The sequence below is a fragment of the Struthio camelus genome, chromosome 1, assembly GCF_040807025.1.
Source record: "Struthio camelus isolate bStrCam1 chromosome 1, bStrCam1.hap1, whole genome shotgun sequence".
NCBI lineage: Eukaryota > Metazoa > Chordata > Aves > Struthioniformes > Struthionidae > Struthio > Struthio camelus.
In genome coordinates, this window is record NC_090942.1 from 158341324 (window position 1) to 158413412 (window position 72089).

General features: G+C 40.3%; 1 protein-coding gene across 1 annotated transcript; it reads left to right on the forward strand.

Moving 5' to 3' along the window:
• Nucleotides 1-429: 429 nt before the first annotated feature.
• On the forward strand, nucleotides 430-38073 carry ANKRD10 (ankyrin repeat domain 10). The gene is given in 8 exon segments (XM_068927328.1): nucleotides 430-809; nucleotides 6884-7036; nucleotides 13830-13921; nucleotides 14387-14397; nucleotides 14400-14475; nucleotides 29293-29528; nucleotides 33370-33465; nucleotides 36385-38073. Coding segments are annotated over 8 exon segments (1350 nt in total). The 5' UTR covers nucleotides 430-608; the 3' UTR covers nucleotides 36870-38073.
• Nucleotides 38074-72089: the final 34016 nt, after the last annotated feature.

Here is a 72089-nt window from a genome sequence, read left to right on the forward strand (position 1 = left end):
AAAATCTACGTTTCGCCTCCCCGGGGCAGAAGGAGAACAAAAACTCCGCGGCGCCTGCTGCTGCCTCTTCCCCTCCAGCCCCCGCAGGCAGCGAGCCCCGAGGCGGGAGATGGCGGCGCCCCACCCCGCCCACACCGGCAGCCTGCGGCGCCGCCTCACAGCCGCTTTCCCTCCCCCCCCCCTCCGAGGAGGCCGCTCCCGCCCCGCGCCCGGCCGTTGCGAAACGCGCCTCCGCCGGCAGCGGCAACAGGTCTCCCGCCTCGGGCAACGGAAAAAAAGAAAACAAAAAAAAAAAAAAAAAAAAGAGAGCCGCGCGCCTGCTCCGCTGCCGCCCTCCCGCGGCCGCCGCGCAGGGCGCCCGGCCCGCGGCGGGGAGGAGCGGCGCGCCCGGCCCCGCCCCGCGTCCTTTGTGTGCGGGCAGCTAACGGCAGCCGCAGTCGCCGCCGCTTCCAGCCTGGCCAGCGCGCCTCTGCCCGCCCGCCCGCTTCTTTTCTTCCTTCCCTCTCCTCTTCCCCGCTTCTTCCCCCCTCCCGCCCCTTCCCCTCGCCCCTACCGCCACCGCCCCCTCTCTCGCCGCTCTCTCCCCCCCCCTCCCTCCCCAGCCCGCCATGTCGCTGGGAGCTGGCCCCGAGGCGGGTTTCTCCAGCGAGGAGCTGCTGACCCTGCGCTTCCCCTTGCACCGCGCCTGCCGCGATGGGGACGTGCCGGCCTTGTGCGCCTTGCTCCAGGGCTCGCCCCGCTCCGACTTGGCGGCCGAGGACTCCTTCTACGGCTGGACGCCCATCCACTGGGCCGCGCACTTCGGCAAGGTGGGGCCCCGGCTCGGCCAGCGGAGCGGAGGCGGGCGGGCGGCGGCGGGGGGAAGGGAAGGGAAGGGAAGGAGGGCGCGAGTCCCGCTCGCGCGCAACGCGGCGCCATCTTTGCCCCCTGCGCGCGCGCGCGCTGCCGGGAGGCGCCCGCCGCCCCTCTCCGCTCGGGGCACCGGGCGGGATGGGGGAAGGTCCTCGCCGGGGAGAGCCGCTGCGCCCGGGCTTCTCTCCCACCCCCGCGGTCGGTGAGGCGGACCGTGGGGCTGGTGGCACCTGCCGCCCCCGAACCGTTCGCCTCGCTCCCTCCTCCTCCCCCGCCCGGCTCGGCGGCGGGAAGCGGGCGTCCCTCTCTTCCCCCCTCCCCCCCCCAGTCCCCCGGCCCTTCCCGCTCGCCTCCCGACGAGCGCGCTGACAGGCAGCCGTGGGTCTCCCGCTCAAAAAGGTGCCCGGGTGAGTGGCAAGGGGCCGCGGGAGGCGATGGGGGGGAAGGAGGGGGGGGCAAGGAGCTCCGCCCCATCGCTGCCCCTTCGGGCCTCCCACGCGGCCGGCACAGGAGGAGCCGCGGCGGCGGCGGCGACCCCCTTTTCCGCGCGTCCCCTCCGTACTAACGCACCTTCTCCTCGTGCTTCATGCTTTGTCCGCAGAGTCTAGTCATGGCCCTTACCGTCGTCAGACTCCACACCTGGAGACTGTTTTGTTGTGGTGCCTCTGTTGTGACAACCGGCTTGTTAGGCGTTTGGGAAGAAGAATGATTGTGCTTGTAGAGCGCTCCTCGGTTGTCTTCAGTGTGAAAGACGAATTGTGGTGTACGTGCACGTTTATGAGCGTGGAATCAGCTGCGTTGGCATCATTGCAACGCAGAAAAGATCCAGATGTAAAAAGTAGCTGCACTGAACTAGAGATGTTGTTTCTTGATTCCACGGACAGAGTTGTGCGTTTAACTGAAGGGCAAAAGTTGCTCAGGCCGTGTTCCCGAAGCCTCTGCCTTCAGCTCCTTTTGAACCTTAAAAAAATACCGTGATCTTTCTGAGCTGGCAGGCAGTATTTGAAGCCTGCTGCATAAGAATCCTAGTGCCATTTTAAAAATGTGTGAGTTCCTATGGTCCTTTGTTGGATTAACAGGCTTGAAAATGAGAATTAGCAGCTAATTAGGAAACGGCCCAGTGGAAAGGTTACCCAAACATTTCTCATAAATACCTTTCTTCTCTAACTTCAAAAGCTTAAGATGGATAATACCCTGATTTCCTGATTTATGTAGGCCTGTCCTATCTCTAAATGCTATTAACGCTCTTTTTGATGCAGAAATCTAGCCTACAAATAATTTTTTCGTTGTTTTTTTGGCTTTTGATTTTGAGGGTTTTTTTGTTGTTGTTGTGTTCTCCCTCTCTTTCCCAATATATTTCTATTTCTTTATGGATTGTATGCCGGAGGAAGGAAAACGAACATACTTGGGCAATCATAACGATTTATGAATGTGCATTAAGAGATGGATTCTGTATGTTCGGTGATGGGCTCTGCAGTGCTTGTTTGAGAAGCACTTAGGGACATCGCTGAAGTGGTTGTTTCCTGTTCAGAAGCTAATAGTCTTTTCTATTCAGAAATAAATCCATTAAAAAAAAATTATCATGAGGTAAGCTCATACAAAGTGCTGAGATTTGGCATTATCAGTCTTCTGCCTATCATATTATTTTATGATTCTTGTTTCCTTTCTCCATCTTGTAAGAATTTAAGCAAGCAGTCTTGCTTCTGGCCTTCAGATGTGGAGTTGGGTTTTGGGGGCTTCCCACCACCTTTGAGCCTCTTGTGCTTTTTACCTATGTTAGGATACCTGAGGTTTTGTGTACCTTATCATTCCTGTCAGAGACTCTTAGAGAAACAGCTGACAAAAGGAACAAGTCAGCTGGCAAGTACAAGCGCTGTATCTTGTAATGTTCATTCCTGGATACCCACAGCAAAATGTACTTTTTTTTCCTTTGGGTTGCCTATAAGGGGAGAAAAACAAATCTGTCAAGGGAAAAGAAACTTGCAAAGATGATATACGCTACAGATGGTTTTTATGCTACTCTGCATATATGTGCCTTTTCAAAAGTCTTGTGACGAGTGACTCCAATTTATAGAAGTTGTGCATGTCTTATGTTTTTGTTGCATATTGGTTGAGCTAGAGAATGTACAGCATGCTTCAAAAATATGTACTAATGTAACTGGATCCTAAATTTGATTTATTTTGTGTTCACTTAGGACAGTTATCCTTTTACCTTTCAACAGATGATAGACAATTTCCCAGAGTGAAACAATAGCTGGTTTCAGCTGATGTTCACATGCATGGCTTCTATATTCTTGTTTATGACTCTTCTTGAGAGACAGCAGAACTTTCTGTTTGCAGTTATGAGCAGCTTCAGTTTGCTTTTTATTGAGGTTTTAAAATGTTTGGTTTTGAAGTGTTCATTAGCAGTTACTCAGCAAGACTCTCCCTCTTCTAATACTTTTTTTGTTTCTCTAGATTTTTGAGGGCCTTTCACTTGTTTGTTTTTCTTTTTCTGGAAGAAACTAGACAGCAACAGAACTCCATGGCCCTTCTTCTAGCATAAGGCCTTTTAGCAGTATGGACCAGGAGATGTGTATTGGCTCTAACTTCATCTGTATGAGGCTGGAATGACAAAACTGTTCTAGTTTGTTTCTGGAAGAAGAAGTCTTTGTGGATCAACTTATTGGAGGCAGTAAAATCTAAAACAACTCATACGTGTGCACATGTAAATGCATGCAGCATCATTCCAGAGTTGATGAGCTTTAGCAATATACACGCCTTTCTCTTCCTTTTCTTGTTGCACAAGTTAAACATGGAAAACCTCGCTATATTGAAGGGCATTACAAAATCATTGCAGAATAAAATTCTGTAGACCTACTTTCTTGCACGCAATTGTAGATGTGCCGCAATGAGGAAGCAGCGTCAAAAGGCAGTATCCATTAAGAATGGATATGTGAAAGAGAAAACAAAGTTTCTTGCTGGGAAAAACTAATCTAGTACTATCAGCAATAAAGACATGGTATTTTAAGGAAAAAAAAAACAAAAATGTTATAGTTATGAATGAATATGGCTTATTTTGTCGAAACATACCTGAAGAGCTTACAACTAATAATTAAATTATAAGAAAAGTCGGTTAAAAATGGTAGATAAGCATTCCTGGTTGTAGTATTTGAAATTCTAGTGATAGCATGTTTATTTTTATATATAAAATTATATATATAGTGTGTATTTTCAGGATATTCCCTGACAGCAGAGAACTGCTTATAGCTTGAGATCAAAATGGATTATCATTACTGGCGTTCTGTAGTTTTCTGATGGCAAAAAAGATGGATCAGAATGTAAAATTGTTAGTGATCTAAAAAGCTACCACGCAGGTAGAAAACGAAAGGCAGGAATTGAATACAAAGCAGCTGTTGCTTTGCTCTGTTTTATATTTATTTTCATTTTTATTTTAACTGCTTGCATATGTATTTTTTTTCTTTGACTGTATCTGTTTGTTTGTACTGTTTTCCTAGTTTTATAAATATGTTTTTGCCATTCAACCATTTGCAGTATAGCAAGCAAAATAATATGCAGTACACTGTTTCTTTTGGGACAGAAATATTGCAAATAAAAATTTCCATATCTTCCTTGGTTTTTTTGCCAGTATCATGGCCTATGTGGCTACCTGTCCATTTTCATAAAATCACACTTTCACCTCCATTTTAGGTCTAGTAGTACACTGGAAAATGCCTCTGTGGGCAAAAAGGGTGCTTAACAAAAGCAAACTCATGTCCTGTTCTAAAGCATAAGTAATCTAGTGGGGTTTTGGTTTGAGATCTGTTTACTTTTTCCTATCCACAGAAGTAACTTAACTTCACTTTTTAATAGTATTTGAAGGTTTTTTTTTCCTGCCAGCCTTGATACAGAAGACAGCATGCTTCAGCTCTTAATAGGATGCAACGTTGTTTTTATTGTTAGAACCCTGTAAGAGATAAGAAAAAGAAATGCACGAGAGGAAAAAAAAATTTACATGTGAAGTTCTGTTCTTAATCACAGCATGTATCTATCTTATAAAGCAGATTTAGACAGTGCTAGAAGACACTGGTTCACCCATTCCACTCCCCCCTTACACTGGCAGACTATAATGCCTACCTCTTTCAGCCCAGTTTCCATGCAGGAAGTACTACTCTTTACTGAAACTGTAGTGCTTATATGGAAGTATTCCCAAATTAAATCTGTTAAAAACTTATTTTAAGAACTGGCTGAACTTAACTTTTGTTTGCAATTACAGCAGAGGAACCTCTGGATGTAGCTGGTGTTTTTCCCATCCTTAATGACTACTTATTAAGGGTTAACAGCTGTATTGGGGGTGCTAGTATGTAGACAATAAGGAAAATCTTAAGTTTAGAAAATACAGCTTTTATTTGGGTAACCTAGCGTTTAGAATTCTATTTTTGTTATAGCGTGATGTAACTAGCCTCACTTTTTTGCAGTACAGGTACTTGTTTGCTTTTAAAAATATATTTTCTCTTTGGTTAATGTTAAGGTTTATGGAGCTAGATTCATTAGTATTGCAATATTTCAGTTACCCTCACCCCTGGACATTTACTTCATGGTGAGTTAATGGTACTTTTTCTATGTTTAATTCTAAGTCCACTACAATCCTTTAAAGTGCTTTTATATGCTGTGAAATATATGGTTCACGTGTACTTGTTTGAACTATACAGAGGGGGGAAAGGCTATTTGCAAAACTAATAGAAAAATACTTTAATAGTGATTGGTCCTTTTATCTCATTGACGTAACTTGCTGAGATCAAGAATTTACAGGTTAAAAAAGATGCAAGACTCTGACGTTATACAGCAGCAGAAAATAGCGTTGGAATTTTAATGTTTATGCTTTTAGCCTTAATCAAGCTGCCAGCTGACTTTCTGATGTTTTTAATCACTCCTTTATGAACAAATTATTCCACACCTGTGGTATGGCTAATAAATATTTCCTTTAACTATGGGATCCTGACTGGTAGATTTTTGTTTTATATGACCCAATGCCCTAAATCATTGCAGTCAGGATTTTTTTTTCTGTTTTGTTATTGTGCGTGTGTGGGGTGTTTGTTTTCTAACCACAATAAATTGAAGCCTAGACTAAACTGTTTATTTTACCATAGTGTGTTCCTTTTCCTATCAACAAAAAGACAATGTCGCTGTGTGACACAGGAAGAGAGTACTTTTTGCCTATTTTTGAAAGTTGAGGTCATCATGGCTGCGGTTTCTTAGCGTCCACAAATGTGATGTTATGAACATTTAAAAATAGCAGCTGTTCTGATATCTGACACTTCTGGTTAGTATGATAGGAAAGTGAAAGTCAGAATGTAGACAGTGGCAAAATATGTAATTTTATTTTTAAAGCAAAGAGCTTTTTATTAGTGCTGCCACGGACGTGCATGCTGTTTTTATTTTAATAGCTCTTCAGCTGTAATATCAGGAAAGTAGTGAAAATTATTTATTCCTTGTGTAGCTCTAGATTAGCACTAGAAGTATTAATTGTCATTAATAACCTGCTTCAGGTCCCTCAGAAAAACATTAAAGAAATTTAAAATCATTCTTGCATTTTCCAGTTTAACTTCTTCTAACCTTTCTAAAAAATACTTCTATATATCTTCTAACAAGACTGTTGTTTTGGCAAACATTAACTAGCAGTGTCTAGTTAGTATCATGTTTGCAGCTTTGCTAGATCAGAAATGCCCCCCTACCCCAACAAGAGCGAACCAAATATGTTGTAGTCAACTCTGAGGTATTTGTGGCCCTTCCTCCCCCATCCCAAAAATTAATTTTGAAATTCAGTTTTTTTTTTTGGGGGGGGGGGGAATTAAGTGCTTTTCAGGTATGGTTCTTTGATCAAAGAACATAGGGAGGGAAAAATCCTGATGTTATGTTCTCACTGGTTGTTTGCATCCACTTAGTTTCACTAATAAATAAAAACATCCCAGAAAACTAACCTTAACCAGAGCTAATTGTGTCACAGCACATCTATATAACATTTTATTTTTATTCCCTCATGTCTTTAAAGCTGGAGTGCCTAATGCAGTTAGTGAGAGCTGGAGCTTCTGTAAATGCCAGTACAACACGTTTTGCTCAAACACCAGCCCACATTGCTGCTTTTGGAGGACATCCTCAGTGCCTGATTTGGTTGATTCAAGTGGGGGCCAACATAAACAAACAGGTATGGACTAACGCATGTTTCATGTCTGTGTATAATTTTGGAATGACAGTTTTGATCCCTTTTTACTGCATATATATACAGGCACATGTAAAGATTACATGTTAAACATCAGCTTAAGTCAAATGACTTAATGATTAATGCCTATAACTGATAGTTGTAGTAGAGGTAGAACTAAAAAATGTTCTTTAAGCCCCTAAAGGTTTGGAGAACATGCTTATTTTTTTTCAGGAATTGACATCTTGCTGCTTCTTGGAGTAAAATGGTTTCATGCTGATCTGTGGTTGATGGCATTAGCAATTATTCTGATATTGTAATCCCTCTGTAGGGAGGGGGAAAAAAAAAGAAAAAGGAGAAAGGTCTTACTTAAATATATCAAAAATTGAAAAATGAACCAGTGAATTCCCCATTATCACAAGACCTTCATGGTTCTTCATTATTTATTCATAAATATAGCTAGTACTAAGAAGGCCTACCATGGTTATTTTAAGTTGTATTTGGTTTCATACAGTTTCCATTTTTAGGTTATTTCAAAAGTTCTGCTAGTAGCTTTCTGTGAGTAGATCAGAAACGTGTACTTTGTTTAAAAAAGAGGTATGAATGAGTGAATCTTTTTTTTCTCTGATAATTTTCCACTATGCTACTCTGCATATGGATAATGCTTTATTTGGTAGCAGAGCTTGGATTAATACAGCAAAGTACATGTAAAGGGCTCTTGTACTCTGTGCAGTAACAGAATTAAGTGTTCAAAACTTTTATGCTTTTGCAGAATCCATTCAGTACTGAGTGGATCTATTTGTGCTGTGCATACATAATATGTACCTATATGTCAGTACTAGAAAATTGTATTTATAAAGTTCTATGATAGTAATTAATATTAGAGCATGTGCATTTACTGAAGCTGTAATACAGCACTGCAGCTATAAAATCTCTGGCCTGGAGCATCTTACTTTTTGTAAAGTATTTAATGGCCAGACTGTGTTTTTATATGCGCTAAAGTTAAGCTAAGATTGCTGAAGAACTGAACTTTTGCATTTCTAGAGCTTTTTTTAGTTATGCAAAAATAAGAAATGGGGAAGTTTGTGTTGAGTTTGCAGAAAAGAAGGCTGGTGCATTGAGAACAGCTGTGAGAGACATCAAGAGAATTGTAGAAACAATGAAGGGGACTGGATGCAGAGGCTGTAGAACGCACCTTCCTGATACCTGAAACAAGTAACTTATGCCATAAGCTATTGTTGCATAGCGGTAGAATCTTCAGAAAAGAAAATGCAAGAACTAGAAATGCATCTGGAGTCCAAGTGAGAATATAAAGAAATGATGATGAGAGAAGAGACATGGCTTGCACAGGCTAAAGATCTACAGATTACTGCTAAATGAGAAGAATGAGTGCGGATGAATGAATGAGAAGAAAGTAAGTTTCAGTTATGAGGATAAAAAGAACTGACCAGTGAGGTTGAAATGGAGTTGAAGAAAAAGCTTGCTGTTCTGGAACACGATGGAAAAAAAAATTATCAGATCTAGTGGATGAGGTTATAACAAAGAAGAAAGTAGCACCTACCCCCCAAAAGAAGAGGAGAAAAGTGTGGAGATATCCTTCGTGGGCTCAGGGCGACAATGTAGATAACTTTAAGGGAAAGCAGAAGGCAGTATAGTCTGCGGTTAAAAGCAGACTGGCAACTCATTCCAGCTTAAGGAAGGGGCTAGTCTTCAAGACTCAGGAGTGTTCTTTCTAAACGGATGGCCTGTCACAATACAAATAATAGAAAGATCTGTGGTCCTCCACAAGAGGAAGAGTGAGTTGGTCCTGAATTTGTTCACCTGACATAGCGATGATAGTATCCTACAGATTTCCAAGGGTGGATTTAGATATTTACAGGGAATGCACACTAACATACATAACACATCTTCCACAGTGTAACCTCCTAATATATTGTTGATATTGGTAGGGTCAAGTTACAGTTGAGTGTAATAGGCGGCTTTTTTATTTTATTTCATTTTACCCCTTCCTCTCCCCCCTGCCCCTGTTAATTGAACATGCAAGAGCTAATATCTTATTTAGATTTGGTTTGGCAATAAGGTAAGAAGATAGCTCTAACTAATTAAAATGGTAGTAGAAACAAAAACAAGTCTCTAGGATGCTGCTGGTCCGTTACACTGATGTCACCTGCCCAAGCACTGAAAGCTAGACGGTGTATGTAGATGCTACCTGTAGGAGAAAACACAACCTGCAAACATTTGAGATGTTTCAAACATGACCATGAAAAGTATAGTGTGTAGTTTGATCTTCCCCTGTTCCTTCCAGCTGTTTAACTTATCGTCAAGTTCTGTTACTCTTACGGACCTGCTTAAAAAATCATCTTGGTTTCTTATTTAATTTCCAAGCACTTTCAGATCATCATCTAGGGCTTCCATGCACGCTTTTAAGCTTTTGTAGCACTATTTCCTGATGCGTATTTTGATCGTTCCTGCCAGATCTCTGATGCTGTCCTTCAAATAGACACAGTCACTGGCTAATGTTTATGTGAGGACAAGTGTTTTAATGACACTGACACAAAACACATGCTGAGAAAGATCAGGGAATACTTAATAGTTAAACTAGTAAACATTTACTTCCAAACTGATTCCTACTCATTCACCCCAGATTGATTTGTCACCTTTGGGAAAAGAAAAGAATAGCTTGAAAAAGATAGCTTCTGGAAAGGAATCCACCTGAGTCTCTCCGAGCTCCAGTGTAAACCTCCAGTACTCAGTAGAACTGCAATGTGTGCTTTCTCTTATCTGCCCTGAGGTTTTTAGCTCATGCTGCCTGCCACAGAAGTTTAGGAAAACATTGCGATGCATATCTCAGTACTGGTGACAGTTGCCCAGGACCCTGTTCAGGCAGCAGTGATGAAGGATGACTACTCAAAACTGTGCTTGTCACAACCGTACCTTGCTTCTCAGTGACTTTTCTTCCCATTGTTAAAGCCTCTGTTTCCTCTCAAAAAGAAACGTTTCATTGCAGAAGCCCCCATTAGCTCTTAGATCTGTCTCTTTTTGAATGGTAGGCTGTTCTGGGGTTTGTGGGTTTTTTTTTTTTCTCTCCTCTCGACAAAGGGTCACCGTAAAAAGTTCACAAGAGAAAGCTGAAGTACCAAGCGATGATCCTGCCTGCTTCTACACAGCGTTGAACAAAAGAGAAAGCCCTACTGGTTGTAGGTTTTTTTTTTTTTTTGCTTTTTTTCTTCCTCTGTTCCCTCTCCTTCACTGGGCATTCGTGCTAATTTTTCTTTAGTATCTTTATGAGTCAACACCTGCGCTTATCTGGCTGCCTGCTTTAGTTCCCTGTTACAGTGCAAAGCGATTATGCTGCTGCTACTTTCCCTGATTTTTTTTTTTTTCCTGTTGCTTTATCCTTGTCATAATATAGGTTGTTCTGTAATACTATGCACAGATAATCATGAGTTCTTTTTAGTAAAAGGCCTGTTATACTGCATTTAAGTATTTTTTTCCATCTGGCCTTAGCATGTTAAATTTTTTCCTATTGGAAATGGCCTGTGTTGATTTGGAGAAAACAGCTTCATGTGGCCCACCTTACAGAAAAGGGATAAGAAATATCACCTATACAGGTGATGCTAATTCACTTTTCACCCAGTCAGTTACCACCATGTGAGAGTGATGGCAGCAAGAAAGAAGACTAAGGAGGGTATGATTACCCATGCTGGCAAGAACTGTAAAGTTTATACTAACGTCTTTGGGAGGAAAAAAAAAACTCATTCCTTTGATATGTTATAGTTCTGTATTTAAAACTACCTTTTCCTGCTGGATTAAATCTAGATAAATAAGAATGTTCCAACAGCTCTCATCTGTCCTCAAAATCCAGAAGGAGAAACAATCATGAATTCAAAGTATTATTAGCAGAGAATTGGAACCATACTACAGTCTTCTTCACCTTCTACTTCCCGGCTTCAGAAAGGAAAGGGTGCTGGGTTTAAGAAATCGGAACACCTTTGGAAATGTGATCACTTCATGGAATTTGGAATTCCATCAGTTGAGTAAGGAGTTGAGTTAGTTTGTATTTATTGTCAGGTAAGATGGTGCTTCCATGCCTAAGTAAGATCTCTATACTAGAAGTATCTTTACAGTGCTCACATAGTTTTAAAAAAAAAAAAAACCTCCAGTGTTAATGTGCATGGGGGTGTCTTGTCTTAAAAAGAATAGTTACAGGTAAGTAACTTTTCTATTTTTTAATAAAAGGCAGAGGATTAGAGGTACCAGTTAACTTTTAACTGAATCATTCAGGAATTTAGAGCAATTGCCATGTTTTCTTCTCCAGATTCAATTGAAGGAGCTGAAAGCTAACAAATTTGTATCCCAGAAAGATGGGAAGAGGGAAATAGAGAGGAAAAAAAAAAAAAAAAGAAAAGCTATGGACTGGACTGAATAAATAACTACCTCTAAATGAGAAGTGGGAATAAGCAGAAAAGCAAAAGACTTCAGCATAGAAATAAAAAGATAACGAGGAAGCTAGTTATTCAGTAAAATGGGATACAACTGAAAGACAATCCAGTCATAACCACAAGCTAAACAAACTTTGTTCAGAAAGGACAGCGATCCTCCTCTGTGGGAAATTAGAACTTAGCTTGCTCTATATAACCAAAAAAGAGGCAGGGAAGAGGTGCGTCTTATGCCTGAAAATGTATAATGCCAAGTAACCTAGACACTGAACTGTTCTCAAGATCTTGTTGAAAAAGCTGTTTTGTTGCCTTTTCTCTCTGCGGCCGTCCATTCTAGTTGTTGAATCTAAATAAAGAGAATTGTTTTGGAGCTGAGAGAGCACCTTATTTTCTTCTGTAAGCTTGATTTTGGATACGTTTAAGAAAGAGTAAACATTAAAGCCTTTTTTCAGTGGGAAATATTTTTGTCTTCCATTCTAGCTCCTGACCTGGAGAGAACAACTTCTTTGTAGAGCTAGGGAAAACATTTCAGATAAATGGAAGTGGGAATAAATTCAATCTCCTAGAATGTCAAAAGAGGATAATGAGCATTAGTGATAACTGAAAACTAGGTGCAGTAATTAAGAAGAATGGTATCAAAATCTAAATTCACATATTCTGTGATTCTCTAAGTATTTTCTCAATTACTTGGCTTCAGAGAAATGGTTTTTCTAGGCCAGCGATTGAAGGAAGCCCTTCTTAAGGCATGTATTCTCTTCTGAGGTAGTTACCTTTTTCTCGATGTTGGGATGATTATTAGCTGCTAGAACGTTAGGTTAATCCTATTGAACTGATGCCTTGATGAAGAGCTCTTTTGTAAAGGAAGAAGAGCCTTTCCTTCCTCATCATTTCTCTACAATACTTAGTAGTTCATTCAGTTCTCTAGGCTTTAGCAGAGCGTAGCTACCGTACCTAGCAACATGCTAGGTGTATGGGGCTAGTAAAGATTCTCATCATCTGTCATATGCATGCCCAGTTGAAATAAATGGCCCTAAACTGAACTCTAATACTGAATAATTGTCTTTTAAGTTAGGGTGGGATTATAAATACTAATGATGAGCAAAGTTAAGAGGCAAATCCCTTCTTTTTCTCCACTCTTTAACCTCATCAGCAGCAGATGATAATGGAAGCTGAATAATGAAATGGTGAATTGAAGACAGTTTCTATGATGGGCAACGAACTGTTTTATGAAGAAAATCTTTTTTGATAAATTAGTGTCAAATAAATTCCCATATATGGTAGTTTATAAAACTGTATCCTTCATTAAGCATATCTGTCTTCCTGTAACTTTGAGTTAAGATGAATAATGGAAATAATAAATAGGAGCAATAAGCAGTAAGAGGAATTACGCAAACTTCATTGGAAAGCGGTTGTCTTTCCGTCAACTACAGGCAACTGAACAGTTACTTGTTACTTCAAGGCCATATCCCCTTACAGATTCTTCTGTGTGGCTCCTGGTACTGGTGGTTAGTTGCACATACTGAATTTCATCTGCAGTCTATAGATCGTGACACATGAAATTCACCTGCTGCTTATCAATTATATTTGTACAATTCCTGTAGATTCTTCCTGTTATCTGAGAAGCTAGTTTATAGGGAGTAGTTGCCGGAAAAACAATGTGCTTTACCCAGTGCGTTAGCACATATTGTGAAAAGGCTAAATGATTAGATGTGCTAGTTAACACTACTGGAGTGTAAATGGATTAAGATAGTCTCAAAAAAGAAAATTCCATAGGACAAAGGGGTCAAACGTACATGCCTCAGGAGAGATCTAGCCTGTATATTTCTTGTGAAACCCTGGGTCGTACTTATACTGCAGGGAAGGTATGCATAGATATTCCTCACCTGGTGAGTATTCATTTGTGGTGCAATACAGTACTATTTCAGTGTGTTGGCAAGATCTGGAAGCAGTATAGTCCCACAAACAGGACCATACTGCTTCTAAATGCAAGATGGCTTGCTCAATGCAAAGTATTACGTAACAAATGTGCTAGGAAATGAAATATAGTGGTGTTAGTATAACTTGTTATTATAGTATGTGCTGATTTTTAACCAGGTTTGCAGAATATTACTGTACTTATTACCAGGTTATTGGATAATGCTCATCTTATGAATTAGACGCCCTGGCCATAACTTCCTACTAAGTATCTAATGTACCTCAGAACCTACTGCAAATTTCAAAATATTATCAAGTACTGATGCATTTACTGGTTAATAAATGCTGCATTTATATATCTGCTTACTTAATTAAAATGAATAATGTAAGAAAATTTTTCGTTTTTAGAAAGATTATGCTTGACAAAATGTAGTTTGTCTTTACAGGATTATGTTGGTGAAACTCCTATTCATAAAGCAGCACGGTCTGGTAGTATGGATTCCATAAGTGCCCTTGTGGCTCATGGTGCGCAAATAGAGTAAGTGAGGTTTTTTGCTTTGTTGGTTGTTGTGTGTTTAGCTAACTAACTTAGACCGGTAAACGTAGATACTAATGTCAGAAAGAAAAATCAAAACAGCAGACACCTGATTAAAAGACAGCTAGACATGTTTAACTATAATAACGCCCAAGATGTTTTGCATGTCTAGTAGTAAAGCATATTGTACTTAAGTGATATCAGTGTGCTACATTAGTATTGCATTTATATCTGATTTATTAAAATGATATTTAGCACACTTTTGTGAAATGCCCCCAAACTGTACATTTTATCTGATGTATAGTTATTTATTACAACAAATTCACACCTTATACTGATGACTAAATTTAGAAGGCAATGCAAAATCAACATTGTGTGCAAAATAGCATTTCACACACTCTTAGCTGTTAGTTTAATACTGTTTGTTAGTATATCATGTATTTGCACTGTTAACTTTTTTCTTTAAAGGTTTATGTACTGCAAAAACATTCAGAAAATCTCACAAACTTTTGCAACTTACAGCATGGACAAAATGGATGCAGTTTTCACCTAGAAATGTTGAGTATAAGCGCTATGGCTTATAATAACGTAAATACTTTAGCAATTTGTTTTAATTAGAACTAGCGTTATTATATTAAATGATAACTAGTCTATTGTATTTTAACGTGCAGTATGAAACTTGTGAGTTGTAAGTGAAATAAGAATCATGCAGTTAATTTCTTGTTTTACCCTTTGGTTTCCATCTTACTGTTTTTGTAATGCTGCCCTAATAAATCTACCTTAAAATTTAACTTTTTCAGTGGTATCATAGAGTATTCAGGAAATAGAGTAACTTTTAAGTTAACTGTAATGAGCAAATTACTTTATATGAACAAATTGCTTCATTAAAAAAATGACAGTGAAGTAATTTATGCAGCTGTCGAGGTCAGTTATTGACAATTTTCATGAAATCAATCTTAATTTTATAAATTCCCATTTTACATTCACTTAAGATAAACTTGGATTTAAATTTACTGTGGAATTGAGCAAACCTTAATTATCATCATCAATTAGTATGTAATCTTGTAATTTTCAGAAAGCATCCAGTTGAAAGAGAACTTACAGAATGGCATAAACAATTTGAAATGAGTGACTTAAGTGTAGGATGAGAAAGTGTTAAATCCCGCAGGACTTTCAAAATAAGTAGCTGAGTACCTGAGATTGGAGATATGGCTGCAACTTTAATTTATGGAGTTGAATTTTTGGTTTTTTAAACATCATACTTGGAAGACATAGGGAAAACATTTTGGTAAAAATTGGAAGAGGATGATACCTGCCTTTGACTAAAGCTATTTTTGATCACTTCCTCATGTAAAATGTGGCAGGAATAGCTCAGGTTTATAGCAGTTTTATTGAGCAGAAAATCATTTGGATTCTCAATTCTGTAACTTTAAGTTCCGTCTGTGTTACAGTAGCATACACTCACCATGATTTTTATAGGTAGATAAAATCCTATCCAGGAAATGTTACCATCAAAGATGCCAATGCAGTAGGCTGGAGGAGAGAGTCATTTTTCATCATTTAGAGGCTCAGGACTTTTCACCAAATAGTTTTAATACTGGGTGAAATTCTAGCCCCATGACCTGAGTAAGAGATAGCTATTGACTTGACTGAGGTCACGAGTTATTCCATCGACTGTAGTTGTCAGGCCCCATATTTTAAATTAGGCCAAATCCGTGTGTATACTTTTGGCACTGATACTAATTTTCAATCATCCAAGTTTGAAAACTGAGCCCATATCTAATGGTTCTGTTGATTTCTTGATTATTTTGTAATATCTTGAAAACGTAGAACCTTTGCAAATTTTATCTCCTTTATTTTGTGGCTTTTGTTAGGAGAAAAAAAAAAAGGACGGGATGTCATCCATATTTTGAGTTCTAGTTAGTATATCTTAACTGAAATGATAATTAACTATGTAGGACCAAGGCAAGAATTTTATTAAATAGAGAACTGAGCACTAATCAGCAGAACTGGTGTGCTGATCTGTACTGATGGTGACTTTGACTTTTTGTGGGGCTTTGGTCTTCTAATCCAGGTTCTTCTGTATTTCTCTATACAGTTATTATGGTATTAAAAAGTAGTTACATGAAGATGCAGAGAATATCCCTTTTGACTGCAAATAGTCAAGTATACTCCTTATACCTGAAATATATAGTGAACAGTGGTGCACCATTACTATTTTCACATTAAAAGTAAAACAGGGATGTTCACATTTCATTATTACACTAATAGTAGTAGTCAGCAGTGTAATATTGCAACAAATGTATTTTTTAATAAGTGATATTGAAATACTGCTCTTAAAATGTAATAACTTGGACTACCGTGATCTTTGATATCAGCATTTACTGTGTCCCTACGTTATTCACTCATGTGGTTACAGTGGAAGCCAAAGAATGTTGACAATAGTCCAGTAAGGATAAAAGTAAGAATTTTAGTTTGAATAAATTTACCTCGTTTAAATTGTTCTACTCTGTTGCAGGCTTGTTAGTCTTTTGCTTTTACAGAGAAAAACAATATGTTGCAGTCTCTAAATTTCATTAAATATTGCATTGTTTTCCTAATTGATGAGAGAGAATTTGGGTCTCTATTCCTTTGTAAATTTTTAGTAATATTAAACAATAATAATTGTACCCCAGTGAAAATATTTTGATTTCTTTTATGGTATTTACCTTCTCATTTTAGCTGAAGCATATTCTGTGCACAGTATGTCCAACAGCCATAAAAATGGTTACTCCACTAACTATGGTATTCATGGACCCTTGAAGAGGGGGAAGCAGGTGGTCACAATGTCCTCATATGAGTGAAAAGGTTTGCTGTGTAACTGACTTTTTAATGTGGATAGTACCTTTTAAAAGTATCCATGGTAACTGCTGGATTTTCACTAAAAAGGCATAATGATGCAATTTATGTATGGTTGATTTTGTACTATTTATAATGGTGACAAATCAAGTGTCCACAGCTCTCTGCAGAGGTAAAGCCGTCTTGGTGCCATGTTTTGTTTTGCTCTTTTAGCACGCTATTTTTCAAATACTGGATATTATATAATTTTAAATATTACATCAGAGCTTATATATAAATATAAAATTCAAATATAAGCCTAGAACATTGTTGAATAAATAGAAAAACATTAAGCAGATGCAGCTGTTAATTACAGTAATTTGAACTGTTTTCTTTCATTTCATGCCTGTGTTTTAATGCGGTTCAATTGTGCATCATGTCTACTTATTTGTGAATAAAAATTCTTCTGCAACTGTCATTTGAACAGTTACATATTCCTTAGTGACTTAGTCTAGAGCTGGGAGAGAAGCTTCAAATGCTACTTTTGTTTCATCTGTATTCTCCTGGGATAGAGAGAGGAGAGAGATAACTTAAGGTCAGGATGTGGCTTAGTATGTATCCATCTGAATGAACACAGAAAATCTTGATGAAAAGCAGTTCTGCTTGTACTGGTAAAATAAGAAGGACCTTTCTTGATACCATTGTTACTTGCTTACTACAGAGTTATGTCGATTAAGATGCTTGAGTACTGGGATAGGAAAGCTGTTATTTTTGCTAGGCAGAAATATTAAAGTTTTTAGAAAAAATAGCTTTGTCTACCACGATGGGATGCTACAGGGTCTTGAAGAGGTATTTTCCTTTCTGATTTCTGATACTCTGGTCTTCAGGTTTGGGAAAATAACTGACATACTGGAATAAATATACCAGTACATCTGTTTCTACCAGATGACAGATTCATATTGTGATATTCATCTGCTTCTTGTTCAGGCAAACGTTTCAGCCACTTTCTTATTAAAGCTGGCTAGCATTCACTCCTTTTGCCAGAAACGTTGCATCTGCAGTATTTATTTTTTTGATAAGAACTTTTCTCTAATTCTTTGACACTGGCTTAATTCATCTTTACAGTTGATGTGCTTGAACTGCGTTGCATTATTTAAAAACAAACGTAATTCCTTGTTTCTTCTTCAAAACTGCTCCCCACCCCTGTAACATAGGAATTTGTCTAATACAGATTCTCATTAGTTCCTTTGGATCAGCCCTTTGTGAAATTCTTGTAGTACTTTCCTCGTTGAAGTAAAATCTGTTTCAGATGTCAACTATGACCTCTACTGATTTCTCAGCTTTTGTTCTTGTTTGTACTTTTATGACTTCCTGACTTTCTGAAATTTACTCATCTGCAGTGAACAGACAGAAGAGTGATACGTAGGCTTCGTGATGACAAAACGACATAGAGACAGCTTTAAAAAGGGGTTATTCCCTTTGTTGTACAAACCGTCAGTTCCTCTGCTGTCTGGAAGGGAAATTCTTATGGCCTGTTCTCTTCAAGGGTCTCAGGGTGTGGCTATCTCCTTTGTTAGTTGAGTTGTTTATTACCTGGAAAATAGATGTTCTTGCATGTGTCTGGATTTCTTCCTGCTTTTAAAATAACTCTTAGCAGGTACCTATAATTTTTTAGCATTTGTATGGTTTTTCTTATCTAGGTAACTTAACTACCAAACTTCTAATATTTAACCGCAACTCATTTCTGGTGTTACATACTCATGATTCGAAATGCCATTGCTGTATTTTTTTTTTTACTTTGGATGCTATACTGTTTTACTGATTCAGTGTAGAAGAATCAACATCCTACTTTGTTTCCTTATGGTCATTTATCTCGTCTTGAGAGTAATGCTTCCGGTTCTTACTCATTATTTGTTTATGAATAGCAGTTAATAACTTTTTGAATCGAATGGCTCTTACATACTTATTAGTATACTAATATTTTTGTAATGTTTAATGCTTTTCAAACTCCGAAGATCACTTCATAGATCATTTCTTTTGCAAACCTGATTGCCAGTTCTCCATATAGCAGTTAAATGGCTGGATTAATTAATATTGTTGTATTATTAGACAGTGCAGGATAGTTGAGGAAAACGTGTGAGTAGATTTTATTTTTGTCGTTGTTTCATTGTACGTGATAAGCATTTTACGGCCCTCACACTAGTATTGTTACATTCTGCATCATGGAGGCTATAGGTTTTAGGGTAGTGGCTTCCTTTCCCATCAAACATTAATTCCTATGGAAAGGCAAAGTTGAAGTGGCTTGTATGTTTCAGTATAAATATAGTGAAACTCTCATTCTTCTTCAGAATAATTAAAAGTAAAGCTTGCTATTTTTTTGCATGTTTGTTTTCACTTAGGATTGTAGAAGAACTTTGGTGGTTTGTAGGAGGTTGTGACCATGAAGTTAGGCAGTATCATAAGTTGTTTGGATTAGTTTCATGGAAATACTTGGGAATACTGAGGCCAGTCATACATATATGGATAATTGGTAAGTCAAAGAGTGAAAGAGAGAGGCTCAGTCTTACAGTAAACTAGGATGGAAAAGGACAGTTTTCACAGCCATAGCTGTTTTGAGTAGTTGTAGGAAGCTGAGGCAAACTCTCGCAGCTGGCTTCCTGAGTCTGACAGTGGATTATTCTCAATGGAGGTAGAATAACAGCAGTGGTTACTGACATCATTTCAGAAGGAGAAAAGAATGTGAGAGGTTTGTATTTTTTATGGAGAAAGTTAAATCCTTCATTAAAGCAGTGATATTTTGTGACCTTTCTTCAAGAAAGGACCCAGGATATGGGTCAGCTTGATATAGGGAAGCTTATTCATTAGCAATGAGACTTTGTGATTTATAGCACTGATTCTTTGCTTTTCTTCAGTCCAGGAGAGTTGGATAAAGGACAGTGAAATGTTATCAGGACTTTTAAAAGATAACTCGTATTTCTGACAGGAATTGTAGGATTTTTTGTGGGAGTGATCTGCCTTCTCAGATGATATTGTGCTTATGTTCACTGTGCAGCTTCTCTTAAGATAGGCTATTTTTTCTGTGAAATAAGCTGTTTCTTGCAACAGAAAGATGGGTGTGGGGTGCAGTTAAGTCAGGTAGTGAAATCAAGGTGTTAACAAAGTAGAAGATGGGTAGAGCATGTTAGATGCCGTGGCAGAAACAAGGATGCAGTATGTTCACAAATAAATTGTCTGACTAGTTCTGATGGTTAGTTCAGATATTGTTGGAGATGATCTGTATGGGTGCTGTGCTTGATCTGTTGATTTTTTGATTGGATATGTGACTGGAGAATTGTTGATTATAACATATTTGTTCTCACCTTTGCAGGTAGATTGGTTGGTTTGGGTTTTATTTGCTATTCTAGTTTATACTTTTCAGTGGAGTTGGTCATAGCTCAGCTAGTGTCTTTGAATATGGACAAAAAACATTAGGCAGTTCTAGCATGGTCTGTAGCATGTTCAAGTTGATCAGAGAAGGTTCTGAAATGTGTGACTTGTGCTACAGGTTAAGAGACATAAAACTCCTTGCATGGAAGCTTAACAAACCCTGGGATAGCGTCAGCAGTTAAAATTTTGAAAGCATGTTCTAGAAGAGAAATACTTTTCTGTTGCAGAGCAGTTCTTTTTTCTGTTTTACATGATGTTGCTAATACATGGTAGATAAAATTCTCTCAATTTAAAAGAAAATTTAAGTTGAGAAAAACTCTGTTAAACTCATTTACAACACTTTCATGCACTTTACTAGTTTCTTAATGCAAAAGATCTTTTATCTACTTGAACAAAAGATAATTACATTTGGTTTTTTTGTTGCAAAAATACAATTTTATGTGATTTTGAAGTCATCGTCTCGATGCCTATTACTGGAAAATAATAAATCCATCTGATACTGTTAGTCCTTTCTTTCTTACTTTTTTTCCTAATAGTATAAAAACAGACGCTTGAAGTTCATTTACCTCAGTTGTTCAGTTTTATTTCCAAGCCATTACTTTTTTTTACCAGCTCTCATGAATTTTATCTTGCTTTCATATCTGGCACATTTGATAGAAACTTTCTTAATTTTTCTAATCCTAGGTCGTCGCTGATTTTCAGTTAATACATTGAAGAGAAATGCACTGATTGTATTTGTTACTAGAGGCATCTTGGCAGGATCTGCATTGCAAGGCTATTATCTTTTCATGTCAGGGTTTGCTCAGAACTTTTCCTTAATAGCCTTCCATAACACTTTCTGCATTGTAAGCGACTTTATCTGCAATTCCTAATCTATTTCTAGAGGCATAATAGCAGCAACAGTGATAATTCTGATTTTCATAAGGTTGAATGGCTTATTAACTCTTTTCTGTTGTCTTTGAACTTAAAGCGGCTGCACTACTAGGCCGCTTATTTGAAATTCATTGTTGCTAGCTATCTAGGGAATCGGTACTTTCTTTTTAATAGGAAAGGTCTTTTCTGTTATGCTGTGTTGCAAGCAGACTGTCATAGTTGCCATATCCTTCATAATTTCTTTTTTGAGAGCTGTGTTTAGGAGTCATTTCTTATGTAATTCAGTATAAATTAAAACATCTTGTTGATTGTTTCTACCAGACAAAGTTAGATAGTGGTACATTGTTAAGGCAGAAGTTTACTTGGAAACATGAATCATTTTTTACATGAGAAATTAAAGATCCAAATCCACTGTTTAAGGTCTATCTTAAAGCATTAAATTGGAAAGCAGATACAGAAGTAAGTCGCCATCTAAACCAAACAAAAATTCAGCACCTTCGAACTGTATAAAGTATTATAACATTTGACAATATCAGCTTTACTTAGAGCCTTGATGTTTTCTGATGATTCTGGTATTTTAATGTTCCATACCATAGTCAGTGATTTCCTTCTTGCGCTAGCACTTGCTCAAACGTGAGTTGAAGTACCTGGGAGCTGGTTATAGCTGCATAATTCTTAGTGAACGTGATTTTGGTGTTAACTAAGCAACTTCACAAAGAAGAGCTTTATTCTTTCTAGTATACTCACCTTAGGATTTTGGAGGAGATGCTAAGATTCTTGACCATAGTAGAAAGTTTAATTTCATCTGCCACATGTTTTGTTGTGAAATAAAAACTTGGCACCAACTTGTGCTTTTGTAGATGCCCAGAACGTAATCCTGGCATGAATGTTCATATCTGTCCCCAGCAGTGACGCACATTTGTTAAGAACATTTTTTCTCTTGGTATCTGAAAAAAGTATGTTCTAAAACAACTATTTCAAAATTTTTGTATTTGGACACCAAAGGGTTAAAACACTTAAAAGTTTAGTATTTTTAAAACATTTTGCTTTAGAAATTTTAGACTAGTATACTGATGTTTATAGGAAACGTTTTTCTCACTGTGGGCATATTAGTGTTCTGATCTTTTTTTCTTTCTTTTGTTTTGTTTTAATCCTTGTATCTGCTAATTTTTGTATAGGAATAGTTACTAATTCTTTTGAAATACAGCGTACTAAATTTAAAGTAATTGAAGCCATGAGTTGACCAGTAATTTTAATCCATTCTGTATAAATTTCAGTGAAGAACTGACAAATTGGTTTCAGGATGAAAGTAATAATGCTTAAAAGGCATAAAAGGCTTAGTGTCTTGTTGTGAAGGTGGTCACATGATAATGGCTTACATAATGAATAATGTGCTACAGCACTTTATGTATGTTAATGTAACTTTTAATCTTAATGTTGCCTGCAAATATGTGATCCCTTATGATATAAGTTTCCTGTTTATGCACCATTGCCCGTTTAAATCAAACAGAAGATTCTGAAACTGTAAAAACTACACATGTCAATGTTTTACAGCTACGTAATTCGAATTGACTTGATTTTTTCAAGTAATCCTAGAAAGGGGGAGCATTCCATATAGAAACTGCTGAAACTGCCACAGGTGCTTCTCCGAAAACCTTACAGTTGTGGCATTGAATGTTCAGTATCGCTTCCTTTCTGCACACAAGGCATACTGTTGAGGTATTTGTTGCGGTGATTGGTTTTAATGCTAATCTAGGAATTCAGATATAGAATCTATAGATTTGCATGCTTTGCTTACCCTAATTTACAGTTATCTACATTTTTATTTGTAAACTAACAATAGATAAGTTGAGATCAGTATTTTTAACAGATATTACATTGATATACGAAAACTGTGGTTTATTTTCTTATATTGTCGCATGGCATTAACAAAAACACAGTAAGCTGTAGGTGATGTAATCACTATTTAAAATTATATGTTTAGGGGATTTTTCTACATATATAAATGTTTTTTTCAAAAATTTAATGTTGAATTTTCATAGAAACATTTGTTTTATTTTTCAAAGTATGTGACATTATAAGTGGAAGGTAGTGTACTTCAAGTAGTACATAGATAGTAAAGATGCATAGAAATATACTTGCTTTTTCCTCCAATAAATATAACAAATACGAACAATTGAAACAACTTAGAATCAAAATTTTTTCTAAGTAAATTCAGTATAATTTAAAATTCATTGTGAGACGCACAAGTCTATCTTTTCTTTCTACAGATCCTTCTAATTTTGTAAGTTATCCTGAAGTGAATCTTTCTTACAAGAAGTAATTACGTTTAAACAATTTCAGATTAATTTTTTTTTTTTTTTACTTCCACCGTGATCGAGTTATAGAAAGTATCTTGCATGTTTCTGAGAGCTTGCCTCATATTTTTCTTCCTTTAGAGCGTTTTGCAAAGCAACAAGCTGTGATTAATTTAAATAGTAAAAAGAATACTGCTTAACTAAAACTAAATTGAGAGTTACCTACCTCTTTCTATACACTGCTCCTATTTAGTCAGATAATGAGGGGTTTTTTTTGAGCAATAATTGAATAATTGAGTTAGACAGACCCTCAGTCAGCCTTTTTAAAAGCATTTCAGAAGGAATTATCTATGCATGTGGTTCATCAGTATCCTTTTAATAGCTGCTTTAATTTGACACCAAGACTCTCAGATGATCTGGGCCTTTAAAATGGGCGTTGTGATGATGTCAACTGAAGGTAGAAAAATGGAATTAAAACAAAAAGCCCTCTTCATACCAAGATTAGTCAAAAGTTTTGAAGACTCCGCCTGTGGACATCACTTGATGGATGAAGAAAATGGGTTATAAGAGTGTCGTTTTAAGCACTGTAGAAGGTATATGAATAAATGTATTTGCAAAAAGTCAGATTTTAAACTCTTAATAAACAGTACATGTTTCTGAGTTTATTTATAAAACACTTGTCACTACAGAATAATTCAAATGTAAAATGTCATCCGGCAAGGAACTTCGAGATCACCTACTTCTACTTTTCCGTATCCAGACTTCTCTGAACTTTTCCTTTTTTTTTTTTTTTTTTTAATTTAAAAAAATGTATCTTTTCAGTTACATTTGTCTTTTTTCTTTTGATCCGGAGGTAGCATCTCATACTTCTGTATTTCAAGGAGAATAATACATCTTTAACATTCCCAACTCCTGGATTTTAGCCTACAAAGAAGGCTGAGGGTAAATAATACAACGCTTCATGTTTCTAATTTCTCTGCAGTAATAACAGTTGCATGAAAATAATAAACTGTAAAGCGAAAAGAAATATTCCCAAATGAAAGAATCTTGACAACACGCATTCCTTCTTTCAAATATGTGAATTGCTTTGGAAATGATACGAGGTATGTGTTTTCTAAGCGTGGCGTGAATTGGCTTTCTGACCACTTAACAAAAACTACATTTAGGTCCTGGGTAAGTCAGGGATTTTTCTCATGTTTGTCAATTCAGCCCTTCACATACACTCCTATTTGGAGTAGATGCCAAAAAAAATTTTATTTTCAGAGCTATAGTTTTCCATGTACTTTCTTCAGTTTCTCCATCACTTTCTGTAGGTGCACTGATCTCCTTCAAAGGTGTCTTATGCTTTTTGACTTGTTTTTCTTACTGGAAAGAGAGGGGGAGTTATATTTTTGGATCGCATATGTTTTGACAGTAACTAGGCCAACCTTTACAAAATATTGCGCCACATCAATGAGTACTATTTAACAGAAGACTTAATCTTAAGATGCGTGTAACTTTCCAAGGCTTAGGCTAGTTTTCTTTTTCTTTAATATGACGTGCCTCCATCCTTTCTCGCCTTCCGTACTTACTGGCAGCTACTCAGTAAGATCTCCTTCTTTGAAAAATACCAGTCTGTGATGCTTGGTACTTGCCTAGTCTTGTTTCAGGTAGGTAACCAGCTTAGAGAAAAACCCTGAAAGGGAATATAACCTTGTCCTCAACTGCAGTATCTTTTTTGAAACAGCTTTTCCGGATGCTTCTCCGTGTTTTCATTTTTACGTTCTAGGCAATACAGTCACAGTAGTAGAGCTATCATATTTACTGTATGATTAGCAGCAACAAAATTGCGGCTTGCCTTAAGATTTAATATCCATTAGTGTATCATGAGCTTCCATTGACCTTTAGGTGCTTCAAGATCAGGGTTAAAATCAAATCAAAACTGGCACTGAAGGGATTTTAACGTAAGACAGCGGATGGGTGAAAAAGTCTTATTTGATGGACATATGAAATTGAGATATTTCTGTCCACGTTGTCTGAAGGTTTACATTCCCCCCCCCCCCGCCACTGCTTGCTTTCACAGCGAGTCTTGAGGTTATTTTCTGCTATAGTATCTTTTAGCTAGTCAAAACATTTTTATAAGGAGCTATAGGGAATGAAGAGAAATATCTTTCAAAGGACATCTCTAATAGCTGTAGTAGTTGAAAATTTACTTACATATACTGATTAGCTCCTTGAATTTCCTACTCATTGATTTTTTTTTTTTTTAGCTTTGTAGTCCATATCATATCATATAATCTACTTAATAGCCAGCTGAACCTTCGATTCATCTCATCTTTTCACTCAATAGAGTCAGTTTCGCTGCTCCTCCTTTTAGCTTGATAGTCAGTTTACGTAATTGTGATTCATAACCAAAGACTGACACAGGGCCAGACTGCTTATAGGGGATTGACTGCACATGAGACTGAGAGGAGACCAGTGCAGTGAACCATTTCTAATCTCAGTCCTATAATGAAGTCTCTTGCAGCAGTGGCTTTTGTATTCTTAACTCAGGGACTAAGCTGAGCTGGCTACTTTAATCTCCAATACTGGCAGCATTTGAGGCAGACGATGTGTTGCAGATTCTGAAAGGATTTAATCAGAGAGAGGTTCCCAGTCCCTTGTAACTGCTGCTGTAAAAGGGTAGTCTCAAACTTACCACTCAAAGTGCAGATCAGTGTTTTTAAAGAAAGGTGTAATAAACAGCCTAGCTTTTAAATCCATTCAAGTACTCCAGGACTTTTAGAAGACTGTGTAAGAGTATTTTTCTTTTTATAAACGCTCAGAATCCTCACAGTGGTGGCGGTATTTCTCATTTATCTAATAACATTTTGGAAATATTTTTTGATGAATTTATTTTGAAAAACTATTCCAGTCTGCTAAGACTGAGTAATATGTGCTAGAGTTTTTTTCTTTCCTTTTCTGCATGTGACTGAGTTTCCTTTTTTTTTTTTTCTTGGATTACTTGCATTTTGTTATGATGACGTAGTATAGCATGGCTAGTTTTTGCCACCATTTTCAGTTTTCATGGCAGATTTTCCTCCTAGAGAAGGCTAGAAAAAAGCAGCTATGTTGAATAGGTCTTTTTTATTTTTCTAGGGAAGTGAGACTTATGAGGTTGTGCTGTCTTTGCCCACCTCTCCTTTTCTCCTTCCCAGTAATGCTGCAATACAAGCCAGTTTCGTTGAAATTGGAAAGGATTGACGTCCCAGAGCAACTCAGGCTTCTATTAAATTCATGGAAGTAGACAACTAGATAGTGAAAAGATACTCAGATTAGTATTTGCACTGAGAGAAAGCAGACAGAACTTAACAGTTGTATTCCGATAAGTAGCAGTTGGCCACCTATAGTCCTCTAGATCCTCTAATCCCCTTTTATTCTGTTTAACTTTGTATTTTTCTTTTTTTTTTTTTTTTCCTTTACTATCTTCATGACACAGGAAGTTCCCTTGGAACTGATAAGTTAAATTCAGACTCAGATTTTTGAGAGATGTCTTTCTAAGTTCTCTGAATCAAGAATGTTATATCCAACATGCTCGTATCTCTTGAAACCCTCTGCAGTACTTAAAATACTCTGGAAGGGAGCGTTTGTCTACTTGTTAAGAATAATCTGTTCAGGAAGGGAGGGAAGGGCAGAGATATAAAAATACCTCTTTTTTTAAAGCTTCCTTACTTTTTTTTAATATCTGACAAACACTAACTTCAAGCTTATTTTTGTTATTACTGGGAAAATAACTTTCCCTTCCCAGAATTTGTCCATGTAGTATTGCACACTGGCATCTTAATTTGTTCATCTCCAAATGCCTCCAGCAACTCGTGTCAACATTCCTTTGGGGAAATGGTAGCAAAACTGTAGTCTGTCTTGCAGTCCACTCTTCAAAAATAATGTTCAATAACATTTGCTAAGTAATAATGTTATTTATTCCTTAGTAATTGCTTAAATTACTCCCCTTAAATTAGGGGGTCGGTCAACATTGTGTTGTGGTGGGTTTTTTTAATCTTAGCCTAACTTTCATTTGCTCATGTTTAGATTTCCTTCACCATCCTTTGAGACTAGCAAATTAAAAACAGATTTGAGAAAACTGAGCTATTCTCGTTCAAGAAGAATGTGTTGAAATTTCTACTTAAGTTTCCTGTTGCATTGTGTAATGTCTGTATGCTGCAAAAGTAAACTAGAACTACTGAAAGAGCATTGAATATTGGTTAGAAGGGACCTCAACATGGTATCTAGTTCAGCACCAGAAAGGGCTGACTATGTTTGCAAAATTTGTGAAATTACAATCTGTTCTTAAAAAGGGGGAAACAAAAACCTCTGAAGTTTCAGCAACCTTAACTAACCTTATACTCTGAAACTCTCCTTATGTCTTACTTAGAATATCCTTTGCTTTAGTTAATCTCGTTATTTCATCTACTGTCTGCACCAGACACACAGAAGAGTTTAGTCTCTTTGCAGGTGCTTTTTATGTATTTGAAACTAATACCTCTACCTTGGGGTTTCACTTCTTTTGACTGAATAACTCTAGTTTCTTCAGTATCTCTTTAAAAGTCTTAATTTTTAGACCAGTCTGTGTTGCTGCTCTGGTAGTCCAAGAAAGTGGTGATTTAGAATATTTTAGTATGGAATTAAATTACCCTCAGCTTCCCTAGTTAATGAATGTTCTGATTCCATAGTATCTCCACTTACCCTTCCAAATTTTATGTAATCCAGCTGCATCCATTTATAGAATTAGTCTTGCTATAACAGTCAATTTATAAAGATTTTTTAGGCTCTTTTTTTTAATAGCAATGAAGTTGCAGTATTCTAGGAAGCAAAGATGGACTTTGTTTTTTTCATGTGAGCTGGAGTGAGTAGTTTGTTCTGCATTTCATGTGAGTTTCAACAGTGGAGTCAGGTCTATTGATCTTCTAAATTCTTACTCTGTTAGATGGTCTGTTTCTGGATTTTTAAGTAACTTACTTGTCTAAACTACTGAAGCCAAGAAAAAAAGCTCACTTTTCTGACGAGTTCTGTCTGGAGAGGAGAAACAAACTTAGGAAAGATTTACTGGCATCTTTTGCTTCACAATCTAGTTTTGTCATTTCTAGCCCTCTTGTCTCTGTTTTTTTTTTACGCGCTTCCTTATGAAGTTATAGTGTTTGTATTTCTGAGCACAGACATATGATATGGTTGTGTAAGTGTTTTTGATATAGCACTCTTTCAAAATAAACCTCTACAGCTCTAAACATCCTACCTGATTTCATTCTTAATCTCTTAGATATACTGGAATATTAAAAATCCAGTGTTGTTTTTCCTCTTAGATGGAAAAGTCTTGGGTCAAATAAAAAAGCAAGTCTCAGTGTTTATGATGTCACACACTTTGAAATGAGAAACAAAGCAGAAAAAATGTATAAGCAAAGCATAATTAAATATAGCATATTTATCTATCTTTTTCTATATATGTATCTATTTTATTGTTAGGAAGAATAGTGATGTTGTTGTTACCGTAGAAACCAGAATGCCATGGACAATTGCCAAGTCATGTTAAGTTTGTTTGAGTATTTAATCTTTTACTCAAGATAAAGAAATAGATTGCAAAATAAACTGCAGAAGATGGTAAAAATCAAGGCTTAAGTTAGTCTGAAGTTTGTGTAAAGATCAGATACTTCAGACTATTTTAGAATAAAGCGTTTTGAGAAGTTTAAATAGGAAGATGATTTTTAAAGGCACATAGTATATTGATTTTATTTGAAAGTGTATTGTCTCCCAAATTTTGCTTAGAAGCCAGATGTATGTGCGAAAAGTTAAGTTAGTTATAAAACTAAGATTGATAACTAATTCCTTAATGGAAATTTGCTAAGTGTATGTTTTCTCTCATCACCAACAGATAGTTAGTCAGTAAGAGCAGCAGCAGCAGCCAGGCTAGATTGATGAATGAGTGTAATTCAGTGTCTTTGTATTGTACAGCTTGAGAAATGCCAGTGGCCTGACAGCAGCAGACCTTGCACATACCCAGGGCTTCCAAGAATGTGCCCAGTTTCTCTTGAACCTCCAGAATTGTCACCTGAATCGTTTCTATAGCAATGGCACCTTAAATGGGGTTCATCAGATTGCAGGTCCCAATCCATTCAGTGGTGGGACAAGTCGAAAGAGATCCTTTGAAGATACGGAGTCTGCTGGAGTAAAGAAGGCTAGAACTGAAGGTGAGACCCCAGAGGTAAAAGGGGAAGGGTGATACTGTTGCCGAGAAAGGAAAATAAACATTTTAAAGCAGTTAAGAGTGGATGTTGAGTATTATTGACAAACTTGCTTACATATTTAAATTGCATATTAATAAAACAAGTAAATGATTATGGTTATTCCATTCTTTGAAGAGTATACATGTGCCACAAGATCCTGTTTCTTGCTGTCATCATCTTGGGGTGTTCCCAGATCTGTAGTTCTAGAGAGTGTTGAAGTTACATGATGCCAAGGATAATTTCCTGAAGAGTAGGAGCTGGAACTGGCTTCTGCTCTTTCCTCGGTTTCTTTTTCAGGGTACCCAAATAATGTTACATTCATTCACAAAGATTCCTGGGTGTTCTAATGATAGTTTTCCACGTCATGATTAATTCACGCTTCAAAAACGGTTTGTTAGATGAGATGGGTAAAAGAAATTTGGCTCAAAAAGCTTTCTCAATCAAGAAGGGTTATGTCTGTGATGTTAACATACTTTAAATTTCCAGGATCATTACCACTCTTTAAGGAATTATAGGACCATGTCAGACTAAAATAAACCTTAAGAATTCCTATTCAGCCTTATGTGCTGAGGATATTGTTTCTTCCTTTCCTGGCAATAATGAGAGTGCAACCTCAAAGATACTTTTTGGTGGCTATGTAAAGACATCTTTTTCAGATCTTTAAACACCTCGAATAGTGTGAGAGAGAATACTGTTCTCTGCTCCCTCTCTCCCAGTAAACTCTTATTAAAAGGAATCCAGCGTTCTGTGCTCAGGCCTCTCATTGATCCTTATTCTAGCACCAGGAAAGGGACTTCATAGATCTTCATTGAAGACACTTTCTTCAGTCAAAGTTTCTATTATTCTAACAGGTCACTTGTTGGAAAGTGATTTTCAATGAGCTGAATAAAATGAGTGCTTTATTCCAGATACAAGAGTGGAAACAGAGTGAAGTGATGTTGGCAAATATGACCTGGACAACATAAATTACATCAATATTGACACTCAGTATTATTTTCTGTAGTACTTGTTATCCAGATGCCTGTGACTCCAGCTAACGTTTCGACTGTCCCAGCCTCATTGAAATCCATAGCTGATTATAAACAGGATTTGCCACCTTATGTAATTGGTCTAAACTGTAAATATCATCATGATGGAGAAGAGTTCCTATACAATTAAATGTAAGACTGCTTTTCAGGAGTAAAGTACTTAAGTAGCTGGATAGAATAAGAAACCTTATGCAGTCTACAGATGCCCGTAACAGAGCCAAGGAAAGGTGTCTTCAGTACATGCAATTCATAGTCGGATATTACTCGGACACACGGCTTGAAGTCAAAGATACACATGTTTTGTTTTGAGGAGCTATTCCTTCTGAGTTCCTGACCAGTAATCTCTTAGATTCAAAAAATGACTCCAAACTAGTTAATAGATACCATTTCCCCAAAATCTGTAGACAGGGCACAGAGCTAGCTATTTTTAGGATACATATTGCCATGAAATAGCCCCGGTATCTGTAACCTGTCAACATAAACAGTCACAGCAGTCAAAAGTTAGATGGAACCAACAAGTATAGACAGTATGTATAAGCGAATGAGGTTTCCTAAGCAATTCTGGAGTTATCAAAGGACAAGAGGTCTAACCAAAGTGGGTAATTTTTGCACTTTTTACCAGTAGGACTTTGAAGACCTTTGTAAACAAAGCTAAAGGCCGCCTTGTCTTTGCTCGAAGGTTTTTGCAGTTATTAAGAGGTTCTTTCAAACTGTTTTAAGCTAAAGTTTCTGATCTCTGTCTGTCCTCAAAAGACATCAGCATCAGTAATATCTATCACGTCCATGCAGAAAGTCTACTGGAGTGAGAGTAAATTCTATCGCTATTCTTAAGGCACTTTGTAAACAACAAATGTGAGTTTTGAGAAGTCATATTTGTCCTTACCTATCCTTTTTGGAAAACATGCCTTATTTTGTGATAATGTTCTCCTTTTTAAAATCACACTGATATATTGTCCTCTAACTTTAAAGACTAGCTAAACAGCAGATTCAGGAGATAAACATGGAGAGAGCATAGGCAACCAGTATTTGCTGGGAAGGGTAGGATTTTGATGGCCTTACCCCAAATCAGAACAATCACTGCTTTGAAAAAAACCACATATTGTGACTAGGCACAGTATAAGCCCCTTACAATTTGACTGGAAGCAGTAAGAGTTGGAGTAAGAGAAATATTTAAACTTTGCCTTTTGTCTTGGAATGGCTAAATGGAGGGGGGGAGGGTTATATACATGTAATTTTGTTTATGTGTACAGACATGTATCTGCTCTTAGATAGTGCATAGTATTAAAAAAATCTACCTCAAAATTATGTAATATCAATATAGGATACTGGGATACAAACTAGTTATTCTCTTCCAAAGTAATATAAAGCAACTCCAGAGGGTGAAGGTGAACTGAAGCACAATTAAAATCAGTAGCCGTTACTGTTGCAGGGCAACATGCAAAATGTGTACCAAATATTTTCTACGTTAGACTTGAAATGAAAGCATCAGCAGGATTTTCTGTCCATTTCTTGTGAAATCAAGTAGTCCAGGAATTTATCCTTGCTTTTGGGGCTGGTTAATGGAGGTTGGTGCACATGGTCACATATGACGACGATGCACACCAGGCAGACTCACTGCTACAGAATGGACTGATCACACAGGTGTGCGTGTAGCCATCCTAATGTTAATACCTAGTTCGTGGCCCTTGACACTATAGGCTTTTGCAGTGTCCTGTACATGGCACGCACAATACTAACTTGCTGTACACAACAGGTGACCATACCAGTAATCGCAGGCCCAACGTGGCCACTTTTAGGAGTTCTTTGTGGGGTGGGGATGGGGATGCGCTGCCCAGCTGTACCCTTGACTTCTTCAGCATGACATTGCACTTTCCTGCTCCTGTAGGCAGCTAGAAAAACTGTTTTTTCCTGTCCCAGCTGAGGGTAGTTTGAAAACTCCTGATAAGAGGGTTAAGGTCTCCTTTAAGCCCTGTGTAATCTCTTCGGCCTTTAAACACTTTAGCAATTGCTTAAGGTTCTTTAAAAACAAGTATCTTGTTTCTGTTATGCCTCAGGTAATGAGAGCTGTGTTGCAGTCTGCTAAAGTAGATCTTTATAGCATGATGCTAAGAGTATGTGCAGTGTGTAGAAAGGCGTGTCAACATCAGTGTGAGACAATGCAGGATCAGCTGGGGGAGTCCTGGAGGAGTGCCTTGGGTGGAAGGTACAAGAGCTAGTGAAGCCAAGTCCGCCTTGCTTATTAAAGCAGTTCCCACAGCAGCATAACTGCTCAACAGTTTTTGTCTGAGGAGAGATCTATCTAGAGAAGGTCCCTGAAGCAGTCTGGTACGAATGGAGTGTGCAGCATTGGGAACAGGAACCTGAAATGAAAGAGGGAGCAGTCTGGACTGTCAGAGCAGATGTTAGTTCTGAGGTAGAGACTGCTTTTGTTTATCAGATGTGGTAGCTGTAAAGCCTACATGTGGATAATTTAAATTACTCTTTATTCATTCTCACAGCACATCAGACTAATAATTGCTTGATACACAGGTGCAAAGTCTGATAGGTACATTGGTCATTTTTCTCCACCTTGGGAGATGAAAAATGAATGTGCAACTATTTATCTTATTCCCCCATTCAGAAGCTCAAATATACCCGTCAGAAGCTTTCAAAACTGAAAAATCTGTATTTCTCTGTGAAAAGCTTTTGTTATAATAACAGATGTACTTAACTTTTTTGTTTGGCTGGGTTTTCAAATGTGCATCAGTGACTAAACTTAAACTTTTTTTTTTAATCAGCTTATAGCTTTGATGGCTTAATACCAATGATGAATGGAGGAGTTGAGGATGATGCTGACAATATGCACGTTGATAAAGAGTTTGCTGTTGTATCAGGTGGGAGTGGACAGTTTCCTGTTAACTACAACAACATTCAAATGGTTGAAGACACCAAACAACAGGAGAGTAGTTCTGTTGGACCAAAAGAAATTGAAATATACACTGTTTCTGCAATGCAAACTCCTTGTCGTTGCAAGAATCAATATGCATTTTATTTTTAATTTAAATATAAAACCTAATCCTTTATTTTTGCACATTGTTGTCTAGAGTCTTGAAAACTATTGTACTGCTGTAACACCCGTTATTTGGGGTTTTAGTAGTTATCTAAAATTAGCTGTTTCATTCAACATATTGTAACAGTAAAAGAGAAGGGTTATTGGTAGTTCTCAGATAAATAGAAGTCCACTATGGCTGTTTCACTTTTAACCTGAGGCTTGTATTACGTTGTGCCTTGTTTTCAGTTGCTATGATATCAGGTTAAAGGAAGTTCAGGAATGATATAAATGATTGATTTCATTTCCATTAAATAGATTTAATTGCTAGTAGGAAGATTTAATAGGAAAACATATCCTAGTGCTTATAAAGCTTTGAAAATAATGTATGTTGCAACTAAACTATATTCAAATCAGTTCAACAAATGCTATAAAGAGTAGTCTAGACATACGCCTGTTCAAAATTTGCTCAGACACAACAATATACGTGCAGGATCCTGCTATGAGCAACTTCTGATTTTGTTTTATGCAAATAAAAGACTGGATATTGCAGGTCTTAAAACTGATGTTTGGAACTAAAGTACCTTGAAAAGCAGTGTTTGAATTTTGTACTGACCTTCATGAAACAGTCATAATGTTAGTAGTATTAGTGAATATTAATGCTTTAAGTTTTTTAAGGGCTGCTCAATCAAGATGCTTTTGGTAACCCCAGGGTGTGTATAGAGTTTTGATGAAAACTGTCTTGAATCAGCTTCTCCATGCCCTTGGTAGGTAAAGGCACGGAGTTACTATGATAGTGCATTATTACATTTTGAAATGAATTTATTACTTTAATTTGTTCTGTGATAAAAATGTTTATGCTTTGTACCATAGATCAGTTTCTCCAAAGGGAATGATAATGGACAGGTATTTTATTATATTAGGGATAAATATATATAACATATATATATATATGTATATAGTCAGAACTTTAAAAGTAGATTATGATATTTTCCAGTGATAATTACTAAGTGTTTATGGAAAAAATGATTGTCTTTCATAAATATATTCTATTACTATAGGTGCTAATTTTAAACAAATAATAACATTCTGTAATTATCACTAGAGCTATTCATTACCTACTTTTGCATATGAACTAACTAGTGCCGTTTTTATTAAATTTGGTTTGACAAAGCCAGCCTAATAAGAACTTATTTTTAAACAGTTAAAATTTTGCACTTTTCAGTTAATAAACAGTATATGAAATTCGTTTTGTACACTTTCATCACTGAGATTGTAGGGTTGATGTCTTGATGGGTTTGGGGGTTTTCCCACGTTCAATGAGAATCTGTGGTTAGTGAGTTGAATTGATGTGGTTACTTTAATGTAGGGATAAAACAGGAAACTCCAGTTAGTACATCCAAAGAGTTCCAAAACTGATACTTTTTTTGGCGTTGCATCTTACTGTATGTGAGTATCAGTATCATAATCCGTATCTCAAATTATATCCATGCAGAGGACGAATAGAAAACCAGAACTTTTGATTCTTCTGTGTCAAACAGTGGTACTCCTCATGTGTCACTTAAACAGGAACCCAGTGTTTTATAAATGTGGCACATTACCAACAGACTTACTCACTGGCTTGAATTGGAAATAAAACAGTAAATATAATCCTGTTTTGCACATAGGTTTATACTTTTATGTATACGTAAACATATGTGCATATATCCAGGGATAATAACAGAATGTAAATTCTTTAACTGTCACCATATAGGTCTGTAGTTTCTAGGTTTGCCTTACTAATCTTTACCAACATAGATTAAATTTTAGATGTCCTTTAGCAGTAGGTATTTTTAAGGCAGAATATATCATCTATTTTTTGTGCTAGTACTTTGGGCACCACTGCAAAAACATACCTTTCAGACATACTGATGAAATCTTCTTATGGAAATAAAAATATTGTAATAATTACTAAATTCAAAAGAGAAATTGCTTTAAAACAGTTGTCAGTGTTTCTCGCATGCACATTTTTAGCATTTTGTTGCCTGCTACTAATCTTTTTTAGTCTTCTGTGCACTCTGCTGTTGCTATTGTATATGGCATTTTGCATGTGGATTGTACAGATGTTATTATAACCTTATCATTAAATATAAACCTGTTTTTCTGCTTAATATCTTGTCTAGCAGACTGCTAGATAAATTGGAAACTTTCTGAATAAAGGAACTTTGAAACGTATTTTATATTAGCACGCCAATATAAACATTTGTTTATTCGGCCTGTTTCAGTGTATACTGTACCCTGAGAGTTACCACAAGAAAGGAAAAAAGAGCCACAATTTACTTATGACTGACATAAAAAACAACCTTTCATCCTTCTCACAGATACTAAGTTCCTCTGTGTGTATAATCTTTCATCCCAAGTGGGCATTACAGTTAAGATGGAAAGAAGTCTTTTATTCCACTTTTCAAAACACCTAGAATGTTGTCTGCCACCCTACACTTATTTCATGCAGTTAAATAAAATACTTTCTGAAAAGTTACATTGTGTTTGGAAAGATTAATACAGGTATATTTACACATTGAACATAGATAGATAGTTACATTTTCAACATTAGAATCTATGCTTCACGCTTACTGGTCAGATTTCATTACTTTGAACTACCTGTGTTGTTATAAATAAGGAAAGGGTAGATTTATTTTCAAAGCTGTGTATGGAAGCATTTTTAAAATGAGTGTAGTGGAGACGTTTTGATGGATTTCGATTGATTCTTAATTTTTGGTGACAGGTGTATTTCTTAATGCAGATATGAATAGCAGTAGCTCCATATTGAATGCACTGACAAATGGATGTGCCATCAATGGACATTTGGACTTCACCGCCGCACAGCAGCTCAGTGGAATGGATACCAGGCATGAAGAATGTTTAACATTAACGCCTAATGGAATAATTCCTGGAGTAACCTCTCCCAGTAGGCATCGAATTCATACCAGTAATGGCACTGAGGAACCAGAAAAAGCCATGAATAGTTCCACTGATATGTGTGGATCTCTGCATCTGAATGGAAGCCCGAGTAGCTGTGTATCTAACCGACCCTCGTGGGTGGAAGACCTTGGAGACACTTTGCACTATGGACACTACCATGGTTTTGGGGATACTGCTGAGAGCATCCCTGAACTTAGTAGTGTTGTTGAGCATTCCAATTCTGTTAACGTTGAACAGAAATACGATAATACTGTCTTAGGCACAATGTATTTGTATCACGGTTCCTAGATCAATGACCTTTATGTCAAATACATATTGAAATTGCTACCAAATGAATCTGGGGGGACAAAATCCCCACATAGCATTAAATTTGAAGATTGCAACTTACTGCTATTTTTACACTTCGTTTATATAAAAAGTAAACCTTTAATTTGACAGCCTTATACAATAGTTGTAGTTTGTTGCATGTGTGGGGCTTATTTAGTGATAAAATAGGTGCTGTTATGATGGAATGTTTATTATTTTCATTTTTTTATTATGGAATGTTCTGGTTTTGTATTTTTTTATTTCTAAGCTTGTGAACACTATCCCTTTTTAGAACTGTTTTCCCTTTTATTAAAACCATTAACAATTTTGTGAAGAAAATGAGTTGTATGTTACATATGTGCATTACTTTGAAGTAAAGATTTTCCTTTTTCATATCTTCTGCTGAAGCTATGGTAGCAATATCAATGCCAGCTATCACTATGCAAGGTTTGAAAAGTGGCAATCTTCTGGAGCTTCTCTGACTTTCTAATTTGTGCATTTGTTCAGTATAGTTAGATGATCACCCTTTAAGTTTTTTTTGAACAAGTTGTTTAAAAATGCAAAGACAAAATTTGGAAAAGTTAATGTTTCACTTTCTGTAGCGTAGAAGTGCTTCTTGTTGTTGCTGGGCTCTTTGCGTTATCGAGTGGGAAAGTGGGTTGCCTTGTTCAGGTGCAATTGGGTGTGCCTCAGGTTAGTTCTGAATTTGTGGCATTTTTATTTTGTTTCTCTTCTTTATACGTACGCTTGATATTTTACCATAGCTCACAGACTGGAGGCATGTTCGCACTGTTCTGCTTTGTATGCAGTTTAAAATTACTGTTACTTGTTATAGAATTTGCCAAGTCAAAATATTTGAGTTTGACTGTCTTAGATATACATTTATTGTCCTTTTTTTTAAACATATGCTTTGAAAATGTAATGCTGTGTACTCTTTGGGCTATGCTCACGGAAAATACATTGTATTTAAAGCTTAATACACAAATCAAACTTCATGTAAGTGCACTATATGAGCACTAATGTAAGCTACTGCTTTGTGATATGATAAATGAAGAGTGGGGAAGAAAATGGTAAATGAGATAAGCCCTCTGAAATGTGTTGATTTTTTGTTCTTGTTTTGTTTTAAAAGGGACCTTTACAAATTGGATTTAAAAAAAATAAAGAACCATATTACATTGTATCTGAATATTTTGTTTAGACATGATACTTTCACTGGCAATTTGAACGAGTCTTTAATAGTTTTGAATTGACATTTCTACTTACTCTTTCTCAGTATTTTTTTATCAGTATGTGGAAGAAAATGTGAACAGTCCAACAAGTTGTCTTTGATTGAATCATAGAAACACATACTGGATGTTCTATGTGTAAAGGCTGTATCAGCCTTGAACTCCAAAGCTAGTTTAAAATTTTTGGCTGCCTGATTTCCTTTGAAGTTAAACTTTTTTGGAACATTTTAAGGCAAAATCCTACAGACTACAGAAAAGTCAATATTTTAAATAGACTTTACAATATATGTGGTACACCATCTATATATAAGATTACTGGAATTTATTCAAATTGAGAGGAACATTGCAACTGAGCTGCATGGATTGACCAGTGATTTTGCAAACTGTTGGCCAGTCCAGAGAAACTCCTCAGTACCTTTTGGGGACAGAGAAGATAATTGATGAGAGTTGAATTTCACCTGAAGCATGCTGTTTGTAGCATGCTTATATCCAGCTGCCTGCACTCAAAACAACTGCACCCATGCCGTGTTCTTAGAAGTTTTAATTTCTTGATGTAGTGCCCAGAGGTGCATGTGCCATTGCTATCATACTAAAACAAGGGAGTAACTTAAATTTTTTGTAGCACTGAATTTTTTCCATTGTATTCCGCAGAGCTTGCTGCAAAAGCTTTTTTAAAAGCACCGTGTAGTTACAAGAAGCAGTTGCATCTTATAAAACAGTTCCCAGAAGATTTTCTTCTTTGGCTGACAGCTCAGTTTGCATGTTTTTCAGATGCTACAATTTTAGGTACATATTTCTAGCCTGACAAGATTTATATTCTGTTTGTAAGGCAGGATTTTTAAAAAATGTGTCATTCAGTGTTCATTCACTTGCTTTTCACATCCCTTCACCTAAAAATATCCTGGAAGACACTGTATTTCAAATTCAAAGAGAAAACTTACTGCCTTATTTTCAACAGCACTTCTACTTGTGAGTGGATTGGTGTGTGTGTTCAGTTACAGAATCACAGAATCACACAATGGTTTAGGTTGGAAGGGACCTCTGGAGATCATCTAGTCCAACCTCCCTGCTCAGGCAGGGTCCTCTAGAGCACATTGCCCAGGATCACATCCAAACGGGTTTTGAATATCTCCAGCGACAGAGACTCCACTACCTCTCTGGGCAACCTGTGCCAATGCTCTGTCACCCTCACAGTCAAGAAGTTTCTCCTCAGGTTTAGATGGAACTTCCTGTGTTTCAGTTTGTGCCCATTGCCTCTTGTCCTGTAGCAGGGCACCACAGAGAGAGATTGGCCTCATCCTCTTGACACTCCCCCTTCAGATACTTGTACACGTTGATGAGATCACCTCTCAGTCTTCTCTTCTCCAGGCTGAACAGGCCCAGCTCTCTCAGCCTTTCCTCATAGGAGAGATGCTCCAGTCCTCTCATCATCTTGGTAGCCCTCCGCTGGACTCTCTCCAGTAGTGCCATGTCTTTCCAGCAGGTCAACCCGCAGCCTGTCCTGCTGCATGGGGTTATTCCTCTCCAGGTGCAGGACCCTGCACTTGCCTTTGTGGAACTTCAGGAGGTTCCTCTCTGCCCAGCTCTCCAGCCTGTCCAGGTCCCTCTGAATGGTACAGCCTTCTGCTGTGTCAGCCACTCCCCCCAGTTTAGGATCATCAGCAAACTTGCTGAGGGTGCACTCTGTCCCTTCCTCCAGGTCATCGATGAATACATTGAACAAGGCTGGACCCAGGACTGACCCCTGGGGGACACCACTAGCTACAGGCCTCCAACTTGACTCTGCGCCATTCACCACAACCCTCTGAGCTCTGCCATCCAGCCAGTTCTCAATCCACCTCACCGTCCACTCATCCAACCCACACTTCCTGAGCTTACCTATGAGGATGTGATGGGAGACAGTCAAAAGCCTTGCTGAAGTCCAGGGAGACAACATCCACTGCTCTGCCCTCATCTCCCCAGCCAGTCATTCCATCCTAGAAGGCTATCAGATTGGTCAAGCATGATTTCCCTTATTGGTCAAGCATGATTTCCCTTTGGTGAATCCATGCTGACTCCTCCTGATCCCCTTCCTGTCCTCCAGATGCTTAGTGAGGACCTCCAGGAGGAGCTGTTCCATCACCTTTCCAGGGGAGGGAGATAAGACTAGCTGACCTGTAGTTTCCTGGCTCCTCCTCCTTGCCCTTGTTGAAGACTGGGGTGACATTGGCTTTCTTCCAGTCCTCAGGCACCTCTCCTGTTCTCCAGGACCTTTCCAAGATGATGGAGAGTGGCCTAGCGATGACATCCGCCAGCTCCCTCAGCACTCGTGGATGTATCCCATCGGGGCCCATGGATTTATGGATGTCAAGTTTGGACAAAAGTTCTCTAACCTGATCCTCCTCCACCAAGGGAGAGTCTTCCTTTCTCCAGCCTTCCTCTCTTGTCCCCACGGTCTGGAATTCCTCAGGACCGGCCTGAGCAGTAAAGACTGAAGCAAAGGCAGCATTCAATAACTCTGCCTCCTCTGCATCCTTTGTTACCAGGGCACCCGCCCCATTCAGCAGCGGGCCCACGTTTTCCCTAGTCTTCCTTTTGCTCTTGAGGTATTTGAAGAAGCCCTTCTTGTTGTCCTTGACATCCCTTGCCAGATTTAACTCCAAATGGGCCTTAGCCTTCCTTGTCACATCCCTTCACACTGTGACAATGTCCCTATATTCCTCCCAAGTGGCATGTCCCCTTTTCCACATTCTGTAGGCTTCCTTCTTCTACTGGAGTTTTGCCAGGAGTTCCTTGCTCCTCCATGCAGGTCTCCTGCCCGCTTTGCTGGACTTCTTCCTCAGAGGGATGCACCCATCTTGAGCCTGGAGGAGGTGATGCTTGAATATTAACCAGCTTTCTTGGACCCCTCTTCCTTCTAGGGCCCTACCCCATGAGATTCCCCTAAGCAGGTCCCTGAAGAGGCCAAAGTTAGCTCTCCTGAAGTCCAGCGTTGCAATCCTACTCATTGCCCTGCTCCCTCCTCGGAGGATCCTGAACTCCACCATCTCATGGTCACTGCAGCCAAGGCTGCCCCCAACCTTCACCTCTCCAACTAGACCTTCTTTGTTTGTTAGTACAAGGTCTAGCAATGCACCTCTCCTCGTTGGCGTCTCCACCACCTGGGTCAAGAAATTATCATCAATGCTTTGCATTTGACTGTTTGTGCCTAGCTGTGCTGTCTTCCCAGCAGGTGTCAGGGTGGTTGAAGTCTCCCAGGAGAACCAGGGCCTGTGATTGTGAGGCTACTTCCAGCTGTCAGTAGAAGGCCTCATCGATGACTTCCTCCTGGTCAGGTGGCCTGTAGTAGACCCCCACAGCAGTGTCACCCATGTTACCCTGCCCTTTAATCCTTACCCAGAGGCTCTCAACTTGTTCTTCATCCACCCCGAGGCAGAGCTCCACACATTCTAGTTGCTCCCTCACATAAAGGGCAACTCCACCACCTCGCCTTCCTGGCCTGTCTTTCCTGAAAAGCACGTAGCCATCCATGACAGCATCCCAGTCATGTGAGCTATCCCACCATGTCTCTGTCACTGCAACGAGATCATGGCCCTGCGACCGCACACAGATCTCTAACTCTTCCTGCTTATTCCCCATGCTGCGTGCATTGGTATACGGGCATTTCAGAGAGGCAATCAAGCATGCAAGCTTCCCAGGAGAGGTGCAAGAGGATCCTCCATAGCCATGTTCCATGCTGTCGCCCCTGGCTGCTAGCACCCGCTGGAGGCATCCTGACTTGAGCGGTGTTTTACTGAGTACCATGTCACTATACCACTCCCCTTCCCCCATCTTGCCTAGTTTAAAGCCCTCCTTACCAGGCTGGCCAGTCTGTTGGCAAAGACACGCGTGCCCCGCTTGGTAAGGTGGATCCCATCGCTTTCCATCAGCTGTTGATCTTCAAACAGGGTCCCATGGTCATAGAAACCAAAGCCCTGCTGCCAACACCAGCGGCGCAGCCAGTTGTTCACTTGGAAAACTCGTCCAGTCCTCCTCCTGTCCTTTCCCCTCACAGGCAAGATTGAGGAGAAAACGACCTGGGCTCCCAGACCCTTCACCACCATTCCCAGAGCTCTGAAGTCCTGTTGGATGGTTTCCAGTTTGCCTTTCGTGTCGTTAGTGCCCACATGGAAGAGCAGCAGAGGGTAGTAGTCCGATGCATGGCCAAGCCTTGGCAGTCTCTCCATGACATCTCTTATTCGAGCCCCTGGCAGGCAGCAAACCTCTCAAAGTTACAGGCTAACGGACAGATTTCAAGGCGTATATCCATTGTCAGGCCTAATGGAAGCTAAGTTTTACATTCTAATTAAAATTAGACCAGTGAAGCAAATATGAGTGTTACGTGGGTTGGCTAGATAGCTTGCTTTACAGGTAATGCTGCAAAAGATAAACTTCGTGATAGAGTACCTCAGCCAAGAGCTGAGATGTGTAATTTTTTTTATACCTCACATAGCTGTTTTATAAGAATTCTGAGACAAACTGCCTTTTTACAAGTGCTTTTTGAGACAATACCCGTACTTAGAGCAGAGGTCATCTAAAATTCCACCATGACTCTTCCGTAATATATGAAATGTGGAGTCAGCAGAATCACAGACTAGTTGGGGTTGGAAGGGACCTCAGGAAATCGTCTAGTCCAATCCCAGTGCCCAGGCGGGGTCATCTAGATGAGGCTGTCCAAGACCGTGTCCAGTCAGCTTTTGGATGTCTCCAAGGATGGAGACTCCACAACCTCTCTGGACAACCTGTTCCAGTGTGTTCAGTTACCCTTACAATAAATAACTCTTTTTCTTAGGTGTATATGAACTTTCCTGCATTTCAGTTTGTCTTCTAATTTCAAATACATGCGAGCAATAAAATTGTAAGAGTATTGACACTAGGAGATTCAGTTATACTTCTGGTGGGTAAAGTGTTATTAGATTAATAACCTACCTTGCTAAGTGCGGAATGAGTTCTACCACATGTAGTAGTAACTTTCTGCATGTAACTACTAATGACCTAGGAGCGTTTTTTAAAAAATCTAACTATTAAAATACTGAGAACATGTCTATTTCTGTTCTGTTAGACCAGCTGATAAAGTTTCAATAAAAAGAGAAAAGGTAAGGTTTACAAGATCTCCTCAGGGCTACATTATGAATTTTCAGATTCTGTTAATAAATAGTGCTGAGCTATTTTAATTATGCTGTGCTTTGCAAATGCTGAAAAGATCTAAGATTTTTAAACATTTGGAGTTAGTTTCTCATAAGTATTTAGCAAGGGCAATGATACTGTTAGACTGTTAGCAGTCAGACTTTTTCTCTAAGAGGTCAACAATTTTTAAGGTTTTTATCAGCTGAGCATTGCTTCAGCTGATGCTTTGTCTTAGCATACTTTGGTCCTGGGAACAGTTCTACAAAACTAATGTATACTTTTCAGTCCCCTAGATTTAACCCAATTGCACCCATCATGTATCTCGTGTGGAATACACTATCTAGTTATTCTCACAGTCCTCCTGGTTGTCTTTTTTCTTGAGATCCAATTGTGCGTGACATTTCAGTTGATTTCTCCCTGGTTTATTTACATGTTTTTGCTCTAATTCCCACAAAATGTATCTTCTCTCCTTTTTCCTTTCTAAAACTAGCTGCAAATTTATCAGAAATATAAATAAATAGAGCTTGAGGCAGTCATTTGATAGAGCAAATTTCTGGCCAAGTGCTTTAAGTCTGGCTACATTGGAAGAGAGTAACAGCAGTTCTTCGAGGCAAGTGTTAGACAGCTTTATATGCTGTTACTGTTGTTAATAGCTTTAGACTTGAGCCCCACATTCCAAATAAAATATTAGTCTAGGCTTTTAGCAGTTGTGAAAGAATGATATAATTTGAAATCTAATGTACAACATGCCGCTAGGCTTAGCGATCCACAGCAAATGCTTTCAAACACCGTAAACTTTTCTAAATACGGATTTTTCACCTGATCCTTATTCAAATTTATATTCCATAAGCTAGAAAAAGATTCTCTGTAACTCTGTTTTACTAAACTTCTTAGCAAACTATCCTCTTTCTGCACTCTGAAGATGTACCCCAGCTTAATATTTACAGTCAAGTTATAAATCACAAAGGCTCTTCTGCCATTTGTTTTACAAATCTAACATATTCAAAAGAGCTACTTTACAAAAGCCAAAGCAAGTCCTGAGCACAAAACAAATGCAGAATTAAAAAGGAATCCTTTTTTTCTGTTTGGTACCTATGTGTATGCTACCGCCAATCTACAGTGCAAGTTTTTACTGCTAACGCATGCTTTCTGAAGTACGGCCTTGCATACTTCTCCACTTATTTTGAGTCCAACCAATTTCTTCCAGTCAGTGAAAAAAAAAACCCTTATCAGCACTCTTTCGCCTCTGCAATACCTCTGCACGCCCTGCCATTCTGCACCAGCGCAGATGGTGCCCCAAGTCCTGTAAGTCTGTTGACTGGCAGGCCACACGGGAATTAATAGTAATTAATTACTAGTAATAGTAATTAATAGTGGGTAATGTGGCTGGAGTCACTTCTCTCATGCGGGTGCCACTTGATTTGACACACGCACTGCAACTCCCCACTACCCCCTTCAAATCTTGGCAGATTTTGCTCCAGATGGTTACTACATCGGCAGAATTCTTTTCAATAGTGCTTTCTAGGAGTCTTTGTCACAAAACAAATCCTTCTCTAGCAGCCTTATAAATTAATTTTTGTATCAATTACTTTTAACTCCCAGTTACAGCTTCGTATAAAGTTATAGCTAAAACAAATTTCTTCATGCTCCAAAGAGGAAGTCGTTGTGCCTTGATCTGGGGCAGGTGAGCTGGCAGGAGATGGAGCAGTGTTGTGGATTTCCTACAGGAGTGAAAGAGAGGAACGGCAAGGGAAACCTGGCATGCCTGGCAGAGCTGAGGGGCTTTGGCCATCCTGGGGGCACCCGGGGTACAGGAGCGGATCCAGCACCCTGGGCACATCCTAGTTCATTGCTGCCGCTGCCCCGGGGGACACAGCCACAGGGCAGGAAGTTCTCGAGACACAGCTCAACCAGGAAAGAGAGAGAGTCTTGGATTAAGTGTAGTTTACTATTCCTGGCAATTGGTAATTAGATTTGTGTTAGGTTGCATAATGACTGCCAGATATTTCACACCTCTCTTTCCGTTCCCTGAGCTTCCTGAATGGCCGTGCCCTGGTAAGGATCAAAAGAACTCTATTTCAAAAACAGATGGTTTATTTTAAAAGCGTATCTGGCTGTAATATTAAAAAAATAATAATTTAGGCTGCAATAGTTCAGAGCAGTCCCATAAGCTTAAGAATACGTATCCAAGTTAAAAGTTTTGCCACACTCAAAATAGGTTTTTTGCTCTAAATAGCACTCCCCAAAAAACCATAGTGAATGCTACCTGTGGAGAGTTTTATTTTGATGAGAATAAAAATTAGACAGGCTCTCTCCCTGCAAAGCGCACAACAAGTTTTAATGAGTAACTTTTTTTTGCTTCTGTGTGACTCAGCTGCACATACAGGATTTTATTACCATTTCCAGATCAGTAGCTATTAGCCTCAACTGGCTAAATTGCAAGCAGGAGAGGCATGGTTTTGACACTGAAGTCGGTTCCCCAGGCTCTATCACTAATCCAAACAGCATTCCACAAGGGAAAAAATAGACTATCTAAAGCTGAATAAGAAATCAAGCTGCATAGTGTTAATTATATTTCTTCTTGCAAGGCTGGAATTATAAGTTAAAGAAGAAAAATACACCAGACCGAATGTCTCTTCTGCAAAGGCTCAGTCTCATCAAGGACAAAATATGCTTTCCTGCTGCAGACTTGATGGTGTCTGTGGTTTTTGTAAGGTTTTGTGTAGGGGAGAAGTTGGGAATTATTTGTTTCTATGTTATTCTCACTGTTCCTAAATGGTGTTGTGAGTTGGATCAAGTCCTCAATCACGTTAGATGTATAGCTTGGAATCTCAGTCTTAGCTATTTTATTATTTGATGTGTTGTATAATAGTTTATAAAAAATGAATACCAAAAAGAAAACTTACTAAAGTAAGGTAATCGCACAGTGTAAGAAGAACCAAGCAAAAAGTATATTCATGATGTAGAAAAGTACTTATTTAAACGGTCGTTCCTGGGATCAAGCAACTCTCCAGACAATAAGATACCCAATCAGAAAATTCTATACCTTATAGGAAGTATAAAACCTTCAGGATTTTGTTATACATAATGTAGCTGATAAAATGCCTGAAGATTTATTTATTGGATTATATTTTGAATTAATGTTTAAAATCTGCATTTTTAGCTGAAATTCTAGTATTGATAAATCACAGTAATGTCTTCCAGTAGCTGATAGATTAGACACTGTCATACTAGAACCTGTCATCATGTGCTAGATAGATTTTCACTCTTCATCTTGCGGATACGGAGTGGCTTTGGTGACAGTTGCCAAGTACGACGTTTGTGTCAAGAATTTATTGTCACATAGGCAGAGGGGCTCGTAGCTTTTCCGACAGTTCTTTTGTTGTGTACACAAATAGTGCTCCATCCATCCATCGATAACAGTACTTGTCCTGTGGCTTCTGGTAGACGGCAGGCTTATGAGAGGCAGAAATACTCCAGCCAGTGCACTGGAGCTAAAGAAACACGTTCCTCCAATGCAATACGAAAAGCACTACTGTGAACTACTGTGGCAGGACCCACCTTAATATTTTCAATGTTTTTTTTCAATATTTCTTAACACAGCCAATTGCTGTCTCTCAGAAAGGCACAGTTAACATGCTGGACCTGCTATACGATCTGCAAAAAGATCTGGGTAGAAGCATTTGTGTGGATTTTATGATTTGATGTAATCATTGGAAAAGGTTTTTAATCTGCTAAATATTTCCAGAACTTACAAGTTTAGGAACAAAACAGATCTCATTACCCTGGCAGGAAAGTTGCCTGTGAATGTGAGCAAAGGTAAGCTAATACAGGGATGGTGATCGAAATGGGTGATCTGTCAAAGTGATACGTCAAACAGGTACGCTTGCTACTGCCACAGCTGCAAGGCAGGACAGGCTACCATGGTGAGCGTGTAGATGGACTGCATGCCACACTCAGGCTTCTTGCCTGGTTTCAACTACTGCACGTAATTTTGTATACCTGAATCTGCAAAAGTGGCCACAACAACATTGTTTTTAAAGAGGACTAGGTCTTTTCATTTCATGCTCAGTATGTATGTGCTCAATGTTTCACCTTGCAGTCCTGGTTTCCTGATCTCTTAGATAAAGCTTTGCTAGAGCACATCAGGGCTCCTGTCCAGCCACACATCACAAGAAAATGAGGGCTGAGGGGAACACATGGGCAGCTGGGCATTGCGCACCGCAGTCTGGAGTCAGGGCACCACCACAGTTTGTGCCTGGACCAAGGAGCTGGGATGGGCAGCCCCCACATGCCTTAGTGGTGTCACGCCGTGCTTGCTGAGGATGACACCTTGCAGCGGGCTCCACAGCTGCGACGAGCCTGGATCCTTGCAGGTGCTCAAAGCAGCACGGCCCAGTCCCCACCTGTGCGTGCGTGGGGATGGCGGGTAGCTCTGCTCTGCTCTCGTGCTGCCTGCGCCCCGTGCTGCCAGACGTCAGCTGGCTGCAAGCTGTGTAACCAGGCTAGTGTGGCACCAGGCCCAAAATAATAAGCCTTATTTATGAGGTCTTTGGTATGGTGCCCGAGGTTAAGTCTGCTGTGGCCTCAATAGTAAAAGACAGAACAGCTGAAGGAATAATCCTGCTGGGCACAGAGACCAGAGAATAAGATCATCCCTCAGGCTGAATGTGCACAGTGAAAGAACTGAGAAACACACAGGTGATTTCTGGCCTGGGACAACCGAGCAGTATTAGACTAAAGAGAGCAAATACAAACATGGTTTCCTCATCCTGAAAGACATTTAGAAAACGGCCAGTGTACTAGCCATTGTGGAAAGAGAAAATCAACACAAAGGTGCCATCCTGGATATGGCAGCTCTTTGAGAACAGAGATTCTCAAGGAAACACCAGAGCTTTTCCAGGATAGAAAGATATATCCAAAAATTCAGTGATGATTAAAGGTAGCAGAGATTCCAGGAATCAGTGGAGAAACATAGACCAAGCAGCAAAGTGAGATGATGAAAATGCTCAGCATTTCCTGCTGGCCTGAGAATAAAGTAGTAATCTCTTTACCATAAATGGCACCAACAATTTTATTGTTGTTAGTGAGTTTTAAATTATTATGAATAAAATGAGCTGTCCTATAGGGCCTCAGTGACCGTACTATACAAAGCATTGAAGCATTTCAATATGGATGTGCTTCCAAGCTGCAAAATTTCAGATGCTGGACTCAGATTCATTTGTACTGAATTTGAGCAATTTATCCAGGCACAGGCATTTGGTCATATTATATCATCACTCTGGTTATGCTAGGAAGAATGCTTAAATTTACAAAGGCTGAAACCTGCAAAAGGCAAAACTATTTTTGAATGAAGACAAACGCTCCCAGAAATGGTATTTAATGCCATTCCAGGATGATGCCTGATATCAATTTATGTATGTGCTCCTGAGACTGTAACTTCAGGTACATTACTTCTGGAAGTAGTAGGAGTAGCAGACAAAAAAGAAAAGGCTAATGCAAACACCAGTGCCTACAAGGATTAGTAAGACAAAATCTTTCCAGAGTTACAGCTGGGAACTTATTTCACAGCAATATGTTTTCCAAAGGACAAAGTATGCACCTGGCGCAAACCATACTCAAGGCATAGTTCGCTGATATTAGATGCTATGAGAAGAAGTAACACCGCAAACCTTTCCCTCCACCTCGGTCAGCCCATCTCTGAGCCGAGGCAGCAAAATCTCGTCCCCGTCCTGCTCCACGCTCCCATCTAGGGGCGAGAAGTGGGAAGTTGGTGCCACCCGAGCAGCCCGCAGGCGCGGCCAGTTTTCCCCACGGAGAGGGAGGCACGGGAGCCCTGCCTGGTGTCCATCCCAGGCGCCGCCTCGTCCCTGCTGAGCAGGTGGCCTAAACTTCCGCTGAGGACTTCAGGGCAGGGAGATTTTTGCGCACTCACCTTCCTGCTTCGCCACGTCTTTGTCGGCTTAAGCGCCCTACGCGCCTCTGGAATAGTAGCGTGAGGAAGGTGGTCAGCGTGTCACGGGTTTAGATACTTACCTGGATCAATTTCTTCAAGCATTGCCTTTCTGCATTCAGGCTATTCTGCTGGAAACCAAAATCCACTCTGAGAAAAGCATGACTGTCTCTCAGGATCAGTGATTAAACCCTTTAATCTATATGTGCCTTCCACATCTCCTGCCCAGTGCTTTCTCTTTCTTGGTTCCTTGTGTAAATGGGATTCCCACACACAGGAAAGGAGCTGAACTGGTTTGTAGGTGGAGGCCTGTCAATGTATAGCCTCAAATCTCCCCCCAAAAAGAGAACAAATGAATGGGCAAACAGACATCTTCCACGTGGATTGATGCTAGAAGCTCCACATCCTTCCAGAAAAGACACAGAGATTTTTCAGAGGCAGACTGACCTCTTCCCTTGAAACTCGTCATCAGACCAACACTAAAGGGATTCTATGATAAGGCTGAGAGCAGCCTGCACCTCCTCACAGATGGGCCCACAAGTCAACCCCAGTGCAACCTGCAAATTAAAAGTTTACTTGTTCTGCATGTCTGTTAAGGTCCTCGCTGAGGTTGACTGCCTTCTTCAACTTTCCTCTCTCTTTGGGCTCTCCCAGTCACGTTATGCATTAATCTTGACAACACATCTGTGGAAACATCTCTACTCTTTCCTACCAATTCATAACTAAACTGATTTTTCTCATCCTCCCATCATTCAGTTATTTTTCAATACCTTCCGTATTTTTGACTGTGATAAATGAAACCTAACCTAGCTGAGTTCCATACAAACTGTTGCTGCAAGACCATTTCCTACTCTCTTGGTCTGACTGTCACCCTTCATCTTATTTCCATTCTCAGGCTCTTTCACTAAATTTCCAGTAAAAGCAATTTCCTTTCACTTTCAAGACCTTCTATTTGTTTGTACCCCACCCACACCATCCATTACTCGGTACCATCTGGTCACTTGCTGACTCTGTGTGGGCCGTCCTGTCCGCTCCATCACCCACTTGCTGCATTTCTAAGCAAACAGCTTCATGCTTTTCCTGTGCTAGCTCACATGCTTGAGGAAACTCCTCTTCAAAGCCTACTAAGCACCTTCAGGTGCTCCCTTGAAAAACTTACTTACAAGCAAAACACCTTCCCCTGTTTTGGGGCTACCAATTTGATACAAGTTGATACAAAAACCTATCACGTTGACCAGTGCTGTCTCTTTCTTGCACTCCATGCCTGTATCCACCAGTCATCTCTCATCCTGAATGTAGGTTATGTATATTTTGAGACAAAGACTGATTTTTTTTTTTAAATTCTGTGTTTAGATGGCATCTAGCAGAGTGAAATTCTAGTCTAGCAGTATGGCTTCCAGAAATGATGGTAACAATGACAACAGCAGCAATAACAGTAATAAATTAAAGATATAACCAGGGACTCATCTACTCCATGGTACAATGGGACCAAAGGCCCCAGCGCACAGCAACAATTCCAACATTTGGCGGCAGCTATGCTATAACATATTTTATTCTCCTCCTCTTTTACATGTTCTCCATAGAAACATATTTGAAATTATCAATTAATATGAATGTTTGGATTGTGTCCCATTGTGATTATTTGCAAGGAAAGGTTGATTTATTATGCATTTGAGGATGGCCTTCCTCCATATCCTGCTCCTGTAATACATCAGGCTCAAAATCGCCTTTCTTTACCTTATCTGAGGTCTCATTTTCAGATCCACTTCCGGCTTCGTAGTCACCATGAATGTTCAGGGTTCCCCAGAGCCTATGCATAGTTATGCTATTTCTTGCCTGCAACAAGGACTCCAGCTCTGCTCTCACCTGCCTTCTGATTCTCTATTACCTGCCTCCATGAAAGCGTGCAGAGCATGTGCTATGCCCTAAAACTAAAAAACTAAAACTGATTGTTCCAAATGGGTTGGAGAAATATTATGGGAAATACTTAGGAAATAAAACCCAAATTCTCGAGCTATGGAGCGGCATGGCTCACAGGAGGCTAACAGATCAACTCTTCAGAAGTAATTTCTAGCAGCAGCAAGGGCTGGAAATCCCCTTCTCTGTGGGAGCTGAAACTCCACAGGAAGATTCTGGAGTAAGAAGTAGATTCTGCACCCAATTCACCACCCAAAGAGGATTAACAAGATCAAACAGGAAGGAAAGAGATGATAACCAGCTAAGACTGACTTTGAGGGGCAGGAATCTGCTACTTTGTCCTACTGCCCCTTTGCAGTGTTTGAACAAAAAGGAGAGGAGAGCCACGTGGTTCTTCCTAGCAAGATGCAGTCGAGTTTCTTCTTCATAGTTGCCTGTGGTGTACAGAAGATCCCACTTTCCTGGGGTAAACAAGGAGCAGTTCATCTGTTCAGCAGAAACCAGGGACTGCAAGAGGAAAATAATAAGGTCTTGTTTTTTTCTACCTGCTCAGAAGCAATCTCCAGTCACTCCTATAATCTCCACTTCTGAGGTCCTCAAGGAACTGCGCTGGTACAGTGAAATCAAAATGCTTTTGTAACATCAGCATCCTCAAAGCGTGGATGACGGGAGTAAATAGAGAGAGGACTGTGGGAAAGAATATTTGACACAGAAGAAAACTGAGAAGGGACAAATGCAAAGTGGGGTAGGCATTTAATGAAGGCCAAGCAAACATTTTGCTAGAGGAGAAAGATCTGTGCGTGCCTACACAGGGCCTTGCATGCTCCAAATGGTTAGAGGTGGACTATGGTGTGTTTAGGAATTTGTGAAACATTTTAACCATTACATCTTGGGGAGAGGAATACTGCTCAGCCTGCCTGTTGCGCAGCATTTCCAACGTGGGACGTTTTTGTCTTGCAGGGCATTGCATGTTGAGTGTACTGGTTGAGTTGGTCTCTGCTGCACCTACTTTTCCACTGTGCTCATCAGCTCTGGTGCCCTCTTGAGAACCTTCTCGGTGAGACTACTTTGTATTGTAAATTGGAATGGCATCATGCCAAGGAGTTCATTTTGGTTTGCACAGAGGACTATAGAGTGCTTTTTCTAAATAGTCATTTGCTATGCTTTCCAGCACATGGAATATGGGAACATATGGGCCTCTCTGCACAGTTTGCATGTTAGGAAAACAACGCTTTGTAAAGAAAGGAGTAGCATTGTATTGGGAAAGAGAATACTGTGCCAGATCCCAGAACAGAGCTATCAAATTAGGGAGCTTCTGAATGAACTACAACTGCAGTGAAATGAGGAGGAAAAAAAAAGGCAGAATCTCATCAAATACAGACTCAATAAATACAAACAGCGGGTGTCAGTTGGGGTGCACATAAAAGCCAAATCCAGAGAGAAATGAACCACAATTAACTGAAGAGAGTGAGAATAGAAATGTACTTTCTATTTTAACGTCCAAAATGAGAGCAAGTGTGAACATTCATTTCCCGGAGCCTTCAGAAATCAGTAATGACTCTCCATCAAAAGCGCTAAGTCAGTTTGTCTAGCACTGTGGGAAAGAAGAGAGTCTGCACGCTCGGCAATCTGCCACAGGTTTAGGACCAGGCAGGAACAGCAAGCACACATCAGCAATCAAGTCCTCAAATACAAGCTTTTGCAAAGTAGTCAGATAATACTGACTCTGGACAGCTGATTGAGGAGGTCTGTCTCTCACTTTCATAGCCCTTACATGGCTCTCATGAAAGGCTGAGTTATCTTTTCTTACTGCCGTGATTAAACTAACAAAACCAAAGGAAACCTCTTTGGGGATCTTCATGGATTACTGACTGCTCTACCCATCCTCTGACAGGTGGCTGTAGTAAAGCATCAGAAAAATATTTTTGCCTGTTTAGCAAGCTTTTAACACAACTTTACACATATGCCAAAGTCCTACCGTGTATTTATTTGTTACGCTAAGTGAGAACCACACAGCCTCTCTGTCTGAACCCTTTATTGGCATCTTAGGTGAGACCTGTATTATAATGAAGTGATTTTTTTCCCCATGTTTCACTTGTTGAATATTTAATGTAGCACATGTGAAACAATGTAAGGGCACTTCAGTCTGATGTCCTCTGATTATTCACAGGATTTATGAAGTACATATAGGGCTAGTACCAGAGGACTGCTCTGCCCTCTGGTCTCTCGTAAGCTTCTGGTGGGCCCTAGAGGAATATTTTTCTGTGGCTGCACAGATTTTTCCAGCCACCACCTAAGCCCTCCAGTTCCTTCAGTCCTCCGTTAGCTCCTCACATGCATTTACAGGCTTGTCCTTCTGCATGCCTTCTGCGTGCCTTCTAATACTTTAGCCAGTCTTTATAAAGATGAAAGGGAGATAAATGTCAGCCTGCAACAGCTAATGATGAAGCCTTCATAGGATTTCATTATCATCTCAGCTATTCCTGCAAGCTGGAGTTAATACATTTGTATCTAAATAAGGTTGGAGTTCGGACACTCAGAGCTGCCATCACTCCTGCAGCTGGGTTAGAGCAGCTACTGGAACTAAAGGAGATGACCTGAACAAAAGCCCACTTGCACAACTCTCATGCTTGTTTTTTTGCTGTATGTCCCTCTTGCAGAACCTGTAAAGAATTTTTAGTCAGTTCTGACGTAAAGGAGACAAAAACACAAAAATCCAAAATCTCAATACAAAGATGGAATATAGGATGTATTTCTGCTACCTGATGTATATATTTGTTGGATAGAAAGTTGGGTCCAAACTGAAGACTCGAAAGAAATTAAATTACTTGAGAGGGTACTTTAATTGAAAAGAGGAGAAACGTGTGTGCTTGAAACAAATTTATTTACTACCATGGGAGACCTGTAATTGAAAAGAAGAGAAACTTGTAGAGCAGAGCATTTGAAATTGGTTCGAGAGGGAAAGAAAGCATGATGCTCCTGCTCTCTGAAATGAATTTCTTGCTTGATTTGTAGTACTAAACTTTGGAAACATCTATACCAATTAACTTGAAAGTATAATGCTTTGCTCTACGGAGTCAGGCATTCAGGCATTACTAAGTAAGAATAAAAAAAAAAAAAGATACTTCAAGCTTGTTCCTCAGTCTTAAACAAAGTGAAACAAGGCACCGACCAAGATATAACTGGTGCAAACTCTAGGTCTACATTTCAGGTGCGATGTTACCGCTGTTTTCTTCTCTGCAAGTGCTTACTCAAGGCCCAGCTGGGTCCAAAATCTACCTGGGGGTAAAACTGGATTTGCATCACTTTGGAATGACTTATGAAAACAGAATTAGCTCACCAGCTGAGCAAATAGCTTTGTTTGCCAGCACCTGGCTAGTGGTTGATAGAGGAGCTGGCTTGTCCTTCTTATACCAGAAGAAGATAAAAAGAGAGGTGTCACTGAGCACTGTAGGGACTTCATAATCAAAAGTGTTGGCAATGTCAGTCACACCCTTCTTGGCATGTAGTCCAAGCACTGACTGCTTTTAATTTTCCTTTCAGTGCTGCGGTAACACTGAGAGCTCTGTTGATGTTCCCACAGCCGTCCCATGCCTTGCTCTGCACTGGAGTATGTGGAAGTGTGCTACAGCCTGCCCTGGGACTAGGAGCCCTCTCCCACTGCAGGTACCGTGTATCTTTATGAAACCTTACTGCAGGACTTCAAAATGGCCAACAGCTCTTTCACTGCAGTTGCTTTTTGGCACCTCTTTCAGGAATACGTTTAGTATTGAAGAATAGTTCTAGGCTAAAACAGTTGTAAAAATGGCATTATGAGATTCGTGCTTGTTGTGCTACAGATCCACTAAGTCAGTTCACTACAGAAAAGGTCTTTGCTGGGTTTTATCGGTTGCAAACCCTACAACCTCCTCCTAGGAGTGTAGACCTGATTGGGTTTTTTTTCTGCCTCACACATCACTGAGTGCATTAAAGACTGTGCAGCATGCCAAAGGCTTTCATTGACACCGCTGCAGCCTCAGGGCTACAGGTACCAGCAGGTGTGAGTCATTGGCCATATAATAGGAACTTGCTAACCTGACGATGCACAAGATGATGATTACCAGTTGACGATGCACAAGACAGTTGATTCGTTAAACTACTCTCTCATTACTGCAATAGGTCGGTAAGGTAACCATAAGTCAAATGCAGCTACAGTTTCATTTTGTCCTAAGTATTAGTTTGCTCTAAGACTTCAGTGTCTCTTTTCATGGCAGTGAGCTCTGGCATCCCATTTTTGATTAATCTTTTTCTTTCTTTCTTTTTTTTTTTACTGTTTACATTTACTCCTTTATAAGAACACAGAACAAATAAACAGATGCAATGAGCCTGACCGAGGGAGAGTCTTATCCAGTCCCATATTTTCCCTGATACAGCTTTCTTGACCTCTGACAATTTCTGGCTAAAGGAATTAGGATCATGGGACAGGATCACTGGAGAAATCATATTGGAAGGGGCCTCAGGAGGTCTCTTGTGCAACCCTCTGCTCCAAGCAGGCCCAGCTCTGAGGTCAGACCAAGTTGCTCAGGGCTTTGTCTGGTCAGTCTTGAAAACCTCAAAGGATAGAGCCTGTGCAGCCTCCCTGGGCAACCTGTCCCTTTGCCTGGTTGCTCTCCTGAGGAGAAAATTTCTGCTTATGTCCAGTCCAATCACAGAATCACAGAATGGTTTAGGTTGAAAGGGCCCTCTGGAGATCATCTAGTCCAACCTCCCTGCTCAGGCAGGGTCCTCTAGAGCACATTGCCCAGGATCACATCCAGACGGGTTTTGAATATCTCCAGCGATGGAGACTCCACTACCTCTCTGGGCAACCTGTGCCAATGCTCTGTCACCCTCACAGTCAAGAAGTTTCTCCTCAGGTTTAGATGGAACTTCCTGTGTTTCAGTTTGTGCCCATTGCCTCTTGTCCTGTCGCTGGGCACCACAGAGAGAGATTGGCCTCATCCTCTCGACACTCCCCCTTCAGATACTTGTACACGTTGATGAGATCACCTCTCAGTCTTCTCTTCTCCAGGCTGAACAGGCCCAGCTCTCTCAGCCTTTCCTCATAGGAGAGATGCTCCAGTCCTCTCATCATCTTTGTAGCCCTCCGCTGGACTCTCTCCAGGAGTGCCATGTCTCTCTTGTCCTGGGGAGCCCAGAACTGGACACAGTACTCCCGGTGGGGCCTCCCCAGGGCTGAGGAGAGGGGCAGGATCACCTCCCTCGACCTGCTGGCAACACTCTGCCTAATGCAGTCTAGGATCCCATTGGCCTTCTTGGCCACAAAGGCACACTGCTGGCTCATGCTTCACTTGTTGTCCACCAGGACTCCCAGGTCCTTCTCGGCAGAGCTGCTTTCCAGCAGGTCAACCCGCAGCCTGTCCTGCTGCATGGGGTTATTCCTCTCCAGGTGCAGGACCCTGCACTTGCCTTTGTGGAACTTCAGGAGGTTCCTCTCTGCCCAGCTCTCCAGCCTGTCCAGGTCCCTCTGAATGGTACAGTCTTCTGCTGTGTCAGCCACTCCCCCCAGTTTTGGATCATCAGCAAACTTGCTGAGGGTGCACTCTGTCCCTTCCTCCAGGTCATCGATGAATACATTGAACAAGGCTGGACCCAGGACTGACCCCTGGGGGACACCACTAGCTACAGGCCTCCAACTTGACTCTGCGCCATTCACCACAACCCTCTGAGCTCGGCCATCCAGCCAGTTCTCAAGCCACCTCACCGTCCACTCATCCAACCCACGCTTCGTGAGCTTACCTATGAGGATGTGATGGGAGTCAGTGTCAAAAGCCTTGCTGAAGTCCAGGCAGACAACATCCACTGCTCTGCCCTCATCTCCCCAGCCAGTCATTCCATCCTAGAAGGCTATCAGATTGGTCAAGCATGATTTCCCTTTGGTGAATCCATGCTGACTCCTCCTGATCCCCTTCCTGTCCTCCAGATGCTTAGTGAGGACCTCCAGGAGGAGCTGTTCCACCACCTTTCCAGGGAGGGAGGTGAGGCTGACAGGCCTGTAGTTTCCTGGCTCTTCCTCCTTGCCCTTGTTGAAGACTGGAGTGACATTGGCTTTCTTCCAGTCCTCAGGCACCTCTCCTGATCTCCAGGACCTTTCCAAGATGATGGAGAGTGGCCTAGCGATGACATCCGCCAGCTCCCTCAGCACTCGTGGATGTATCTCATCGGGGCCCATGGATGTCAAGTTTGGACAAAAGATCTCTAACCTGATCCTCCTCCACCAAGGGAGAGTCTTCCTTTCTCCAGCCTTCCTCTCTTGTCCCCACGGTCTGGAATTCCTCAGGACCGGCCTGAGCAGTAAAGACTGAAGCAAAGGCAGCATTCAATAACTCTGCCTCCTCTGCATCCTTTGTTACCAGGGCACCCGCCCCATTCAGCAGCGGGCCCACATTTTCCCTAGTCTTCCTTTTGCTATTCATGTATTTGAAGAAGCCCTTCTTGTTGTCCTTGACATCCCTTGCCAGATTTAACTCCAACTGGGCCTTAGCCTTCCTTGTCGCATCCCTTCACACTGTGACAATGTCCCTATATTCCTCCCAAGTGGCATGTCCCCTTTTCCACATTCTGTTTCAATCCTCTCTTGTTTCAGCTTATGCCTGTTGTCTCTCATCCTCTCACCCTGCGACTCCATGAGGAGCCTGGCGCCATCCTCCCAGTGCCCCCGTCACAGTGGGATGGCAGCTTCCTGCAGCCTTCCCACAGTCCTGTCAGTGCCTCATCTGAGCAAGCCCAGCTCCTGCAGCCTCTCCTCACATGTTGGCTCCAGCCCTGCCGTCGCAGTGGCCCTGCTGCACTCGCTCCAGTTAATCAACAGTTTTGCTGTACTGGGGCCCAAAACTGGCCACAGTGTACTGGCCACAACTGTGGCCTAGCAAGCACTGAGCAGAGGGTGATGGTCACTGCCCTCCATCTTCTGGTTCTATGAGAAACAGTGAATACATTTTCTTGTGCAACATACAATTTTAGGGAACTGTATTTCTCCTCAATCATCTGTTTTCCAAGCCTAGGAATCGAATCCTCTTCACTATTTTGTATGAAGCTGTTCTATAGGGCAGAGTCTAGTTATTCTCTGTATTTCCTTTTTAATTCTACTAAAACCTTTTGAGATGGGATGACAGGATATGAAAAAGGGATACATCATAAATTTATAGTATGATTATGTACCCTATTTTGTTCTCCGTTCCCTTTCTAGTAATCATCAACAGTCTGTTTACTACTTAACATTGAGGTGATGTCTTCAAATAGCTACTCACAAGCACTCCAAGATCTTTTTCTTATGCGGTAATAGGAAATGGAGAGCCTATCATTATGTGTGTGTATATATATATAAAATTAAGATTGTTTTCCCCATGTGAATTACTAGGAATGTAACAATGCCAAATTTTGTCTCTGACTTTATTGTGCTGTTAATGAGGGTCGTGAGATCCTTCTGCAGCTCTTTGCAGCTGGTTTTAGTTCAGACAAGTCTGGATAACTCTGTGTAACCAACAAACCCTCTTACCTCAATATTTATGCTTCTTTCCCAAATCACTTACCAGTGTCCTGAACAGTGCAGGTCACAACATAAATTTGTCTCGCAATCCACTGGTATTCTCCTTCCAGCTACTCATTTATCCCTACCTTTATTTCTTACTTTTAAAATTGTTCCCAAAAGCTTTCCTGTAATCCTAGTTTCTTCAAAAATCTTGGATAAAGGATCTTATCAGGAAGTTCTGGGAAAATTGGTTTGATTAAATGCGCTTTATCCAACAGGCTTACTCCCTCTCCAAAATCCATATTGCTTCTTTCTTATATACCCTGTTTATCCATCTACTACTTCTTTCTTTTATTAGCCTTCCAATCAGATTGTCTTCTAGGAAGTCAGACTGATTATTTCATTATCTCCAGGTTCTCTGGTGCCATTTTAAAAGTACCACATTAGCCCAATGCATTCCTGTGCAATGAGGCCTCACCTGAACAGCAGGTCACACTCCACAGCGATGTGGCAGATCCACATCTGAATACCTTTACTTTCTTTGCCAGAGCCCCAACTATTTCTTACTGTTTGTTTCTAGCAGTTTGGTCTGCATATTCTTCCCTGACACATTAATTTCAGATATATCCATGGGCTTGTCATCTGCAAAGAAAGGGGGTTTTATGCAAACTCCTCCAAGGGCCTCTGTAGTTGTTCTGCCCTTAAACTCTGAGGAATCTTTTTTTAGGCCTGTCATACTGTGGTTTTCCATTTAGCCTGCCAGAGCTTATGCTTTCTCATATTATCGTCATTGGGAGATGGCTTCCATTTTCTAGAGGGAATTTATTTATTTACTTAACTTCTTGTAGTTCTCTTTACTGTCTAGAAACGTAAAAGTCCAGCTGTTGGGGGTTCCTTTCAGAAATTTTTTCCAAGATATGTTTTCTCTCACCTTCTAATACAGTGTCCACAAGGCATCTCAGTTCCACTAGCAAATGCTCTATTCCTTTGGCTGTACCTTTAAACAAGCTTACTCATTTTAGCATGGTTTATTTTCCTGAAGTTAAACATTGCTGCAATGGATTTTTTTTAACCTTTCCACTCCTCTAAGGATGTTTAAATTGAATATGAGCCAAGCCCAGTGTACTGTTTGAGGTTAAATCAAGAATTGCTTCTTCTGAGTTTTCTGATAGCTCACTCTAACTGTGCTTGCATTTATTGTTTTCTAACATTTCAGTCTCCACACCATGCTCCATTGTGGTGTTTCCCTCTCCATAAAGGAATCAATGAAATATATTATGCTTTATATTCTTTAAGCACCTCTAGCCTCTCTTGGCTTTTCAAAGTCCCATGGCCAGATAGCAGATGACCAAGCCCTGAAACTGTCCTCCTCCTTTTTAGATATGAAACTTTTGTCCATAGCTAATAGCTGAGACAGTATCACTTAGTTTTACTCTAGCATATTTTTTGAGGTATAGTACTGTTCTCCAGCTGGAGTGAGTTCTTGCTGAGTCATTCCCAAATAATTTGTTCTAGGAGAGACCACTGACCTCCCCTGAACGTGTCATGTGCTTGCCTTCTGCTACAGCATTTGGAGTACTACAATGTCCAGTGACTACATTCCTTCTTCCCAGTCCGTGAGTTGGCTGACGTGTCCTCGCTAAAGCCGTTCTAACGCTATCCTCTCCCTATTTTAGAAAGTCCAGCTTAAAGAGGACTCAAATTATTGTAGCTGTTCTTCACCATTTTCTCCCTGACTTCTGTCCTTTCTTTTGCTCCCCAGGGACACAGAATTTTTAAGATATTCATCCCCAGAAGCTGCATCACTTTAACCTCTGCACTTTTCTGTGCCTCTCAGCTTTTCTGTGGCCTTTTGATTAAAGTGCCTCAGCCTGGTTCCACTGTGACTTCAGGGAAACAGTTTTCTTAGCGGCACTGTCTCTGCAGCCAAAATTGAAATGAAAGCCACTTGAGCTGGTTTACCATTGATTATCAGCAGTTACAATTTTGAATATTTACATGGGACAGTTCTCTGGGGTGGAAGATGCTCCTATTTATCTAATATTTAATATTTATTCCACTCTTTGGAAGTACTTTTAACAGTAGCCTACAATGCTTATTAGGGGAGATCAGCTGAGTCTTTGTTCCCAGTCTACCTCGTAATGAACTGTACATATGTGTATTATACAGCCTGGGACACTGGACCATCTGTTTCATGTGAGTCCTTCAGGCAGAAGAACTGTTCCATTAAGGTGACAGCTGGGAATGGTGCATGGAATGGATATTGCAATGGGGGTTAGTTTATTTTAATGCTTGTCTTCTTTCTTCCTTTTTTTAATTGGTGTTGAAATTGTTAATAAAGTAACAAGTGGTCTATCGCAAACTGCTCTGCAACTTCTGTGGAGAAGATGGGTTTCTACCTATTAGAATAAGAGAGATGCTACTTTCTGTAGAGAAAAGCTATTGATTTCCTACAGGATTGCTCCTGCTCAGCTGCTCTTCTGAAATACAGTTTGCATGAACATGTTGCCCTGATCAATCTTGCCTTGTGTTTTGTTAGCGATGTGATAGTTTAACTGCCCTGTAACATGAGTAAAACTTCTTGCACTGAAACACCAGCACTCCTGAAAGTCTCTCTCATAGTTAATTTGAGCTACCTAGGGGGAAAATTAAAGGGCACCGTTGTCCACTGGCCTGCACTGAACATCAGAAGACAGCCAATCTACATCATAAGATGCCCATGGTATGAACGTAGGTCAGTTACTAGGAAACTACACAGGACCAGCCTTTTTCAAATAGTGAAAGCTGTAAGAAAGTATTTAGGATCAGGTTCCTTCTCTTGGGCAAATCAGAAGTGGTATTACTTCAGTGTAAATCCACTAAGTGGAGAGCTGCTGATCTCCGTTCAGCATTTGTGTGTAGAAAGGCATTACACTCACGCCTTAGCTGGAACAAAATTTTCTTTAAGAAAACTCTATCTCAGTAAGCTAGATCATGTGCTGCCATACCGTATCTTGACATTGTGAAATCGCTTGCAGTAAAAGTGAGGGTGCTTACTCACCAGGTCTACAAGGAAAAATGATCTTAGCCTCAGAAAAGGGAGAGGACAGTTCATACTGCTTTGCGGAGACATTAGGCTATGCGATTTTGTACTGAAAAGCACCACAGGGAGTCTTATTGCATTCTTCTCTGCAAGCAATTGAAATGTACAGCTTCATTAGGGAAGAGAGAGGGTAACCTCTGGCTGGAACAAGCTCAATATTTTTCTATAACCTACCTGAAATGAAGATGGACCTAGTGTAAATGTGTCACTTGTGTGCCTTTTACTGTAACATTTCAGAAATTATTTTCTATATGAGGAGATATATCATCTTAAAAGGGAGAAGTTGCAGGTTTTAGTTGAAAGCCATCCAGGTAATTCACCTAGAAAAGCTCTGAAACAACCAGAAGTAGAAGGTAGTTAGCTGTTCACTGACACAGCCTGGAACCGTTTCTGAAACACGCAGTTATTATACTGTGGGTTATTACCCTGTCAAATAATACTGATTCACAAGTATAGCAGAGCAAGAGTGCTGGGGAAAGCAAGCGAGTGGGAAGGTCAAAAACACAGGAGCTGAGGCCAGCCCTCTGGGCTGTGAGACCTCTCAGCTTTTAGACCTAATACCTCTATCTTATAGATGCAAGTTACAGATTTTGGTTTTATCAGCAACTTGGTACCCATTAGCCTTTAAACCATGACTATGGATCTAACTAACTGTGGAGAGCTCGGACCTTCTGCTCACATTTATGCTTTCTTGCTGCCCTCAAGTCCAAATCCAGCAATTAACCACTCGGCTTCTGCCCGTATTCTGCTCCAGTGTGTGCTGACCTGCCCCTGTCAATGCTGGTGCGCATCCACATCCTATATGGCAATGCATATTTAATTTAGTTCCACTTGTCTCACTCGAAGGCCTTGCAGTCCCAGTGAGACTCACAGCCCTTATGTGCCAAGCCTTAACGCCATGACAGGCCATGTTCAGCGTGTCTAGCATGCTAGCAGGCTTCATTTTCCTTCCCCAAATCAGTGCTCTGCCACCATGGTGGGTGTTCAGAAAGAAGCCACCTCGAGCACTGAAAGAAATCGAGGTGCTAGCCAGTGTGTGCAAAGCGCATAACTCAGTTCACAAGTCTGTGAGATGGACAGTCCCCAAGAGCCATTTGAGGCCATCAGGACAGGGATGGCGAAGGTGAGCTCCCACCACACTAGAGCGAGCCTCACCACTGGGGTCAGACTCAGCCCTCAGGGAAAAGTTGCTGGACTGGTCCCATCTGCCAACTGTACGGGCTCAGGGCAGGGATGCCCTCCCCTGAGGCTTGAGAGCCTGAGAAAGGTCTGCAAGAGTCACCCTGCCTACACTGAGAAAGGGACCTGAGAGCGGAAGAACCCCTGAGAAATGTCTGCCACAACTTAACAGGGCCATCAGCCCAACAACAGGCTGTTTTCCAGGACAGGATTAAGCATTGACAAAGTTGCATAATCTGCAACTTTGTCAATTTTAATTTTTTTAGTAAGGATGTTTAGCATGCAAGAGGGATAGAAATCCCTTTAAATAGAAAATAGTTTTTTTACTTTTTCTGTTTACTTGCCTCAAATTATGCTAGCGTTGAATTTTAAAGGTTTGAGCTGAAGTAATGCAACTAATCCATTATGCCTTTGTTAGCCCATTAGTGCACCAATTTCAGAAGGAGAAATCTGGAAAAATTGTCATGGGAGATCAAGACTGGGTTGGTGACAAAAAAGTTGAAATGAAACAATGTGGCTAATGGCAATGGTGATTTTTACTTTCTAATTGTTATTATTTATTATTACTTTTTAAAATTTTTATTACTTTTCCCACTTCCTCCTAAAGTATGCTTCTCCCACGAAACTTAACCGGTGGTGCTCTGCGCAAGAATCTTGGGGCACTCACACTGCCACAGGTTGGGCATCCATGCAATCAACAGTCGTGCGTGGCCTCTGCAGACACTGAGGGCATCACCTCAACTGCAGGAATAGAAATGTGTTGCGAGTCAGGCATTTTAGAATGCATGTTGCAAGTTCTTATGTAGTTCACAGAAAGGTTCCTGTCGCAGGCTTTTATCTCAAGGAAGTCAAACCAAAAGTGCAATGCCAGAGGGCTCCTACTGTGTGAGTGATTTATAAAATGTTAGGAAGTAAGCTGATGACTGCACATTGCTTCAATCTTGAGAGAAAGGGTAGATAAATGGGGAAAAACTGGCACATCAAGGTCTCTCCACTCAAACAGCTCACATTTAAGAATATTTTGTTAGTATTCTCATATTGTTGAAAGGTTATGCAGTGAATAGTTAAGCATCAGCACAATACGGAAGTGGCCTGCATTTGTAGAGTAACATGGTTTGACACTTTGAGAGCAACCTCTAAATTTCCAAGTGCAAACAGGAATACAAAAGGTGAGACCAGGTTCTCTCACTGAAAAGATGTTGCCGGAAGTAGAGCACCACCGAGGCGGGACCTTTGCTACCAAGGGCTGCAGCTACCAAAGGCTGCAGGAGAGAACAGACAAAACACACAATGAGTGTCAGGTAGAGTCTGTTTCCCACCTTTCTTCTGTAAGATGGCTAACGTTTTAATCCCTTGCTTAACATTTCACTTTGACCATATTAACCTGTTTTATTTTCCTTTTGAGTGTTGTCTAGCAATAAAGTGAACTCATAGTGAGCCAGGAGAAGGTGAACATTTGCTTCTTAGAGAAGCAGCAAACTGCTGAAGGGAATGGATTGGGACAAATTACCAGTGTGCAGCTTTCGACATGTGAGTTGGAGGTTGTCAAGAGCTAGGGGGCATGGTTTTCATGAAGTTGCCCAAAAAATGTAAGAGCTGGTAATAGCAGGTGACAGTCAGAGAAGAAATGCCTTATCCAACACCCTCTTTGAAAAAAATTAGCTTCTTTTCCACAGCCAAGAAGAACATGTTCAATGCTCAATAAAATGATCAACTAAGTGAAGGCCACAAGAAGTGGAAGTCCTAATATACATCCTAGACTTGACTGCTTGATTATGTGGGTGCATTGCCTTTACCTGTGTACTCTGCTCGCTGTCTGCTCGGGCCTTCACCTGACAAAGAGCTGAGGAGGCTAGACTTTAGCCCTTGCAGAAGTCTGTGATGGAAATAGTGACTTGCCAGTGAGGGTTTTTTGATATAACAGGATCGTTTATTATCTCCTTGACTCTAAACAGGCTGGTTTATACCACTCAAGGATTTAGCCTGGGTACATGCCTGAAAATTGCTTATAATACCTCTGATTTGATGATAGTTAATAGTCTGACCTTGATACCCACACTGTTGGACGTTTGACTGTGATGTGTTCAAAGCACTTTCCTTTTTTTTTGGTGGATAGTTTGAAGCCCTGTTAGACAGCTGAAATACCACAACTTTACTTTTTCCTGTCTTATATCAGATAGCTTTTGCATTCTAGTGCTAACAAATTACTGCACCATAACTTCTGAGCCCCAGCTTTACAAATAAGACATATTAGACAAAATCAGAACTGTGCAACAATTCCTGATGATGGATTCACGTTGCAATATTAGGGGATGGTTGGGAATGGCTGGCTGAAAATGAAGTCCTGGACTTTTAAATGGCATGGAACAGCCTCCTGGACCTGAATGTCAAAATATGCCTTTAGGGCATATTTTGCCTTTAGCAAAATATGTCTTTAGGGATCAGATTTTAGCTCTCAGTCTTCAAAAACGTGTTCTAGTATCAGGATCCCTTACAGTTTTATTTCCAGGGGAATCTTGAATGATCGTGCTTTGCTAGTATGATGTTTTTCCTCCTAGAAAGTTTCTGAAGAGATAATTTCATGAAAAGCAAAGAAATTATACTTAGGTTTTTTGACTGGTCATCTTTGAACGTTATGCTGCGCTAGTTCACTGTGTATGGACCACATTGCAAAGTAACACAGAATCTAATTAAATATCTAGCTCGAATGCTAACTTTGAAACTCTTTCGAACCTATTCAGACTAGAAAAGCTTGTTAAATTTATTTTCATTGTCAAAACCTGAATATTTTTGGAAATGTTACTGTATATCTGACCACTTCATAGGTGATATTGGGATGGAAGGAATTATTTGATTTACTATTTGGGAATTATGAACATATTGTATCACATTTCCATATTATCATTCATTTTTAAATGCTTTGAAGTTGTGGTGCTAGAAAGTCTAATTACTATCCTATGATTCTAGGTGTATTGCATCAGTCTTAATAATTACAGGCTTTATTTAAGATTAACATATTGTGAAACATACTATATTAAGATACTATATGTGGCAAAGGAGGCCTCAAATACAACAATACTTCTCGCCACAGTTTTCTTCTGTATGACCTACTAAATCACTGTCTTCATTACTTCAGTCTTGAAGTTTTTTGACTTTATTGTAAAGTCAGAGGGCAATAGGATTGCATAAAGAAATGTCTAGATTGAATGGAATAGTGGGTAATAGTGTGACCTAATTCAGCTAGAATGATTCTACATGTAAGAAAGGATATGTCAGTGCCTGTATATGTTTAACTTAGATTAAAAATAAAATAGCTGTGCAGGTTTCTTCTCAATGGGATCCCTGAACAGAAAGCTTTTTTTTTTTTTTTTTTTTTTTACTTACGGGAATTAAAATGAATCATATTTCAAAGTCTGGGCATAGGATGAATACTTTTCACAGTTGTGCAGCTCTCTTTATTTGCCCTTGTTTGACAAAGAGCTTTTCTTTTTGCACAACTGAGTTTTAATAGTAAATATAGCAATCTTTCCAAACGGGAGAGTTCTTAGTTCTCCCTCAAATTTCTTCTCCGAGCGCAGGCACCCGGGCCCAATGTGTAACACATATTGTGTGGAAGTGCCTACCCCAAAGAGAGTTTACCACATAAAAGGCTCTTCGGTTCCGCATGGAGAGAAGTAGGCACCTGAGAAGCACTTGCAAAGCCAGAAAGCTGAGCGAGGGTCTGTAGCTGAAGTTTCAGGGACAGCTGAGCCAGCATAGCTGCCTGCTGCAGATGAAAAGAAGCTGGTCCCACGGCCCCCGCTGCTGGCTGCACCATCCCACCGTCCCCCCTTGCACGGCTGGTGCATTTGACAGCCTTTCCTGTGCCCATTTAACGACCAAAACGGCAAAACCTACCCACTATTTTTGCTTCTAGAGAAATCCAATGCGTGACATAACTAGCAGAGGTAGTTGTAGGAAATTTAGGCAGGAGATGGGGTCAAACCATCCCTTTCTGGCAGCAGAGAGCTGTTACGTTGGCTCACACCATTTTATGAACCCTTACCCTAGGACAGTTGCAAAAGGAGGGAACAGTGTGAATGGGAACCTGAAAAGGAGAAAGCAAAGCAGCTGCTTTTACTTCAGTGTGATTTTTTTCCTATGCGACAGCCTGCTTTAAGGAGCTGCTGCTGTTGAGAAGAAGAGTAGGAAGAACAGCAAGCACTAAATACATGTGTCTAATCAAGGTATAGAATAAAGATGAACGGATTGGAGCCCCATGTCACATATTTGTGGCTTCAAAAGAAATTGGTAGGCTGCAGAAGGGAAATATAGTTCCTGTATGGAGAGAGAAGCGCAAAGACAAGTCCCCTGCGTGACCAGGAGCAAGTGGGACTGCCCAAGACAGCATCCCAGGTGGCTCTGGAGGCTGGACCGCTGCTTGCAACCAAGGGCTTGCTGTGAATGCTTGGTTTTCTCCTTCCTGGTTCATGAGCAGAGCCAGGGCACCCAGCCCTGCCAAGGAAATCCTCGTGCTGCTGTCACTGTCAGTGTCACTGTTTCATTACTCAGGAAAATAGCCCATGGGACTCCCTTGACTGGAAGGGCAAAGGTGCAGTTTTTGGGCTAGTTCCCAAACTGCTGAACAAAAAGTTGCATTGCTTGTATGTAATTTATGAGATCTGCATTCTGTAGCAATGGATATTTTAAGGATTGAACCTGTAGCTTGAGGGAGAGCATCAGAGTTTTCTGTTACTGTGGTTATGAAAATTTTAGTCCTTGAAATGCTGTTTTTGTTACATTTATTGAAACAGGAATGGAGCTCTCTATTAAGGTAGCTTTTGAAAAAACTGCTTCATGTCAAAGAAAAGAGAATCACTTTACAATCCCTTTTTAAAAGCAAATTTTTGAAAGTACCTGGAAAAGCTGAGTTTAAAGGTGACAGTTGGGTTTTGGCTTAAAGCGTATGTGCTGAGTACAACTGCATCAGTTCCACCCAGGATTCAAGGGCTAGTCAGCGACAAGGTTACAGTGAGGTTCAAGGACAAAACATCAGTCAGATTTAGAAATCCTTTAAGTTTAGAGGTATACTGGTGGAAGCTTTTCTCCTGCTCCTTTACTCTCACTCTCTATCCCCCTGATTTTTCTTCAGTTGATATTGATCTATTTAGGATGAATAAAGCAAATGACTGTATTTAACAGGCCTAGTTGTGAGCAATCAAAGAGCTCGTAAAATCCCAGAATGTGAATCTACAATGTTTACCCACAGGCAGGAATTCCATTCATAATTTAAGATGTCTGTATGCAATTGAACAGTAACGGTAGTACTCAGCTACAAGGGATCAATGTAATAGTGTATCGCTTTACACTGTTGAAACAGTACTTCTCTAGGTAAATTCCATTTTTATATACAGTGAGCTGTGAACTCTGAAAAATTATAATTTTTCTCTATGGTTCGTTTATGAAAGTTTCTTATAGTTCTAGGAAAAAAACTCTCATAATGGGCCTGCATTTATATCACTTGCCTTGCACAGCCAACAGAGTTGCTGTTGGCTTGTCCTATGTCTGATACTTCTCAAGTGCCAAAAGCCTCAGAAGCACGAGCTGCTGGCTTCAATAGAGCGTGGGATGAGGCTTCATCAACAGCAGTGCCAGATCCATACAGAGCTGGATTATCTGCCAGGCTGAAGCCAGGGTGCAGTCATATATCAAACACAGAAGGCTGAAGGCTGCAGTTACACATCAGGCAACACACAGTTTCTGCAAGACGCTAGGTCTTGAAGATCAGGACTTCTTGCCAAGCCTTGGGATAGATACCCCAGACTGCTGCCCCCCCCCCACCCTTGTCTACCTTTCAGGACACCTTGCCTGGCCATCAGCTTTATTGTGTAATAGCATTTGAGGGGACAAATCCATGATGCTCCTGCCTTCAGGGTCAGCGCCTTCATAGGCGATACCTCCACTATACGAGGCTGCCTCCACACTACTGCCTGCCTGTACTGTTGGCCTTGGCCATCATGTGCCTCAAGTGTCCCAGCTAGGTAGCAGCAGCAGCAGGACAAGGCACCAGTCAGTGATCTGTCAGTCACCAGTCATTCTGGCTAATGACATGCAGGGGGAGAGATGGGTACAGCTCTCAAAAGCCCTTCAGAGTGCCTCTGCTGTACTGGGCATGCACAGACCGTGGGTTACACAATCCAGGCTGGTTGCCCTCTTGACACCAAAGTCCTTACTCCTTGCCAGGAAAGCGTCATTTGACTAAGTTGGCAGCTGCTGTATGGGAGGACAGGTACATCCACAGGATCAATAGAGAGTAGATGGTGCCAGGAGAGGACCTTCCTACTCTGTTTCCCCTGGGTTTGTTATTCAGCTGGGAAGCTTACCGCCTGAGGAAGGCTCTTTCTGATTTCTTGCTGGAGAAAAACTTTGCTGTATGTCTAGGGTTGCAGTTTTTTATTACTTCAGAGCTTTTGAACTAGTGTTGGGAAGGCAGAAATAATCCTCTCCCTGCACTCTTATTTGTTTTGGCCTGATAATTTTGCCTGCTGTTTGCCTTCCCCAATGCCTTTCTCAGGCTACAGCTGCCCTGTGTAATTTCTGGTCCTCCATCTTCCACCCTCCCAGGCAGGACTGGGCATGTAGGTACAGAAAACATTCAATCAAGCTAAGAGCGTAAACCTCTGCAAAGAGTATTTTAAGGAAGGGTAACAATTATGGAATCAAGTAAGGAAAATATGAGTGCAAATAAACTCAACATGAAAGTAACAGCTGTAAAAACAAACAGCACAGGCACTGCCCGCAGGCTAACCAAAAGAGGTAGAACAAGGTGTGCCATCGCACGGTACAAGTGACACCTCTGCTGCTGCCAAGTTAAACAGGGCACCAGTTTCTTCGGGGGTTCCCATGCGTCTCTTTCTACGTGTCTTCCCAACAGATGGCCTGTAGAACTCTTGAGGTGTTGTAAACAAAATGCCTTAATTTCTCCTCTGGAAGGAATATACCTTTAGTTAGACCTTAGTCTGAAGAGCTCTGCTGGTTGCCTACAGCTGGAGGATGGAGCCCATCTGTGCCTTCATCCTCTTTCACACGCTCTCTGATGCTTTACATGTTGGTTAGCCCTACCAGTGGTCTTAGGGTTATGTAAACTTTACTAGATGTGATTGGTACTGTCACAACGAAAGACAATCTGATAGACAAGACTAATGGGGGAAAAGTCAGTTTTAAGTGGATTTCTCTGAATTCAGCCTCCCTCGACAAAGATTATTATAACTAATTAGGCAGTGCATCCTAATAATGCTCACATTTGGGAGTGCGGTTTGTCAATGAAAGGGGAAATTAAAGAGGATGAAATCAGAGAGCTCCAAAGAGAAAATGAGGCCAGTCCAAACCTATAAGTTCTCATCAGAGAAGAGATGACTAGATTAGATAATCTATTTTGTCCCACCTAGAATTTTAATAAGTGTTACGTAGTACTATAGTTTGTATTTCTAGTGAAAGTATCTGACTTACTGTCCTTGAGGACTTTGTTTCCCTCCTGCCCTCAACTCTTCTTTTGCTTACAGAGCTACTTCAGGTAATGCCAGAAGTTAAAACTGGCGAATACAATGGTGGCTACTGTGCTGGAGTTGCAGCAGTCATGGTAGCCCTTTACCTTCCTGTAAACCTAATTCAGAGCTTTCCCACTGGTCTACTATTACTCAAGGTCCTGACAGATGCTGAAACATCTGTAGAGTGGTATTGCCACATCCACGTCATTGTGCACATTCCCCGTGAGACACTGCCAGAGTCCAGAAGCCTGTAGCTCCCACGCTTCCTCTGTGACCTGCTTTGGAGTCCATTGGGTGAGAAAGGCAGGAGAGCCCGTGGTGCCAGGCCAGCACAGCTTAGCTCCGGTGGTATTTCAGGCCCCCCCAAGGGAGAGGCACAACGTCAGCTGGGGGTAGCATCAGAGCCCCCCTGCATCAAGCATGCAGAAGAAATGTAGATGCCCAGTGCCCTGACTTTTAAAGCATGGAAAGATATTATGGCATACCAAACTCAGGAGTAAAAGAAGGAGAGGAGGTGCCAAATGCAACTGGCGAATAGGCCGGTGGAAGGTGTAGCAGAGCAAAGGCACTGATGGCTGTTATGCAGTCGGTTGTAACTTTTGGTGACTCAAAGCTACCCCATCAACATTTTTGGAAGACATTTGAGCCAGGAAAGGAGTTTTAGACTACAGCAGGGATTTTCGCCATTTATTTGCTCTAGGCTTTGATTCTGGCTCTAGCAACCATGATTCTGGGCTTATCATCCTGTGAAACTACATCCCCAGCTCATCACAGGTCTCAGGAATGGAGATCCCCAGAAAAAAAATTCTTTTTTACATCAGTCTGCAAACCAGGAAGCACATTACCTTGAACTATCTGTATCTTTTTATCACCCACTGTTGGTAGGGCATTCTATACAGTCAGAAACATGAAGGGAGAACCAGGCTCTTTGTTATGCCTCTTCAACACTAGTCAGCAGCAGATCTTAACCAGTATTCATTATCTGCAGTCACAGGCGTTTAGAGCGTTCGGTGTCAAATACCAAACACCTGCCCATTTGCTGCTACTGTAGAAAGCAGAGGATTGAAAGAAATGCCATTCATTAAAACTAAAGGCAGGAGAAACCCCTCAGGCCATGATTTCTGCACAGCAGAAACCAGGGAATTTTACTCAGCAATTGCTGCTTCAAGCCATCTCCATACCAAAACTACAGCATACTTTCAAGCAAGGCATCTGGTTTTGAATGACCTTTTCAAATGCCAACTTTCTTTCTCTCATGGGCTGAAGAAACAAAAGCATAAAGGGGTACGTGAGAAGGTTATAGCTTCAGCAGGCGCCTCTCCATAACCAAGCTAGTGGGAAAGAAGCATGTGCAAAAAAATCTGTAGTTACAGATAAGAGTTGCCAATAAAAGCTTCAGGCAGGTGTCAGGGAAAGCTATATCTATGGAATTTACTGAACTGATTTTAATTTAGCAACTTCCCTAAGAATATGAACCAGGTAAGTAAAAGGGTTCAGAGAAACAGTAATAACAGCAAAGTTACAGAGGCTTCCATGTAGGAACTGACGGATCAAACTTCAGGCAAGATCATAAATAATTGAAGATTAGAGTTAAGCAGTTTGTCAAGCAATCTTCTCAAGGTGCTTTGTGCTGCTGGTGTAGCTGCTTTAAGGAGAGTTGTGAT